Below are 72,089 nucleotides of genomic sequence, written 5' to 3'. Positions count from 1 at the left end.
TAAATATGTGTCACAACCTGACTAACAGAAAGTATCGATTAAGAGAATACATCCTGAGTCACGAAGAAACCATCAGTTTGGTTAGTTTTTTGCATCGTGTGCCACAACCACAGATGGAAAAAGGAAGTGCTATTTAGTCAATTTGGTAATCGAGAGGAATATAGGGGTAGAAATGTACAGGAATACCAAGCCGAAAATGGAGGTATGTTGCAACTGTTCGCAGAGATGAGGAGGCTCGTGAACTTCATCAAACCGGACTGAAGACAGCAGTAAAATGAACAACAACTTCTGTGACTACATCAAGTTGAACCCTAAATCCGTTGTTATTATTTCTACACAGTTGTCATCCATCTTGAGATCCAGCCACTTGGCTCTGAGAAAAGATAGATTGGTGAGATGATGTTCGGAAGGCTGTAGTCAGGAGATGTAGCCTTACCGTAACACTTGATATTTTCTAAAATGCCGTAATCATGCTGCCTAGAATGACCTGTAAGACAGGAAATGATCTATGAAAGTAATTGCTTATGGTTAGACTAATTACTGCAGTGAGACTGGTTTGTGATGTTGGTGATCCGGATGGAAATCACTTCTTCTGCACAGTATGAAAACATTCCACTAAATGCAGAATACTGAGTTTACAACTTCCGTGATCCAGTTAACCACAGTGCATGAAATGGATTGTGCTCCATTACGAGCAACAGTATTGCACAGATGTTCTTACTAGCGTGTATAACTAATATGTATAACGTTCTTCCCTTACTGTAAGTGGTATGTGTACCAAATTTGGTTGAAATCGATCCATTGGTTTAGGAGGAGAATTGTAACATACACACGTACATACGTATAGATTTGTCATTTATTTAACAAACACATAGTCACCTCACATAATTTACAGTTACCATTATTGTTTACAGCTATTTGCTTTGGAGTAGAGGGTCGGAAGGTTGTCGTCGTCAGTCTTCTGAGTGGTTTGATGCGATAGACCACAACTATCCCAGCTGTGCCAACCTCTTCGTCACAGAGTAGCACTTGCATCCAGTGTCCTGAATTATTTGTTGAATGTGTTCCAATTCGTGTCTTATCCTATAGTTTTTACCCTTTTCAGCTTCCTCTAGTACAATGACTCTATTACCTGATCACTTAACACATCAGGTTCTAACATCCTGTGCCGTCTTCTTCTCAGTGTTTTCCACACATTCCTTTCCTCGCCAATTCTACGGAGAACATCCTCATTCCTCATTGAACCAGTCCACACAATTTTTCAGAATCCTTCTACAACACCACATCATAAACCAGTCGACTCCCTTTTTCTGCGGTTCTCCCATATTTCATGATTCACCCAGACCATGCTTGGCTCCAAACGTACATTCTCATAAATTTCTTCCTGTGTTTGACCTGAGTACACTTACTTTGGCTAGGAATGTGTTATTACCTTATACTGTACCGTCTTTTATGTTCTCCTTGCTACACCCTTCATGTATTGTTTTGCTTACAACGTAGCAAAATTCCTTCATTCACTTCGTCTATTTCATGCTTCATAATTTTAATTTTACGTTTCTTGCTATTCTCATTTCATTCTCGTGTTTCTTAGGTTTACACTCAATACAAATTCTATTCTTATCATACAGTTCATTCCGCATATTCTACAGTTTCTACAATTCTTCCTCATTTCAGCTCACAGCTCCAATATCAAGAGTAAATCTCAGTGATATCATTTCACCCTGAATTTTAATCCCACTCCTGAACCTTTATTTTATTTCTTTCATTGCTTTGTCAAAGAACAGACTGAACAGTGGTGGAGAGAACTGCATCCCTGTCTTAGACTCTTTTTTAATTACACCGCTTCTTTCATTTCTTTCATGCTTTTATTTCCGTATTGGTTCCTGTACGTATTGTGTATTACCTGTCATTCCGTATAGCTTATGCCTTTATGGGATTGATGTTATAGCCAAGCAGCGGAGGTCATATCTAACCAAAAGAATACAGGAAGCTGTACGTAGGAATTCAACGACTGTAGTCAGGGAAGATTCCTCTGACTGTGGAAAAATCGTATATAGATTTCCCCAAGGCTCAGTCTTAGGTCCGCCGTTGCACGCAAACGATCTTCCGTGTAATATAAAACAAGTACAATTAGTTATTTTTGAGGAATAGTGCTGGTATTGCAATCAATCCACGCATACGTACAGAAACAGAAGAAACTGTAAATAACGTTCTTGCCGGTGTCGTTGACTGGTTTCCTACTTATAGTCTCACTCCTAAATTTTAAAAGACACAACGTAGTTGTTTCTGCCCATCTGGAGGTAATACACCAATGATAAGTGTAACACACCGTGAGGAAATAATAAGTAAGGTGATGGCGTAAAATTTTTGGGTGTCGGTATGGTAGCAATTTAAACTAGAAAAAAACATCTTTTGGATCTCCTAAAAGAACTCAATTCAGCTACATTTACACTTGAATTAATTGCAGATCTTGGGGAAAGACAAATCAGTAAGTTGACATATTCTGCATTTTATCATCCAATAATGTCACATGGAATAAACTTCTGTGGTGTAACTCAACTTTAAGAAATAAAGTTTTCACTGCTCAGAAACCTGCTGTAACCATAATCTGTGGTGCTGACCACGATCATCTTAGTGACATTTGTTTAAAGATTTGGGCGTTCTGATTGGTGCTTCACGGTATATTTATTCCCTCATGAAATTTGTTCTAAGTAATTCACTGCAGTTCAAAATGAACGATAGTATACATATTTACAATACCAAAAGAAAAATGACATTCGTTATTTCACATTAAGGTGGTCTTTAGCACAAAAATGGGTGTACAATGCCGAAACTAAAATTTTTGATACCCAGTGATCTAAAATGTCTGACAGACAGGAAAGAAAAAAGGTTACTTCTTGACAGCTCTTACTATTCCGTAAAGAATTGCTATTATTGTAACGTGTAATAGATGGTGGGTAGGAATATGTGACTCATCTATGTATACTGAATAATAATAATAAATTTATTTTACAAATTAATTTGGGCCGTAAATGTAAAATGAGTTGTTACACTTCATTACGATTATTGCGCAATTGCCCCATGAAACATGAAACTAATTAATTAACTAAATTCTTTTTTAATATCAAGCATCTTGCACCATTTTATGTTGTCGAATCCTTTTTCTAGGTCGAGAAATTCTATGACAAAGCCTTGATTTTTCTGAAGTCTTACGTTATGAAGTGCGACGTCAGAACTGCCCCTCTGGTGCCTCTACCTCTTCTAAAGCCAAATTTATCGCAGTCAAACAAACACTTAATTTTCTTTTCCGTTCTTCTACATATTATTCTTACCAGAATAACGGATGCTTCAGTTCGTAAGCTGATTATCGGATGCTTCTTGCTATCTTCGGGATTGTGTGTACTACAGTTTTTTCTGAAAGTCTTCTAGTATGTCACCTGACTTATAGAGTCTACACATTCAGTTAAATAATCGTTTGATTAACACTTCAGCAAATTGTTTTAGAAATTAAAAAAAAATTTCTATCACTTCTGTTTTATGTTACTGCAAGTCTTCCAAAGATCTCTCGGTCTCTGACTCTAATATTAGATGTCCAATGCGTCCCAAATCGACCCAAATTTATTCTCCTATAAAATGAACAAACAGTTAATTCCCCTCGTAGAGGCCTCTTTCCACGTATCCGCTCTCTCCTGTAGCTTCAGTACTGGAATTCCTTTTGCATTATTTACTTTTAATTTCACAAAAGGTTCCTTTGATTTCTCTACATGTTGAATACAACGACAGTTTAATCTGAGATATCCAGTATTTTCTGCAGCTTTCCAAGCACCCATGCACTTCCTTGATTTCATTTCTAATTAAATTGTAGCATTAATGGACAAAAAATTTCATAATTCAACCACCACACTTTTTTACACATACGTATTCCCACACATACACTCTCACATCACAGTTCTTAGTCTTGCACGTGTTAGGAATAGATCATCACAAAGATTTTTTCCGTTTTCCAAAATAACTATTGGTCCTTAGAAACATTCACTAGCAGTTACGATTATGCAACTAATAGTTCACAGTGGCCGGAGTTAAAACAGTAGGTGTCTGAAGTCTTTCGACTGCTATGAATTCAGAGTTGGTAACTTAGTCAACAAAAAATTTACAGACAGTGCAGCTTGATACTGTAGACATCCACCAGAAAAACCTTTTACCGTTGTGAGAATACTGTATGTTGTTCATCCTCCATGTTCTTGTCCTTTGTCCATGTAAGTGTTAAAGGAATTTTGCTCTGTAGTACTTTTACTAGAATCTCTTCCACAAATACAACCTGGGGCAACCGAAGATGAAGATTAAGTTTTTAACTCTCGTAGAATTATCAGCAATCGCATAAGTAACATTCAACAAATTCTGTAACCCCCATTTTTATCCGTCTATAGGAAACGTTAGCGGCAATTTCAGCACATATTATGCTGGATCTTCTATGAAGCAGTTCATATATTATGCACAAGGAGTAGACGGAGGTAAATCAGCGATAAATATGAGTTTGTTAAAAATATTCGTTCAGAGGTGTCAGAAAATGAATTGACAAATAATATTCTACAATGTACTTGTCATTTTTGAATGTAATGTCTTTGAACACCAATTTAGGAGGTAAATTCTTACTCGTCAGATAAACGCCTTTTAGAGATTTTAGTTTCGTGCTTTTCTGGGTCTCTTTATCCTTGCTATTGGCAGGGAAATGTTAGAAATGGCTCTGAGCACTATGAGACTTAACTACTGAGGTCATCAGTCCCCTAGAATTTAGAACTACTTAAACCTAACTAACGTAAGGACAACACACACATCCATTCCCAAGGCAGAATTCCAACCTGCGACCGTAGCGGTCGCGCGGTTCCAGACTGTAGCACCTTGAACCGCTCGGCGACACCGGCCGGCGAAATGTTAGAATTACGCAATTCGTCTCAGATAGAGAATCACTGTGAACATCTTTACTATTTGTATAAACTGTTCCCTGTGCACTTTTTGCGTTAATTCACTATGAAAATTCGAGGTTTCGATATTAACCACCGTTGTTTTCGTGAAGAGAGAAAACGAATGTCGAAGATGTAAAGGAGGCACACAGATGTAATGGGTGGAGTAGCGTCAACGTCGTAATGTCATTCCCAGCGTCTTTGGTGTAATGTGATAGCTAGTCGCAGTGACCACTACATCTTATGCAGTTGCTTTCTTGGCAAAGACAGTGCTGATTGTTGTCGAAAGCTTGCATTTTATCAGTTAATTAACGCGACAAGCACGCACAGAACATTTTTACAGCAAATCTGTTGTCATCCCTTTATTATTTGATATAGATACTCGTTTTGTATTAGCAGCTGAAGACACAGTAAACCAAACTACTATAGATATTGACTCCTACAAAACTGCGTGATGGAAATTCCATTATCAGTGCTGGAACACCCATACCAACTTTAGTTTTGAAAAAAGCAATGCGGATGACGTTTTATATAAGTGTCGCCTTCAGATTTAAAACGAAAATAAAGAACTGTTGCTACCGCCAGCGTCGGCTGCTGTGCGTTGTAACAACTCAAACGACGACTTTGTCTCAGCGATGATGTAATACTTTTTCGGTAATGTTGAAGAGTGAATGCTCGCTTAGAAGTTATTCTTTGTCAGCCTTTGGCTCCAGCAGAGCTACGAGGAAAGTGGACACGGCCACATCAAAGTACTACATGGTGCCCTCAAAAATGCGATTCAAATCATCTGGCTGGTCTGACATGATCGGAGGGTGTACCATAGAGTGGCATTTCGTTGCTGATTTCTACACGTGGTGCGTAGGGTTCGTGCTGAACGCAGCGGATCAAAGGCCGCACAGTGGCTGCAGCAGACTCGTGCTGACAATAGCGAAGCCGGGTGGCTGGACTGCTTACCTTGCCGCCACCAGCCGCAAGCCTGTGCGTGAGTAGAGCACGCCCTGTCTGCGAAAGAAAATAACGAGGATACCAACCACAATAATCTGTACTGAGAATCTGAGGAACATGGTCGATAATTCAGAGTTGGCTTCGTCAAAGGCATCAAACTACAGGTAGTAAAAGAAAGGCAGGCTTGGAGCGGAAAGAATATATCAATACGGTGCTAAAACGTGTTCGGTACGAGGGTCAAGTGATGAGCTACCAGCCTGGCTGTCAAACAACGTGAATATTTTTGTCAAAAAACATTCACTTTTATACGAAATTCTCTTTCAGAACAGAGCACTTTGTCCAGTTTTCTTCCCCGGCGAGTAGATTCTTCCATTGAAATGTATTCTGAAGAGTGGCAAAATATCGATTTACAGCAACGATTAGTGCTTATTTCGACACTAATTTAGGATCACAGCTTCCCTTTGACGTCTGAATATTTGAAAACCACAGGTTTCAGTCGTTGGTAAATACGGTGTACAGTTCCCTTCTTGTTGTATAGCTATCGACAGTTATTGTTTGTCGCTTAATTACGTTCATCATAACAGACGTATTTTCGAAAGCCAGAAGTTGTGTGCATAATGACTAAAATAGTAAAATTATGTTACTACACTACTGGTCATTAAAATTGCTACACCAAGAAGAAATGCAGATGATAAACGGGTATTCACTGGACAAATATATTATACTAGAACTGAAATGTGATTACATTTTCACGCAATTTTGGTGCATAGATCCTGAGAAATCAGTAGCCAGAACAACCACCTCCGCCCCTGATAACGGCCTTGATACGCCTAGGCATTGAGTCAAACAGACCTTGGATGGCGTGTACACGTACAGCTGCCCATGCAGCTTCAACACGGTACCACAGTTCATCAAGAATAGTGACTGGCGTATTGTGACGAGCCAGTTGCTCGGCCACCATTGACCAGACGTTTTCAATTGGTGAGGTGTCCAGGACAGCAGTCGAACATTTTCTGTATGCAGAAAGGTCCGTACAGGACCTGCAAAATGCGGTCGTGCGTTATCCTGCTGAAATGTAGGGTTTCGCAGGGATCGAATGAAGGGTAGAGCCACGGGTCGTAACACATCTGAAATGTAACGTCCACTGTTCAAAGTGCCGTCAAAGCGAACAAGAGGTGACCGAGACGAGTAACCAATGGCACCCCATACCATCACGCCGGGTGATACGCCAGTATGGCGGTGACGAATACACGCTTCCAATGTGCGTTCACCGCGATGTTGCCAAACACGAATGCGACCATCATGTTTCTGTAAACGGAACCTGGATTCATCCGAAAAAATTACGTTTTGCCATTCGTGCACCCAGGTTCTTCGTTGAGTACACCATCGCAGGCGCTCCTGTCTGTGACACAACGTCAAGGGTAACCGCAGCCATGGTCTCCGAGTTGGTAGTCCAACGCATGGAAACGTCGTCGAACTGTTCGTGCAGATGGTTGTTGTCTTTCAAACGTCCCCATCTGCTGACACAGGGGGGAGACGTGGCTGCACGATCCGATACAGCCATGCGGATAAGATGCCTGTCATCTCGTTTGTTAGTGATACGAGGCCGTTGGGAACCATCACGGCGTTCCGTATTACCCTCCTGAACCCACCGATTCCATATTCTGCTAACAGTCATTTGATCTCGACCAACGCGAGCAGCAATGTCGCGATACGATAAACCGCAATCGCGATAGGCTACAATCCGACCTTTATCAAAGTCGTAAGCGTGATGGTATGCATTTCTCCTCGTTACAAGAGGCATCCCAACAACGTTTCACCAGGCAACGGCGGTCAACTGCTGTTTGTGTATGAGAAATCGGTTGAAAACTTTCCTCACGTCAGCACGTTGTAGGTGTCGCCACCGGCGCCAACCTTGTGTGAATGCTCTGAAAAGCTAATCATTTGCATATCACAGCATCCTCTTCCTGTCGGTTAAAGTTGGCGGCTGTAGCACGTCATCTTCATGGTGTAGAATTTTTAATGGCCAGTAGTGTAGTAACGTTTTCCATGTGTAATTTATTCCCCTTGGTTTCGCCACGTGCTGAATACACTCACCACAGAACTCCGCGAACATCCGACAAATCGTGCAGTTTCCGAAATGCTCGTTCGAAGCGTTCGGGCGATCACAATCTGACCTCTGTCAAACTCAGATACATCGCGCTTCTTACCAATATACACAGGGCCAGCTTATTGATTGGTACTGCATGCACCGTGCGTGTGTCTGACTAGCAATCATTCCTCGCCAGGTGATGCTGCTGTTGCGTGGACGGGTTTATATCGACAGCAGGTGGCCATAATGTTCTGGTTGATCAATGTAAGCAAATACACAAAAATATGTGTAAACACACCACATCCAAAAACTACGTAAAATTCTACAGTACTGAAACACGTAATAAATTATCTAAATGCGTTTTGCTACGCATGTAAGAACGTAACTGGTGCAGTAGCTTTATTATTTTAAATCATTATTCGTCCACGTTGTCCAAGGCACTCACTGAACATGACTAAAGGTAAAACGAGAGTAACGGAGCGTTGTGAATTATGTCAGATGATGCAGAGGGCATTCAGTTAGGAAAGAGTCACTAAAATCAGTAAATGAATTTTTCCATTCAGGATGCAAAGTAACTGACAATGGCAGAAGTGAAGAGAGTATAAAATACAGTCTTGCAATAACAAAGAAACCTTTTATGAAAAACAAAAATGTTTTCACATCTAACATACATTTGTGTGTGAGGAGTTATTTCCTGAAAATATTTGTCTGTGAGAAGCAAAAATTGTATACAAAGAGAAAAGTTTTGCTATTGTAAACTGTTTCAAAACGAAGTAAGTTGCAATAGCTAACAGTTTAGAGTACAGAGCTAAACTGCAGCAAAACAATTTTCGGATTGAAGGCCAACACTACAACAACAATATGAAGTATTCCTTCTGCATTCAAGAAAACATTGCCCACAGACTTTCTTGAAGATGAAATCGAGTTCGCCAACTTTGATACTGGGTTACAGGTTTTCACGATCTGCTTTGGTTGTTATACACTATATGATCAAAAGTATCCGGACACCTGGCTGAAAATGACATACAAGTTCGCGGCACCCTCAATCGGTAATGCTGGGATTCAATATGGTGTTGGCCCACCTTTCGACTTCCACTCTCGCAGACGTACGTTCATTCAGGTGCTGGAAGGTTTCTTGGGGAATGGCAGCCCATTCTTCACTGAGGAGAGGTACCGATGTCGGTCGGTGAGGCCTGGCACGAAGTCGGCGTTCCAAAACATCCCAAAAGTGTTCTGTACGATTCAGGTGAGGACTCTGTGCAGGCCAGTCCATTACAGGGATGTTACTGTCGTGTAACCACTCCGCTAGAGGCCCTGCATTATGAACAGGTGCTCGATCGTGTTGAAAGACGCAATCACCATTCCTGAATTGCTCTTCAACAGTGGGAAGTAAGAAGGTGCTTAAAACATCTGTGCTGTGATATTGCGACGCAAAACAACAAAGGGTACAAGACCCCTCCGTGAAGAACACTACCACACCACAACACCAAAGCCTCCGATGTTTACTGTTGGCACTACACAAGCTGGCAGATGACGGTCACTGACAATTCGCCGTACCCACATTACCGGTGCGATGTGTGGCTTATGAGCCAAGTTTGCTCACCTCCCGCCTAACTATCATAGTACTTGCAGTGGATCCTGATGCCGTTTGGGATTCGTGTGGGATGGTCTGGATAGATGTGTGCCTATTACACATTACGACCTTCTTCAACTGTCGGCGGTCTCTGTCAGTCAACAGACGAGGTCGGCCTGTACGCTTTTGTGCTGCACGCGTCCACTTCACTATCACATCGGAAACGGTGGACCTAGGGATGTTGAGGAGTGCGGAAATGTCGCGTACAGACGCATAACACAAGTGGCACCCTACCACGTGAGCACGTTCGAAGTCCGTGAATTCCGCGGAGCGCCCCATTCTGATCTCTCACGATGTCTAATGACTACTGAGGTCACTGATATGGAGTACCTGGCGTCAGGTGCCAGCACAATGCACCGAATATGAAAAAACGTGTGTTTTTGGGGTGTCCGGATACTTTTGATCACATAGTGCATGTGTCTAGCGTGAGTCACGGGCCCACGTTTTAGTTATAATAACCGATCGAAACAATAAATATTTTATTTGGTAAACAATGAATATACTGCTAAGAAATTCGTTTTATCAGTTGCTTATAGTCAGTATTCAATCCCGTCGAACATGAAGCTTTCTCATATCTAATTCCGCATAAAAGAATGTCCAATACTTTCTCTTTTGTTGCACCTAAGGATCTAGCTATTTAGTGTATCTTTAATCATTAATCATGCAGACTATTTATTAAATATCTAAAAACTGCTATATGTGGCACTGGACCATCAGTGTTGTGGTCAGAATTATTGGATGATGTCCATCGCGTAGATCATGTTCACATCATTCGGCGAGCTCTTTGTTCGTCTAATTCTTCCCGTCGTACTTTAACCTTCAGCGACCACTTTTGGGAATACCATCTTTGTTGCATCTAGCTAGGAACTTACGATCTTACTTTTTGAGGGAGGCTGATACAATGAAACAAAGGAGGTAATATGTTTCACCAATAACCAGAACTTAATTTCTCAGCCGGCCGGAGTGGCCGAGCGGTTAAAGGCGCTACAGTCTGGAACCGCACGACCGCTACGGTCGCAGGTTCGAATCCTGCCTCGGGCATGGATGTGTGTGATGTCCTTAGGTTAGTTAGGTTTAAGTAGTTCTAAGTTGTAGGGGACTTATGACCACAGCAGTTGAGTCCCATAGTGCTCAGAGCCATTTTTGAACTTAATTTCTCCGTAAAGAACCTGGGTGTAACGCTAGTCTGCTCAATACGTACTTCTGTTTTCCTTATTTTGACATCATCCACGAGGACATAGTTAATTAGAATCAAATAATTCGTTTCTTACTTCAAGAAACAGCAATAACGAAGTTACTTAACGAAAACCAAAAATCTCGAAACTAAAGTTAGCGTAAGTGACAAATAAAAATAAAATTTCTTCTGTAGTGATTTATGATGTTATAGTTGCATTTTTCTCTTTCGTGATGTCACGAACAAATTTCAGTCTTTGCACTTCCCGTGCAGTAAAGTAACATTTCTGAGGTGGAGTAGAAGCCGAGTTGTTCACAGATATGAGCAAGAATAGACCGTGAGATTGTCAAAGAAACCCAACCCAACATTCATCTGAAAGGATGGAATATAGCTAACAAATGATGGATGATATTCAGGACAGGGTACTCCCCGAAATCCAAATCCATTGACTTACGTACTACTTATCCTTTCTCGTGACCGTAAAAAAATGACAGTCTACATTATTTCATCCATCGGTATGCTGATAATACAAGGATTTATTAAAAATTTTCATATAGCTAAGTTCATCGACTACTGCTTTGCAAACAAAAGTGTATCACAGTTTGACGAGAAAAGTCATTCAACTTTTTCCATCTGTGAAATGCATTAGAATACTCAAGGAATGATTTCGTACGCATGGCAGAACAGTATCACACAGCAGACTATCTATGACGGTTTTAGAAGACCCTTCACTGTTCAACATGTGTCACTTTCCTTTAACAAAGCAAGTTTTGAAGATCGAATTTAAATTCCGGCGACTAAAGGATACAATTTCTCCGTAAAATATACTCATGGAGTGCCAGTCACTGTGCTTCAGTTAAGCGACAGTGTACGGTCGATGAGAGGCACAGTCGGCGTCTGCGCATGTCACCAACTGCCCATGTCATTGGGAATTTCAAAGCACTGTTGAAATAACACAGTGACGTATTCAAAGATATAAATCCACCATTACACCGAGAAACAGAAACTTAAACTAAAAATTTACGTCTACACTCTGCAATCCATTTTATGGTGAATGGCGGGTGTTCTTTGTGTGTTCCACTGTCACTTCCCTCTTTACCTCTTCCACTAACGAATAGTTCATGGGAAAAACGACTGTTGACAAGCCTCCGTGTGAGATCGAATCTCTTTCATTTTAACTTCATTGTGGGGTATACGTAGGGGGAACCAGTATGTTAGTTTAGTTTACTCTTCTAGGAACCTACGTTCTCAGAACTTTAGCAGTAAACAACGCCGCGTTGTAGAACGTCTGTCTTGTAGCGTATACCACTGGAGTTCGCTGAACATCTCCGCAACACTTTCACGCTCACTAAATGAACCTCTTACAAAACATGCTGATATTGATGATGAAGTCTTCTCGGGTTATCAGCCGAATCAAGGCGTCGTTCTGTGGCAAGTTTCAACAAGTTTCCTACTTGTCATCTTCAGGACGGAAGATGACAGGCAGGAAACCTGCTGAAAAGCTGCCGCTCAACGACGCCTTGACTCGGCTGATAACCCGAGAAGACTTCATCATCGAGATTCTCCTAAAAAGTCAAAATTCGCATATAAAGTGCTGATTTTCTCTATCAATCCTATCTGGTATAGATCCTAGACTAATGAGCAATAATCAAGTACAGGTACAATGAGGATTTTGTAACCTGCCGCATCTGTGAGTGAACTACATTTCGTGGGCATACTCCCAATGAAACTCAGATTCTAGTAACTGAGCAATTTTTCCTGACCTTAGACGTTTCTTCACACAGTTTGCATGTTAATCTGGATTTGACAACTTTAGTGTTAGAGCGTTAGCAAAAGATTCCGGAATATCCCACTTTGGATCTCCGGGAGAGTACTGCCAAACAGGAGGTGACCGTGCGAAGAAGATTGAATAACCAACGAATGGACAACGTTCTACATGTCGGGGCGTGGAATGTCAGAAACTTGGTGGTAGAGAAGCTAGAAATCTATAAACGGAGATGCAGAGGCTCAATCACGATATAGTAGTGTGAAGACAAATGTAAAGAAGACTAGGATTTCTGATCAGATGAGTATATATCGACAGCATCAGAAAATGGAACAATGGGAGTAGGCTTCGTTATGAATAGGGAGGTAGAGCTGAGAGTGTATTACTGTGAACAGTCTGGTCAAAGGGTTGTTCTTATCAGAATCGACAGCAAACCAACACTGATAGCGATAGTTCAGGTATACATGCCGACGTCGCAAGCTGAAGATGAAGAGACAGAGATGGTATGTGAGGATATTAAAAGGGCAATACAATACGTAACTGGAAATGATAATCTAATAGTCATGGGGGACTGGTTCAAAAAAATGTTCAAATGTGTGTGAAATCATATGGGACTTAACTGCTAAGGTCATCTGTCCCTAAGCTTACACACTACTTAACCTAAATTATCGTAAGGACAAACACACACATCCATGCCCGAGGGATGGGCGACTGGTATTCAGTTGTACGAGAAAGAGTAGAAGAAAAGCTTAGGGGAGAATATGGGCTTTCGACAAGGAATGAGAGAGGAGAAAGACTAATTGAGTTCTCTAATAAATTTCAGCTAGTAATAGCTAATACCCTGTTCAAGACTCACAAGAGAAGGAGGTATATTGAAAGCGGCAGGGTGATACAGGAAGATTTCAGTTAGATTACTTCATGGCCAGACAGAGATTCCGAAATCAGATATTGGATTGATTCTAAGGCGCACACCGGAGCAGATACAAAATCAGATCACAATGTAGTTTTGGTGAAGAATAGGCAGAAGTTTAAGAGATTAGTCAGGAAAAATCAACGCACGAAGAAGTGGGATACTAAAATACTAAGCGATGACGAGATATGCTTGAAGTTCTCTAGGGCTGTAGATACAGCAATAAGGAATAGTTCGGTAGGCAGTACAGTTGTAGAAGAATGTATTTCTGTAAAAAGGGTAATCGCAGAATCTGGAAAGAAAAACAAAGGTACAAAGGAGGTAACTCCGAAGAAACCTTGGGTAACAGAAGAAATACTTCAGTTGATCGATCTAAGAATGAAGTACAAAAATGTTGCGGGAAATTCAGGAATATAGAAATACAAATAGCTGAGGAATGAAATAAATCGGAAATGCAGGGAAGCTAAGACGAAATGGCTGCATGAAAAATGTGAAGAAATTGAAAAAGAAATGGTTGTCGGAAGGACTGACTCAGCATGTAGGAAAGTCAAAATAACCTTCGGTGAAATGAAAAGCAAGGGTGGTAACATTAAGACTGCAACGGCAATTCCACGGTTAAATGCAGAGGAGAGAGGGAATGGGTGGAAAGAGTACATTGAAGGCTTCTATGAGTGGGAAGATTTGTCTAATGTGACAGAAGAAGAAACAGGAGTCGATTTAGAAGAGATAGGGGATCCAGTATTAGAATCGGAATTTAAGAGAGCTTTGGAAGACCTAAGATTCAATAAAGCAGAAGAGGTAGATAACATTCCATCTGAATTTTTAAAATCATTGGGGGAAGTAGCAAAAACACGACTGTTCACGTTGGTTTGTGGAATGTATGAGTCTGGCGACATATCATCTGACTTTCGGAAAAATATCCTCCACATAATTCCGAAGACTGCAAGAGCTGACAAGTGCGAGAACTGTCGCTCAATCAGCTTAACACCTCATGCATCCAACTTGCTGATGTATCGCCCTAGAAAAAGCGTTCAACAATGTAAAATGCTACAAGATGTTCGAAATTCTGAGAAAAATAGAGCTAAGCTATAGAGGGAAGCGGGTAATATACAATATTTACAAAAGCCAAGAGGGTGTAAAAACAGTGGACGACCAAGAACGAAGTGTTCCGATTAAAAACCATGTAAGACAGGGATGCGATCTTTCACACATACTGTTCCATCTGTACACCGAAGATGCAATGATGGAAATAAAATAAAGATTCAGGAGTGGTATTAAAATTCAAGGTGTAAGCATATCAATGATACGATTCGCTGATGGCATTGCTATCCTAAGTGAAAGTGAAGATTTATTACATGATCTGCTGAATGAAATGAACAGTCTAATGAGTACAGAAAATGGATTGAGAGTAAATCGAAGAAAGACGAAAGTAATGAGAAGTTGCAGAAATGAGAACAGCGAGAAACTTAACATCAGGATTTATTTTCACAAAGGAGATGAAGTTAAGGGATTCTGCAGCAAAATATCCAATGACGGACGGAGCAAGGAGGACATCAAGAGCAGACTAGCACTGGTAAAAAGGGCATTCCCTGCCGTGAGAAATTTACTAGTATCAAACATGGGCCTTAATTTGAGGAAGAAATTTCTGAGAATATACGTCTGGAGCACATCATTGTATTGTAGTGAAACATGGACTGTGGGAAAACCGGAACAGAAGAGAATCTAAGTATTTCAGATGTGGTGCTACAGACGTATGTTGAACATTCGATGGACTGATAAGGTAAAGAAGAGGAGATTCTGTGCACAATCAGAGGAAAGGAATACGTGAAAAACACTGACAGGGAGACGGGACAGGATGATACGACACCTGTTAAGACGTGAGAGAATGACTTCCATGGTTCTAGAGGGATCTGTGGAGAGCAAAAACTGTAGAGGAAGAAAGAGACTGGAATACATCCAGCAATTAACTGACGTAGGTTGCAAGTGATACTCTGATATGAAGAGGTTGGCACAGTAGAGGAATTCGTGGCGGGCTGCGTCAAACCAGTCAGAAGTCTGATGACTCAAAAACAAGTGGTAGAGGTTGGCCGGTTGCACTTCCTGTCGCCACCCGGGCATGTCAGTCCGAAGTCACGCGAATTACATTGATTCCTTCACTCCCAGAAATGTGCCAAGTTAGACCGTTCATACAATACACTGAAGCACCAAAGACACTGGGATAGTCTTGCATATTCAGAGATATTTAAACAGCCAGAATACGGCGCTGCGGTCGGCAACGCAAGTATAAAACAACAAGAGTCGGGCGCAATTGTTAGATCGGTTGCTGCTGCTACAAAGGCAATTTATCAAGATTTAAGTGAGTTTGAACGTGGTGTTATAGTCGGCGCACGAACGACGGGACACAGCGTCTCCGAGGAAGTGATGAAGTGGGGATTTTCTCGTACGCCCATTTCTGGAGTGTACCGTGGATATCATTAAGCCGGTAAAACATCTAATCTCCAACATCGCTGCGGCAGGGAAAAGATATTGCGAAAACGGGACCAATGATGACTGTAGAGAATCATTCAACGTGACAGAAGTGCAATCCTTGCTGCAGAATTCAATGCTGGGCCATCAACAAGTGTCAGCGTGCGAACCATACAACGAAACATCATAGATAGGGGCTTACGGAGCCGAAGGCCCACTCGTGTACTCTTGATGGCTGCGCGATACAAAGCTTTACGCATCCCCTGGGCCCGTCAACACCGACATTGGTCTATTGATGACTGAAAACATGTTTCCTGGTCGGACGATTCTTGTTTCAAATTGCATCTAGCGGATGGACGCGTATTGGTATGGAGACAACCTCACGAAGCCACGGACCCTGCATGTCAGTCAGCAAGGGTCTGCTCAAGCTGGTGGAGGCTCTATAATGATGTGGGGCGTGAGCAGTTGGAGTGATATGGGCCCCCTGATACGTCTAGATACGACTCTGACAGGTGACACGTACGTAAGCACCCGGTCCAATCACCTGCATTCATCCATGTCCATTGTGCATCCCGACGGAATTGAGCAATTCCAACAGAACAATGCGACACCCCACATGTCCAGAATTGGTACAGAGTGGCTCCAGGAACACTTTTCTGAATTTCAACAATTCCGCTGGCCACCAAACTCCCCAGGCACCAACATCATTGAGCGTATCTCATATGCCTTGATGGTATGCCTTGCAACGTGCTGTTCAGAAAAGATCTCCACCCCCTCGTACTCTAACGGACTTATGGACAGCCCTGCATGGTTCATTGTGTCAGTTCCCTCCAGCACTCCTTCAGGCATTAGTCTAGTCCATGCCACGTCGTGTTGCGGCACTTCTGCGTGCTCGCGGGGATCCTACACGATATTAGGCAGGTGTACTAGTTTCTTTGGCTCTTCAGTGTGTTAAGACAATATGTGTATCGCCTTTAAAGTCCAAAATGTATACTTTGCGCAAGTTCTTTAAGACACCGTCTCCTGCTGAGTTGAGTCCATATGAACTGCTTTTGAGTCATAGCCGACTGTGATTATGTGTTTCAGTAATTAAAGTGGTTTGGTCCTCATGACGGCGTGCAGTAGTTATGGCTCTAGTTGTATTGTTTTTATTGTGTACTGGCTGAGAAATCCAGTGTTGCCCTGGTATTATTAACTTACAGCTGTGCCCGAGACTACTTACACAGTAAATTTATTTTTGACCCTTGGCAAGGCCTTCCTTGTACCAGAAGATTTCGCCATCGTCTAAGACTAGTTTATAAAAAAGAAATAGGTAATTTCAGTTTCATTTTAATTTCAATTAAATAATATTTTTCTTATTTTGTTTCTTTTCATCCATTTACTTTCCACAGTTCTATTTTAATCTCTGTATTGCAGTCTTAATTTCGGATTACAAAATCAGTGATGAACATATTCAGCCCGTTACATGGTATATGTATTGAAAGTGAATATTGCGAAGTGAACTAGAATGAGACGAACACTTAAGGCCAGTGTTATGGAAGGCGAATGGAAGAGTCTAATTTTCTGGAATGATTGTGAGAAAATGCAGTGCATCTGTAAAAGAAATAGATTACAAACCACCTGTGTGTTCATGTCTGGAGCATTGTTACAGCTCTTAAAGCCTTTATCAAGCAGTCAGGAAGGTAAGCTGAAAAGTGGACGGAATATATAGAGGGTCTATATATTGGAAATAAACTTGAAGGCTAGAAATCAGGTGCTAACAGGTGTAAATATTACCGAACTATCTGTTTAAGATATCAGGGTTATGAAACACTGACACGAATTATTTACAGAAGAATGGAAAAAGTGGTAAAAGCCGAACTCGATCAATATCAGTTTTGGTTCCATAAATGTAGGTATACACAAGCCAGTAATGACTCTACGAGTTATCTTAGGGTAAAGAAAGGCACACCAAAGTTTATAGCATTTGTAGACTAAGAGAAGGATTTTGGCAATGATGAATGGAATAAACTCTTTGAAATTCTGACGCGCATCACAGGGATTGAAAGCCTATAGGTAACTTTTACGGAAACCAGACTGCACTAATATAAGTCGAAGAGCGTGAAAAGTAACCATTAGTTGAGAAGAGAGAGAGAGAGACAGGGTTGTACCCTGTCGCTGACGATAATCTGTACCTTGAGCAAGCTGAAGACAACAAAAAGAAAAATTCTGAGAAAGAATTGGAGTTCAGAGAGAAGGAATGAAAATCCAACGGTTTGTCAATAACATTGCAATTACGTCAGAGGCAGCAAACGAAACTGAAGAGCAGTTAAACCAAAAGGTGAGTGTCTTGAAAGGAGGATATAAGATGAACAATAAGAAATGCAAAAAACAAACGGTAACAGAATTCAATCGAATTAAAACAGGCAATGCAGAGGGCACTGTGTTAGGAAGTGAGACTCTGAAATTAGCAAATAAGTTTTGCTATTTGGGAGGCAAAATAACTGATAATGGCGGAAGGAGAACCTAGATTAAGTTTTATCGTCTCGCCGATATCGACCCCGTTAGACAAGGGCTACAAACTCGGCTTGTTTCAAAGATAGGGAAGGAAATATGTCGTGCTCTGTCAAAGGAACCATCTCAGCGTTCGCCTAGAGCGATTTAAGAAAGTCACGTAATTTTTAAATCTGGATGGCCGCAGTCGGGTTGAAACCGTTGTACTCCTGAAAGCGACTCCAGTGTGTTAACCATTCTGCGCCATCTAGCTCGATGGCCTAAGTAGAGAGGAAATAAAATGAATAAAATGCAATGGCTGTGAGCAGGAAAGCATTTCTGAAAAAGTGGAATATGAAGTCTTTTCTGAAGGTATTTGTCTGGAGCGTATCCATAAAAAAATATAGGAGAGAAACCTGGACAATAAGCATTTGAGACACGAGGAGAATAGAGGCCTTCGAAATGTAACGCTAATGTTGAAGATACTATGGATATACTTGTATGGCGTAACGTATGATGAGAAACTGAATGGAATTGAGGAGAAAGAGAATTTGTGGCACAACTTGACTAGAAGAAAGTATCAGTTGATAGGACACGTTCTGATACATCAAGGAACTCATTAATTTGGTTATTGGAGAGACGTGTGTGTGTGGGGGGGGGGGGAGGAGTGGGGAGGGTAAAAGTTTTCTATTGCAGACGTAAGGGTGATTACAGTAAGCAGATTCAAATGGATGCAGCTTGCAGAAATTATTCGGGGATGAAGAGACATGCGCAGGATAGAGTAGCAAGAAGAGATACATGAAATCAGTCTTCGCACTGAACAACAACAACATCAAGTAGGCATAACAGCAAACTTCGAACGATATCACGGACGCACTGAAAAAATCGTAACACGTCAGTATACACAGAATTGTAAAAGAGATTCAATGGTAGGCTAGGGGTGGCTGTAATCACTGAAACAATCAGTTTTCGGTTATATCGGTTTTTTTCCCGCTCAAGTTTAACCTGACTGTTAAAATCGCCCAAAATAATCGGTTTTACAAATAACCGGTTTTCGGTCTTTTATTCCTATAAATTTCTTAATAAAAGTAGAAATCGAACAAAGACTGAAAATTTTGAAACCTCTTAGTTCCAAGATACAAAGAATCAAAGTATTAAACTAAATAAGCAAATAAAAAAACTTAGTCGTGACCATTCGCTGTTTTCCTCGGAAAATAAGTGCTTGAGTACTACAAAAAAATCATCAGTATTCTCCTGTTGATTCTCATTTTTTTGGAACTCTGCTCAAAAATCATGTAATCGGGGATAATACCACTAGTTGCGCATTACCGTCAGTGCTAGAGGGTGAAAACTGAGGTTAAGGAACTAGTTTATTTGTCCCTTTTTCAGGTGTTACAAGCAGACAAATACAAGTTATGTAGACACAGGCATCAGATTAGCCACATTCTATTTTTATTGTATACTACGAATGAACGTTGTTAAATTTTTAACTTATTACTGTTATAATTTCCTTCCTCTCTTATTATTTCAAAGAAATGGCAGGCAAATCTTTAATCTCTTTAAGCAAATGAAACATTGTAATTCATTGCTACGTCAGTTCGTAGAGATATTTCCAAACTACGGTGGGGCCATTCTGCAATATAGCCGATGTCCGGTGGCGAAAGGTATTGAAATAACACTGATCGCTATTCCCATTGTCTATAATAACGCAATATTTCAAACAAGATCAAATTTCACAAATATAAATCACTCCTTTTTCAATTGACATTTCGGTTTTTTACTCAGTTGTTAGTAAAAAATGAATATCACCTGTTATAACCAAGACCAAACAAACAATGAAAAATATTCAGAAGTAAAGTAGTACTGTCGGTTTTAACCGGTCGGTTTTTGCCATCCCTATGTCAGACCAGGCCAAACAGTCTTCCGGTCACACTCCTGCCTAACGGCGACTGGGGCAGAGGGGCGAGGAATAACGGAGCCCGCTAGAGCGAAGTAGTCTGCTTGTCATAGACTGCTAACAATACCAATTCTGTTAAAGGAGATTCATTTTCTGCGTTAGGAATACCATGGCGTCTACGTACTTGTCCAAAAAAAGAAGAATTGGAAAAGCCACATCATTCAGTACTGAATGGAAATATCGTATAGTTTGAAATCCACGCAAGTGCTTAATACACCATCGCAGTATTATGAGGTGGGAAGACATTCGTTGGGACATCATTACAATACCAGCCACAAAGATGATACGATGCATTTGTCTTCTGTCGAACTAGAGTGAGTGCTGGCTGAACGTAGGGTGACTACTGAGGTAAGGGCAAATAAAACTGTCAGAAAATCTTTTATAGTCGTTATAACCGATTATTTGAATTCATTAAGTCTTTTATTGCAAGAGGAGAATAACTGGCAACAGGTACAGCGAACAAGATTGGTGCTATCAAACAAAAATTAATCCTGTGGAAAAATCAGCGTCATGTTCGTGACATGAGAGATTTCCCGGAACTCAAGGCAGTCATCTGTGGACCAGACATTCTGACTCCCTTTCAGTAATTGAAACATTTCAACATGAGTGCTCAAACACAGAACTTCGCACATTAAAGACTGACACCGGTTTGTTTGTCAGACCGTTCTCGCTTTTCGCTGCTGATGTACGTCTTCATTCCATCCAAGTAACTCTTTATTGGCACGAAGTAATGAGTGTTATCGACAGGCAATTTCCAACTAATTCCATATTTCTAGATTTCCGGAAGGCTTGTGACCCCGTTCCTCACAAGAGACTTCTAATCAGATTGCGTGCTTATGAAATAATGCTTCATTTTTGCGACTGTGTCCGACAGTACCTCTCAGAAAAGCCACAGTACGCAGAAATCGAAGGAAAATCATCGAGTGAAACAGAAGTCGCATCCAGCGTCCTCTAAGAAAGTGTTATAGGTCCTCTTCTGTTTCTGATCTACAGATACGATTTAGGAGATAATCTGAGCAGTCCCCTCAGAATGACTGAAGATGATGCTGTCTAGTAAAGTCATCAGAAGATCAAAATGAATTGCAAAATGACTTGGACACAATATCTGAATTGTGCGAACGGTGGTAACTGTCTCTCAATAAGGAAAGGTGTGAGGTTATCCAGATGAGTACCAAAAGTAATCTGTTAAATTTCGATTACACGATAAATCACACAAATTTAAAGGCTGTCGGTCCGACAAAATATCTAGCAATTAGAATTACGAGTAACTTATGTTCTAACGATTACATAGATGATGCTGAGGTGAAGGCAAACCAAAGACTACCTTTTATTGGCAGAAGACTTAGAAGATGCAACAGCTATAGTTAAGAGACTGCCAACACTACGCTTTTCCGTCTTCTGTTAGAGTTTTTCTTTGCTTTATGGATTGCGTAACAGTTAAGATTGACGGAAGACGTCCAAAAAGTTCAAAGAAGGGCAGCTCGTTTTGTATTACCGTGACACAGCGGAGAGACCGTCACGGATATGGTAAGCGAGTTGGGATGGCAGTGATTAAGACAAGGACGTTTTTCGTTGGGGCGAGATCTTTTCACGAAATTTCAGTCACCAAATTTCTCCTCTGAATGTGAAAACATTTTATTGTCGGTAACCTACATAGGGAAAAATAATCATCGTAGTAAAATAAGAGGAATCAGAGCTCGTACAGAAAGATTTCATTGTTTACTTTTTTCTCACGCACCTTAGAGAATGGAATGGTAGAGAAATAGTCAGAAGCCGGTTCGAAAAACTATCTGCTAAGGCTTAATTGTGAATTGCAGATTATTCACGTATATTTCGGTGTAGATAGAACTTTTTCTGACAGACACACAGTGTTAACACTTGGATCAATGGCCTGTTTCACCAACCCAGCTACTTATGAGACTCATAAAAATGTCATGCCAAGAGTAATAATCTCAACTACACAAACAAGCTGCAAAAGTTATTTAAATCTTTGAGACAGTGCATGTCAGCAAACGGTACTTTTCTGTTATGAAATCAACATGTCCCACCAATGTTTGGATTTAACAGAATTTAAGCTGTGTGATTCCACGTATTTGAGTGTATCATGAACCACCATTACGGAACTACACTCTAAGACAAAAAAGAGGAAATAACGAACTACAAAGGAATTATGGGAATTGGACGGAAGTCGGTAGATACGATGCGCATGCACAGACAAACAAATGATTCCAATTTCAGAAAAAAATTGGTTGATTTATTCAAAAGAAAGAGCTTCACGAAGCAAGCCGATAACGCGTTGGTCAACCTCTGCCCTTGGATGTCGTCCTGAGGGATATCGTGCCAACCTCTATGAAACTGGTGGACTAGATCGCCAAAGTCCCGATATGATTGGAGGGCCCTGCCGCAACGCTACAAAAGTATTGAGTCGTGGAGACATTCTAAGACCTCGTCGAGCACGGTAGAGTTTGGCAAGCACGAAGACGAGCAGCAGAAAATCTTGCCGTGTGTGGACGGGAATTATCTTACTGAAGTGTGAGCCAGGATGGCTTGCCATAAGGGACAACAAACGCGGCGTAGAATATCGTCGACGTACTGCTGTGCTGAAGGATGCCGCAGATGACAGCCAAAGAGAGTCGTCTACGAAAAGAAATGGCACCTCAGACCATCACACATGGTATGGAAATGAGCGTTTGGCGTCATTGGCCGGGAGGCCTCTTACGTGGCAGGTCCGGCCGCCTTGGTGCAGGTCTTATTACATTCGACGCCACATTGGGCGACCTGCGCGCCGGATGGGGATGAAATGATGATGAAGACAACACCCAGTCCCAGGGCGGAGAAAATCCCCGACCCAGCCGGGAATCGAACCCGGGCCAGTAGGACGGCAATCCGTCACGCTGACCACTCAGCTATCAGGGCGACATCACAACTGGTTATCGGGCCATATGGCGGTTGACAGTCAGGTTGGTATCTGAATGCTGTCGGGAGTGTCTCTAGACACGTCTTCGGCCTGGAATCTGATTGACTGGAGTAGAATTGTTTTCAATGTTGAGTCCGGCTTCGAAATGAGCCCCGATGCAAATCGAATCCGGAGATGCCCAGGACAGCAGTTGGCTACTAACCAGACTGTCGCCCAGCATACAGCCCCGACAGGTGGGAGTGATGGGCTGGGGCGCCATTATACTCGTATTTCGTAGCAGCAGCCCTCTGGTTGCCATCTGCGGCAACCTTACAACACAGCGGTACGTCGACGATATTCTATGCCCCATTTCCTTGCCCTCCGTGGCTATTCATTCTGCAGTTCCATTTCTGAAAAATAATGCTCGCTCAAACATGGCGGCAGTTTCTACTGCTCGTCTTCGCGCTTACAAAACCCTACCTTGGCGAGCAGGATCGCCGGATCTCTCCCCAGCTGAGAACGTTTGGAGCATTATGGGCAGGGCCCTTCAACCAGCTGGGGAGTTTCACGACCTAAGGTTGAAGCTGCAGAGACTATGACATGATATCCCTCAGGATGACATCCAGCAGCCCTATCGATCAATGCCAAGCCGAATAATTACGCACATAAGATGCAGAGGCAGATAAACACGTTATTCACTTGCTCAATTTGTGAAGCTCTTTCTCTAGAGCAGTGGTCCCCAACACGTGGTCCGCGGGCCCTCAGGGGTCGGCGAACTATGCCGGAGGGGTCCGCAAAAATATATTAAATATATTTCGTATGATAACAGATTTTTTGTTTTGGCTGCTTACTGCATGAGCAGAGCTTTAGCGAACGCTAGCTTCTGCGTCTTCCTAGAGGCAACTGACACTGGCACACTCTAGCGCAAAACTAGAATTAGATAGAGGCAAATAGTTCTGCTGTATGCCGTTAGACTGCGCGCAATGCCTCTTTGCAGCTGACAACTGACAGTCACTTTACGCAAACACTCGCATTTCAGACGACAAGCGGCCATTGTTAATTTATTTCCAGTGCTTTCACAGACCGTGAAAGTTTCAAGTTTGAAACCTAATATTTCAGAAATAACGGATTCAAAGGTCAGATTGACCTCATCCCATTAAAAACTGATGGAGTACTCTGTCGTAACTGTATTTTTTGAAGTAAATAATACCTGGTATGAAATTAGTGTTTTCTTGTATTTCACACATGTCTACTCAATGCAATCTCAAGTGTATTTCACTTGAAAGACCAATACACTCAGTTTTAAAATTTTTTTGGCATTTTCAGTTCATACTCAATTTTTATTTTTTTAACGAGTTTGTTATACTAAACACCCAGATTTGAAGACAAAGATTGTGAGCAATAATCAAAAATGTAACAGTAACAATGATGGCTAAATTGAAAAAGTTTTAAGCTCAATATTGTTTCAGTAATGAATATGTCAATGTTTTTCCTAAGTACCAAAAATAGAAAACGTATAAAAAGACTCTTAATTTGGCTTTTTTAGGTACTTGACACTGTGATATGACAAGGTACCAATCATTCTCGATGAGGGGGTCCTCAACAAAATTTTTTTCGGTAACCCTGCTCTAGAATAAATCATCCACTTTTTCCGAAATGTAACCATTTATTTGTCTGTACATGTACATACCATCTATTGATTCGGGTAATTCCTCCGTGGTGCGTCACTTTTTAAGTGTTGTGCCCATTGTAACTTCGAAATGTGAGTAAATTTTAAACAGCACTATTTAATGTTAGGTGACTGTATCTAAAGTTGTGAGTAGTTCTGCTCGCTTTATTCGCGCTCCATAATGTACTAATTTAATCAAAAGTTAATGCTTTGGCAGAAAGGTAAAATGTTAAATTAAACAACAGTCATCCCGCTTATAGATGCGTGCTACAATATTCGCCCCTTAAACGCAGTCGCATTTTGTTGCAAACACCTCATCCTAACTTTCCCGCGTGTGCAGCTTACAGCGTGAAGCATGCTCACCCGCTCACCTCCTCGGTATAACGCAGTGCTGGGGGAAGTTGCAGCGCTGAGCAGACTCTGCTGCGATCGCAGAGCGCCAGCGCGCTTCGTCAGCGCAAATCTTGGCCAGGCCTGTTCTACCGGAGAACAAACAGGGATATTTAGAACAGAGGTCGTCAAACAGCAGCCCGAATCAAGTAGCCGCACGACCAGCGGTTCTCAGTCGTGTTTTATAAAAACGTGCATCTGCAGCTAACAGCCGAATCCAAAAACATCACCTAACGTTAAGAGCTTCTTAAGAGCGTAGATCAGAAACAAACAAAAATGCTTACGGAGACAACAATATTTTAAGAGTGCTTACTTTAAATGTTGTTGTTGTTGTGGCCTTCAGTCCTGAGACTGGTTTGATGCAGCTCTCCATGCTACTCTATCCAGTGCAAGCTTCTTCATCTCCCAGTACTACATCCTTCTGAATCTGCTTAGTGTATTCATCTCTTGGTCTCCCTCTACGATTTTTACCCTCCATTCTGCCCTCCAATGCTAAATTTGTGATCCCTTGATGCCTCAGAACATGTCCTACCAACCGGTCCCTTCTTCATGTCAAGTTGTGCCACAAACTCCTTTTCTCCCCAATTCTATTCAATACCTCCTCATTAGTTATGTGATCTACCCATCTAATCTTCAGCATTCTTCTGTAGCACCACATTTCGAAAGCTTCTATTTTCTTCTTGTCCGAACTATTTATAGTTCATGTTTCACTTCCATACATGGCTACACTCCATACAAATACTTTCAGAAACAACTTACTGACTCTTAAATCTATACTCGATGTTAACAAATTTCTCTTCTTCAGAAACGCTTTCCTTGCCATTGCCAGCCTACATTTTACATCCTCTCTACTTCGACCATCATCAGTTATTTTGCTCCCCAAATAGCAAAACTCTTTTATTACTTTAAGTGTCTCATTTCCTAATGTAATTCCCTCAGCATCACCCGACTTACATTCCATTATCCTCGTTTTGCTTTTGTTGATGTTCGTCTTATATCCTCCTTTCAAGATACTGTCCATTCCGTTCAACTGCTCTTTCAAGTCCTTTGCTGTCTCTGACAGAATTACAATGTCATCGGCGAACCCCAAAGTTTTTTTTTTCTCTCCATGGATTTTAATACCTACTCCGAATTTTTCTTTTGTTTCCTTTACTGCTTGCTCAATATACAGATTGAATAACATCGGGGAGAGGCTTTAAATGACGATTGTGAATTTGGCTGTGAGCTAAGTAAAAGTGGCCGCTTTCTTCAGGCGCAGAGGGGTAAACAGGGCGACTACTGCCGGCGATAGAGGATGTGAGAGGTGGAATAGTATGCGGTACGTTTCCTTTAATTTCCGCCTATAGTCACAAACTTTTTGTTATCACATTACCGGTTTCGGTCTGTAATAGCCAATATCAGATCTGTTTTATAAAAACAAAGTCCTAATGAACTGCAGCCATAGTGACATCGTCAAATATTAAATGCAAAATCAGCATTTGACGATGCCGCTATGGCTGCAGAACATTAGGACTTTGTTTTTATAAAACAGATCTGATGATGGTCATTATAGACCGAAACCGGTAATCTGTTAACAAAAAGTTTGTGACCATAGACGTAAATTAAATGAAACTTATTGTATACAATGTCACTGTTTTATTCCCGACAATGTCGCAGCTTGTGATAGTGTGCGGTATCAATACGTACCAAAAAGCCATGCTAGTAAACATCATTTTCCAAGCGGTCATGACTCGAGTCTATTGATCACAGCGATAAGAGATGAAGTATCTGGCATAGCCCTTGGCCGAGCGATCATTTGTATACCTATGAGAAGAACGGGCATACTGTACCTATCCTACACTATAAGATCAAAGTTAAACACTACGGACTTCCTCCAAGCCGGGTAAATTGAGCAAATCGGCTGGCTTTTTGCATTAGATGTGGTCTACGGTGATCCTTAGGCAGCTTATAAAAATATCCTTTACTCATGGTGATTCCCGCGAAAACCCAGAGAAAAGCATGGTTATTGAGTACGGAGTGCCAATTGTGGGGATGGTGACATCTATAATTTCTACTCACGGCAGATAGTAGAGGTTTTTACGATATGTTCTTGGGGTCATATTCTCTGGGAACATCGAAACTTCTTTCGACAAAGTTAAACCGTAATCGAAAACCAGAGATTCAAAGTTACCGTAATTGCGCACATAAAATATGCATGTAATATCCCGTCTGAGGCGTAAATGTGTTTGTAACTGACGTTTTGAAAAAGTGACAAGGGTTTTAGGCTCATCGCAAGAATTCTGACTTCACTAAACTATGTCTTAGTATTTTTTTCACCAATAATAGATTATGACGCGCTGTCTCTGTACTGCCGGCCGCGGTGGCCGAGCGGTTCTAGGCGCTTCAGTCCGGAACCGCGCGTCTGCTACGGTCGCAGGTTCGAATCCTGCCTCGGGCATGGATGTGTATGATGTCTTTAGGTTAGTTAGGTTTAAGTAGTTCTAAGTTCTAGGGAACTGATGACCTCAGATGTTAAGTCCCATAGTGCTCAGAGCCATTTGAACCAAAGCCATTTTGTCTCTGTACAATGAGCACTATACCCCTATACAAATATACCCAAAGTGGTACTGCAGTGACAAGAAATGGCTTAAAAGCGATGTAACTCGTCTGAATAAGTTGTGAAATTGGAAAGACTGAAAATTCAGTAAAATATTTCTAATAATTTTTCTACGCTTTTAAGACACAACGAACAACGACCGACAAGCAAAGCATCCAGAACAATAAATGAAAAGCACCAGTTTGCTTTTGTTCTATAATATTACTTTTATTGTTAACCGGTTTTCGGCTTACAAGGCCATCTTCAGACATTTACCGAGTATTATCACCAAAGAAGTTACAATGTTTGCAAACAACGTTGGAAGAGAAGTAACACGTCTAGACTGAAGTAGAAACATACAATAAGTAACATCTTTGACAGTGTGGTGGTAATGCAAACAAAAAGTAAAAATTGAACTGTACATAAATAACAAAGGAATAGACAGGAAAACCATTAACACAAAATAGGAATAGCATGCCTACATAACAGTTTCTATTAATGAACGAAAGTAATAAAGTAAAATAAAATTAGTACTAGACAAGGCTACATCAGAAGGTCTGAAACATGGGAGTGATAACCAAACCAATTAAGAGAAGAGACAATTATTAATTTAACTATAGAATATATACTAAGTTGGTATCTGTTCGTTCGGACATGTCCGAAAGAACAGATACCAACTTAGTATATATATATAGTTAAGGCTCACCGGCCACTTGACCATCTTCTTCTTCTGTGCGAATGCACAGTGCCCGAACTCTTACGGGAATCAGCAACGCGCCGCGAGTAATGAGTATAATGGGCGGGGGCACTACGAATGTAGTGCGGGACAATACGTTGAGAACGTGGGTTTTCGCGGGAGGCGTGCCAGAGATAAATCCCTGCAGTCGCGCTATTCTCTGTGTCCTCGGTGACTCAGATGGATAGAGCGTCTGCCATGTAAGCAGGAGATCCCGGGTTCGAGTCCCGGTCGGGGCACACATTTTCATCTGTCCCCGTTGACGTATGTCAACGCCTGTAAGCATCTAAGGGTGTTCGTTTCATTGTAACTACAGAATACATAAGGAACTTAAGCAATATCAATAAGATAAACAGAAATAAATAAATGCAGGAAAATGGAGGAGTTTGAGGGAACCTACAGTAAATGCAATCTTTGAAAGTGTGGGGGTACTGCATTTTGACACTAACATTATACTCAAAACAATGGCTGTGTAACAGTTTGTATTAAATAAATGAACAAAGTGAAATATGAACAACATTTGATGAGGCAACTACAAGGGGTGTTAAACATGGACAGTAATACAAGTATCAGTTAAAAGAAAGCCTTAACTATTGAATCTACAGTCTATATGGAATACAAAGACATCTTCAACAAAACAAAAGAAGTTAATGATTACAGGAAAATGGGAATATGTAGAAAGAGAGAGAACAAATGTGCAGCAAATTATTTTGTGTTCAGCCTATATTATGCGTACTTATTTGTTGTTTATATTTGTCAAAGCATCTAAATTTTGCGACGTATAGAAGTAAACTATCAAAACTTTCCTAACCTATAGAATTCGTTTTATACGAGGAGCGCACCCTGCTGTAGCTCCTGTCGGAGCACAAGAATAGTTAATACGTTGCTCTGTAATAGACTCTGGCAGAAAAGTTAAGGTCCTCAGTCCACCTTCCTCACCAAATTTTTTGGCGTGTGAACATATTAGCGTGCTTTTTTTTTTTTTTTTTTTTTTTTTTCTGAGAGAGGATAGCAGAGAGACAGTGACGGTGAAAGAGAGAGGAGACAGTGTCAGTTGAGGTGAAAGAGACAGAAGTGATGGTGGGAGAAAGTGGGAGTGAAAGAGAAAGAGAGATGGACGAGGACAACAGCAGTGGGAACCAAAGAGTGAGGAGATATTGATGGTCAGTCTAAGACATAGGCAATAAAAAAGAAATACAGATGGATGGAGACAGAAGCAGCGCAAGGAAATGAGAGAGGAGCCTGTGTAAAAGAAAAAGAGATATTTGTAGAGACCATACACAGCCATAGGGGAGAGAGTCTGGACCCTCTCAGACCAGGGAACTGTAAGACATAGGTATAGGGAAGGACGTGTTTTGGAACGTGGGGTAAAAATATGTTGGACTTCCATGAATTTTTGTACTGTGCAGAGCAGACTGTGACAGGAGGAAAGAAAGACAAAAGAAGACAGCGTAAGTGAGGAAGGAGAAAGCTACAGTGAGATTACTGTAAATCAACGGAAAAAACGAAAACAGAGGGAGACGTCTTGTACAGACATTGGCAATGAGACGATAATGCTGAGTATGAAGATTTAACTACAAAGAGAGACTGTAGAAGGACTTCCAATATTTTTTGTTAAAAGAGGGCGAATGCGTTCTCACGCCAAAACTTTTTGTGAGTGTGGTGTCACCGCCAGACACCACACTTGCTAGGTGGTAGCTTTAAATCGGCCGCGGTCCATTAGTACATGTCGGACCCGCGTGTCGCCACTGTCAGTGATCGCAGACCGAGCGCCACCACACGGCAGGTCTCGAGAGACGGACTAGCATTCGCCCCAGTTGTACGAACGACTTAGCTAGCGATGCACACTGACGAAGCCTCGCTCATTTGCAGAGCAGATAGTTAGAATAGCCTTCAGCTAAGTCAATGGCTACGACCTATCAAGGCGCCATAGCAATTGATAGTTATTGTATGAAGCATGTCTCATCAAGAACGATGTATACAAATGATGGATTAAAGTTAAGTACTCCAGAAGCTACGTACTTTTATTTATAGCATTCATTACGTATCCTGTTTCAGACCTCACGCCATCCTGCGTGAGCTTATAGCATGCATTTCGGCCTTCTCTAGCAATATAACAGTGAGGAAGGCGGAATGAGGATTAACGCAACTGGTTCCCCACTTTTCTGTCAGAGTCTTTCTTTTTCTGTCAGAGTCTTTTAAAGAGGACTATATTTGCCTTTTTGTTCAAAAAAATGGTTCAAATGGCTCTGAGCACTATGGGACTTAACATCTGTGGTCATCAGTCCCCTAGAAATTAGAACTACTTAAACCTAACTAACCTAAGGACAGCACACACATCCATGCCCGAGGCAGGATTCGAACCTGCGACCGTAGCAGTCGCGCGGTTCCGGACTGCGCGCCTAGAACCGCGAGACCACCGCGGCCGGCTGCCTTTTTGTGTTCCGAGAGGAGCATACTTCCGCTAGTGTTGTATTGTTTGTCTCCCAGTACTGACAACTCAAATTGTGCGCGACTCGTACCGATTAGCTGCTATAGCATAAATTTTAACTGAGAAGTAACATAGATTCGTGACTGTGCCTTATAGGGACGGTCATCTGCAACGAAGATTACTGCAATACAAAATAATTAATAGTAGGAACGTGACATTCGGCACATTTAGTAAAGATTTACGATTGTGTTTGATGTTGCGTAAAGCACTGAAATGTAACTACAATTAGTGTTATAAATTAATTAATCATCCACTTACAGAGACAAAATAACAACAATTCCTTAGGCAATTGCAGTGTCACAACTTGGGGGTCCCTGAAGGTGGCAGTTATCTGAAACACAGAACAGGCATCACACAGCTTTCCGAACGGTGTCGACTATTAACGATCGATACTTGAGGCCACAGGTCAATCTATCGGGGACTCAAACTTACTAATTTAAAAATAAGGCGGGTACGTATGCGGCCATTGGTGCCGCCCATGAAGTCGGTATTGGCTCTTTACTAAAAAAGTTTGACGGCCACTGTTTTAGAAGAAAGGCGACGTAGTTACCGAGAAACACTTAGAGAACGTGTATTAGAGTGCGGCTGTATGACGATTCTGGTGCCACCACTGTGAATCACACGCAGGACTTATGACAATAAGATAGGAGAATTTAGGGCGGAGACAGAGGTGTATAGACAATCGTTTGTTACTCGTTCAACCGGGAACAAAATAGCACAGAACGTTAATAATATGGGTTCAAAGTATCTCCTGTAGTGCATTGTACAGTGACTTGCGGAGTATTTATGCACACGCAAATTTAGAATTTTCTACTTGTATGAAACCTGAGCTATGTGCTGCAATGGTAAGACACTGGACTCGCGTTACAGTGGGTAGCGGTTCCAGTCCCAGTCAGGCCGTTCAGATCTAGTTTTCCCGTGATTTCCCTGAACCGCTTAAGGCAGATGACTGAAGAACTCTTTGGTAATGAGACAGCCGAATTCCTTCCTCACGTTTCCCAAATCCGAGGTAGTGTTCCATTCCTAACGACCCCGTTGCCCGTGAGGTGATAAGTGCATGGTGTATCTTGAGAGTTGTCTTGGTTAGGACAAACGTGTGTGGGATATAAACTATCCAATAAGGCTAATGGTCCATGTTTACAAGATATACAGTACTGCTGCAGCACGTTACATGTTACGACTCACTGCACAATTTTTCAGACGTCCTTGCAGGGAGTTACAAATTCTTTCGGACGCCCTAGCACCACCTCGAAAATCTTAACAAGACAGTACACTTCGCTGTTCGAATTCTTCAAACGTAATTCAGAGGATAAAATCAGAAGGGTATCTGTCTTAATCCACGCTCGTGGTCATCTTATGTCTGCAGCAAAATGTGTTAGTCCTCCGTCATGTATTCACCACATTCCGTAACCTTTGACCATGGGTGAAATTTAAGTCGAAATGAAAAGTTTACAATCGCAACTAACTCGCAAACGGATTTTTGCTGAGCCATATTATGTGAGATGTTTTTGCTTCTCTTATCGTTAACATTCACCTATAGTAAGCTTTAGTTAAAGACAGGTAACTGTTATAGAATTCATTAGAGATGGCTCGCAGTTGAGTACGACTCTTAATGCACCAATTACATTCTGCGCCTTATTAGCCTTACGTGGTTCCGGCCAAGAGTTTACAGAACGGTCAATGGAAACTTTTCTCCGTTATTCTTTAATACTTTCTGTATTAAGTTCGTGTAGAGTAAAAAAAAAAATTTTTTTTTCATTTTCCCATTTGCTGATGTGCCGTTTTCAGATGTTCTGAATAAAGTCAGACCATATCTTTGATGGCCTATACTAACTCTAGGACAGAAACGTGTAAAACTTCAGTGGTCAGTATTTTTCCGCTGTAACTTAACTGAGATAAGCCCCCAGTAAAATAAAGGAAAGAGTTATCTGAAATGTACACCATCTAATGTCTTCCAAGCAAAGCAGATGAACGAACTTCACATTTTCTGGATGTGTAACTATCTGATATGGAACGTTCACGAATTCATTCGTTTATTCATTTATTCAATGTTCTGTGTATACCACCGCGAAGAAGTTCCAGGGAAGTAGATTACGACAACGTGTAAACCGAGCTATCAAACTAATATCGTACATTCCATAAACAATGAACTATCACCGAACGGACTATTCTACTCATCCTTTAATAAAAGTGTAAATTAACAGACTCAAATCTGCGGGGAAGGAATGACTTTGGAAAAAAGCTGCCGCTTTCATAATTATATTAATCAACTATCACTTTCTGCTTCCTTTCTAATATTCACAAGACCACACCGGTAATTAAAAAATAATTGCTGGAAAGGTAGTGACCTATTTACATTCAGCACTGTGATTCTGTTATGCTCGTAAACGTAACTACCATCTGAAGCTAGGTAACCGCACAATTTTTGGAGATAGTCGGAAAGTAAAAGATAGAAAAAGAAGCGGTAAATCTCATCGAGGGCAGAAGAAACATTATTCATTAGTCGCTAATTCTCTCAATTTATTTCTTACAGCCAAATGTGTTATTCACATCAACACGTTCAACTTTCCTAGTTCTAGGCTCAAGAACTTTGCCTACACTGATTAATATTTGCTCCTGCACAATTATATAATAAACTAGTTGTAACTCCTTGCAGAATTTTTAAGTTCCCTTACATACCGTCTAAAGGTATCCTGACGCATCAGAATTTTCACAATACATGTTCCTTCCCGCCCACCGTTCATGATTACAAACTAATGGCATGATATAACGATACGTTATGAAGAATACCCTACAGATCATATATTACTTGGGAATAGCTAGTGTGTTAACAACAATCTTGTAAGAAATTTCGCACGTTCATAACACGCCACACTTATAAATTTCGAAGTCAAGTCACAAATCGTACTTTTTCCCGTTGGTACAGTACAATGGATTGTAGGACACATATTTTAATTTAAGAGTGCCGCTGAACAAAGAAATAATAGTTAAAGGGCACTGACCACGTGCGGTGCGCTACTAAAACCACTTAAATGGGGGCGTAATGAAACCGAAATTCATCACACGTGTCGGCGGTACGTGTTGGGGAACGCGCGGTCCACCCGCCCTTTCCTGCGGTGCTGATGTCTGCGTCCTCAGCGCAGCGCCCGTCAGCTGTTTCCCCTCTCTGGTCTTTATCAGGCCAGGGGCCCCTACGGCCCCCGTACTGATACAGACGCCAGCAGCCGGGTGAGTCTCTGCTTGTCTTAATGTGGAAAGTCTCTTGATTTGGCTCTCATCTGCATTACCTTGTATATATTTGCGTTAGCACTATCTTGATTTTATTCTATGTATCATAAATATTTTCCTCTATGTCAAGAATGGACCGTCTAGTTCCTAGACGTACCCCTGTACGTCGTCATTCTAGAGCAATGTCTGACATTTGGTTCTTGCGCCGAATACGTTCCCACTCCAGTCAGTAACTGATGAAATTCGGATGTTTTATTCCAAGTTGTGTACATTCCTTTCATGCGAATCTCACTCGGATCATTGTTATGTGATCTAGAACCTTACGAATTAGTGCAGGCCATTTATCATTCGTTGTCAACACTTTTCCAGATGAAAACTTGAAGTGCCCGTAAAACATTAGTCACCCCTTTTTCCATAACTATTCTTTGCTCCCTGTTTGGCGACACAGTGATTTATCGAGCATACGGCTGCCCCTACATATTTACTTACAAGTTAACTCGGATGTTTCTGTCTTTCAATTCCAGATTCCCGGGTGCTTTAGGCCACGTTTAGGCATTGGATGTATACAGCACTGGTACTGAGTTACCCTAGTATTTACGTGAAAGGTTTTCACACTTGTCTGTGTTGCAATTTAGAGTATCTGCTGTTTAATATAATGTCATTGTTGCCCGCATCTCGTGGTCGTGCGGTAGCGTTCTCGCTTCCCACGCCGGGGTTCCCGGGTTCGATTCCCGGCGGGGTCAGGGATTTTCTCTGCCTCGTGATGGCTGGGTGTTGTGTGCTGTCCTTAGGTTAGTTAGGTTTAAGTAGTTCTAAGTTCTAGGGGACTCATGACCAAAGATGTTAAGTCCCATAGTGCTCAGAGCCATTTGAACCATTTAATGTCATTGTTGATGTCCGGAGTTATTCATTCTTCGACGTAGTTTAAAATTAGTTCGAACTGCAATGAGTGTTTAACTACAACCCTGATTACCTCGAAATATGTATACTGGCCCATGCAGTTTTTCTTAGTGCACTGTGATACTGATTCACTGCGATGTACCAAGTTGCTACTTATTTCGATTCTAATTTTAAGGTACCGCCAAAAAGTCGAAAACTCCCAATCTCTTTTCTCACAACAGGATAATCACTATTCTTGCTATGCAGTTCCCTTTGGTTTATGTGTTACATCATAACATGGTCGACGTTTCTTAGTGTAGTACTCTATCGTGTAATTGTACTGTTTGTGGCACAGTCAAGTTTAACCTCTCCGCTCGTAATCTGAAAGGTCGTTAATACCTAAAAGAGAGACAGGAAGTTGCATTTTGCTTCCTGCTGCAAAATTCGTAAAAACATTTGGTCTGTGGCCTTAGCAACACAGTGCCAATGTTTTGCCACGCGGATATGATTGAAAACCTTCTCTGGTAAGCCATAAATTTATTTCTGCTGTTAATGCAAATCTGAAAGCGTTTAAAACTACTAAGTTTCCAGAATCAGCCTCTGCGCTCGGATACAATATCCCGTATTTCAGATAGTTCAAAAATGGCTCTGAGCACTATGGGACTTAACTGCTGTGGTCATCAGTCCCCTATAACATAGAACTACTTAAACCTGACTAACCTAAGGACATCACACACACCCATGCCCGAGGCAGGATTCGAACCTGCGACCGTGAGAGCGGAGGTTCAAATCCCCTCTCAGTCACGCAGATTTAGGCTGACGGTGATTTCCCTGAGTCGTTCAAGGTGATTACGGGGAATTCTTTGAAAGGGCACAGCCGATTTCCTCCTTGGATTCTACTTACTATAAGACCATAATTCAACATCAGAACTGCGTGATTCGGTAAAAATTCTCTGTTGTCAGATGTAGCTCTCTTTACTGTAATTCCGTATGGTACCTTAGGTTGCCCACAATGAATTTTTTTTTTTACACGCGTGTTATGGGCGCACGCTACACATTCAGAAAAATATTTATGTTATAAGTATCTACTTTTTTGGAAGAGATACTGTCACTGGCCCAGATCATTTGGAATTTGTCGGAAGAGACGTTTAACAGTGTACTCCTGCCTCTCCAAATATGCAAGTTTCAAATTTCATCTGTTGTTCACTACTTTACCTTTTACTCTAAATAGCTTTTACGTAACTTTAGTTATGGTATCGCTACAGCAATTTCTCAACCTGTTCTTCCGTTTTTGCAGAAATGCGTGTCGCAGAGCACGTGGTTCTCGTCCTGTTCGCCGTGGCTCTGCAAGCCAGCGCTAAGGATGATGACATCGACTTGGACACGGTAAGATGAACCGTGTCTTCTTTAAGAAGAGGCTAGCAGTGCTGCAGAGTGGCGAGTAAAGAAATATTTGACTTTACATTAAGCTGAGCATGGTTTTGTATCTTAAGCTGAGATACGACATTTCTTAGAAATTAGTGTTCTTGAGAAGAACGCCCCTTTCCTACTGATGTTTCGAGACAGTGTAAATCCTAGGTTTGGACAAGGGGGAATAATTTCGCAGACTGTGACATCTGTCTGCGAGACGGACTCTTTTGACCCTCAGCGGTGAAACATCAGTGAACGAGAGATCCGGCGCAACTGTTAAGACAATGCATCGGTATCGGCAGCAATGCGTCGTTCATGCTGACTTACATTATCCTTAAATCGCTTCAGTATCCTTGTCCGATCGTAAGTCGTACTCCGTCTAGAAGTCTAAGAGACGCTATACTGCAACATTCCTTCAGTTTCATCCTTAGCCACGTCAATAACTTCTTTAACTTCATACATCTACATGTACACTGTAGAAGTCATTATAAACCTTGTGAACGAGAATTCGTTCCATTGTATCACATATTTAAGTATCTTCTCAGTCCCGCTGAAGTGTCGAACGTGGGAAGAATGGGTGTGTGTGCATCAATGCGATCTACAGAGCGCTAAAGCGGCTTCGTGGTTTCCGTGCTGAAGACATTATGTCTGGACTGTTTGAAGAAGTTCTCGCGGTAAGCACAGGGCATTTCCATCACACCCCTGTAGTTAAGACTTTCCACCATTCCTACAGCATTCTCTCACCAGTCAATCAAGTGACTGACTATTCGCGCCTCTCTTGTTCGTATCCGCTGTATTAGGGATGGCGGTTGCTGAAACTAATGGTCTTCGGTTATGTTGTTTTCTTTTTCAACTCCAGTTTAACCGAACTATTAAAACGCTCAAAATAACCGATTTCTGAAATAACAATTTTTTGTTTTTATTCCTATTACTTGCTGTAATAAAAGTAGAAATCGAAAAAAAGATTGAAAAATTTTGACTCTCTCGGTTTCACGATACATAACCAAAAATTTTAATTAAATAGGCAAATAAAAGAAAACTTAGTCCGTCCACCGTTCGCTGTTTTTCTCGTAAAGTGATAAGTCATTTACTACTACAAAAAATCACCAGTATTCTCCTATTGACTCAATTTTTTTTAACATTGCTCAAAAATCATGTTGTAACCGAGGATCATGTCAGTATTTCGACATTTCGACTAGTCGGTGCTAATGAGTGAAAACTGACGTTGAATAACTATATTTTCCGTGCTGATTTATCCGTTTTCAAGGCTACAAGTAGATAAAGGCAAGTTATGTACACACCAAGCAGCAGACCAGCTCCTTTCTATTTCTATTGTAAACTATGAATGAACTGTTAAGTTTTAGATTTTCATCTTACACTGTGTCAAGTTGGTTGTGGCTCCTCCAGATTTTAATATTTGAAATCAAGTGAAGCATTGTACTTCATTGGTACCGCATACTACAGAAAATTACCTCCAGACTAGGTAGAGTGCCGTCCTGTAATATAGCTGATGACCGACGACAGTCAGAAGCTACCATACAGACCACAGGGGGCAAGCCTTGTTCAATGCAAGTACGCGCATACCACCTAATAGGCCACGCCACATGGTAAATAGGGCACGCCACTGGTAACATGTAAATTATTGTCTCGGCACTGCTTTACTAATCCTTATATCACGTGTTTGTTGCTAGTTTCTGTCGGAATTGGTTATTAAAATAACAATGTTCGCTTTCCCCATTTCTATAATGATGCAATATTTCAAAGCAATGCAAATTTTACGAACAGAAATGTTCATTAAAAAAGGTTTATTTGAATGCCAATATTATTGCTGCTATGGATAATCGATATTTCGTTTTTCTTTACCTGGTTATTAGTAAAAATGAAAACACCTGCTAGAACCGAGACCAATCAAATACGGAAAATACCGGATTTCTTAAACTAAAATACCGGTATCAGTTCTAACGAGTCTGTTTTACCCATCCTTACGCTGTAGGCTATGTATCCTATTAGCCTGACCTCATATGGATCCAACTTGTTTGAACAGTATTTCAGTAAGCGACGATCGCCCGCCCACCTAGCCATGCGGTCTAACGCGCTGCTTCCCGAGTGGGAAGGCGTGCCGATCCCCGGCACGAATCCACCTGGCTTTATCGTCGAGGCCCTGTGCGCCGGCCAGCCTGTGGATGTTTTTTAAGGCGGTTTTCCATCTGCCTCGGCGAATGCTGGGCTGGTTCCCTTTATTCCGCCTCAGTTACACTATGTCGGCAATTGCTGCTCGCAAACACTATCTCCACTTACGTGTACACCAGCGTTATTCTACCACACAAACATATTTTGGGGTTACACTCGAGCCGGCTGGTGTGGCAGAGCGGTTCTAGGCGCTTCAGCCTGGAACCCCGCGACCGCTACGGTCGCAGGTTCGAAACTGACTCGGGCATGGATGTGTGTGATGTCCTTAGCATAGTTAGGTTTAAGAAGTTCTGAGTTCTAGGGGACTGATGACCTCAGATGTTAAGTCCCATAGTACTCAGAGCCATTTGAGCCATTTTTGGTTACACTTGTCTGGTATGAGACATTCCCGGGGGCCCCCACTGGGGGCCGAACTGCACAATAACCCTGGGTTCAGTGTGGCGGCGGTGAGTTTGGTGTACCGCTGTGGCCTGTTGTGGGGTTGTGAACCACTGAGGGCTACGGCGGGACGGAGCCTCTTCGTCATTTCTAGGTGCCCGATTCAATACACACAATACACAAGCGACGATTAAGTTGTTTTAAAGCAACATCATTCGTAGGCAAATTGCTATTTTCCTATTTTGTTTGTCTATAACTGAATTTATGTTACCATTCCAAGTCACATCCAATCGCAAGGATACTTGGCAGGTGTGTGTAGGACGTGACTGAAATTATTTATGACTGAACAGTAGTGAAAGGTAACTACGCGTTTTACGTATTGAGAACTTCACTACTTGACGTCAAATCATCTTACTGCTCTGGTTCCATACAACCGACTGTCACATACACACCGCTTCACTGCTATGAATTACGTCAGCGCGGAGGGTCACGTGACCACCTGATACCAATTCCACACCATCCATAGCGCTCTAAATCTACAAGCGTGCTCTTTCAAGGGAGCTTACACACACTAGTTGGTTACAGAGTATAACCATCATATTCATATGAAACTGTACTAATAAAATGAATTTATCATTAACTCCGAGATTTGAGCAATAAGGCGCTCCATGTTTATTTTCACGTGTTTTAATTATTTCGGTAAGCAAGGATTCGCAATAAAGTATGCCTAGGAAGCTTTCATAAGTTTCGATTACAAACAGAGAAACTTGTACGATGAATTTTGAAACTTTCGATCGACAAAAAACTTGCAAAATCTACTTCGTCATGGAGGTTTCGTATAGCCAGACAATTATTTTACTGTACCTACCGATCTCAGATGTTAACAAAGATATGTGTCGCCGAGCGGTCTGAGGCGCTGCAGTCCTAGACTGTGAGGTTCGAGTCCTCCCTCGGGCATCGGTGTGTGTGTTTGTCCTTAGAATGATTTAGGTTAAGTAGTGTGTAAGCTTAGGGACTGATGACCTTAGCAGTTAAGTCCCATAAGATTTCACACACATTTGAACAAACATATGTGTCACTATCTGTGCTACATAAAAGCAAGTTGGCATTTCTCTTCATTACAGCCGGAGTTGCTTGAGAAGTACGGGTATCCGTGTCAAGAACACATCGTGGAGACTGAGGACGGCTACATTCTGCGGATGTTCAGGATCCCCTACGGTAAGGCCTCGCCTCTCGTCCCTGGACAACGCAAGCCCGCAGTGCTGGTGCAGCACGGCCTCATGAACAGCGCCGATGACTGGGTCATCATGGGGCCCAACGCCTCCCTGGGTGAGTGACCTCACTGGTTCTACTTCAGGTTCATTTCACGCCACATTCATTTTCGCAGTAGTAGTACCAGCAATTTCGATAATTTTACATTATTTTAGCTGGATTAATTCACTGACAAACACATAGTATATACTTGATGTGTACATACACATTTTGTTTAACTGTTGAATGATTCATCTGATTCGGGGTGTGCAGCCGCAAATACTCAATTTCTTCTACTGATATTATGGATGTATACCTTTAGAATCAGCTGACAGACAGAGGTTGCAGCACTCGCACCACTCGTACTCAAAAAACGAGAACCACGTAGCCATGTTTGTAGCCACAGAATGCAGCGCTGCGAGTGTACTGTCAGTGAACTTCCAAATCGGGAAAATATTGCACGATAATCTGTATTCCTCCTTCGGCGAAATACGAATACTATAGCATAGTCTTTTTCATTTATTTTTTATGAGCGGGTCTGATAGTAAAGTGTATTTATTTTTGCATAGTCCAATACAGCAATTTTGACCGTATGATTATTATCAAGTGGCAACTGTGTTCCCGATTACGACATTCTTGTGTGTATTGGACTCTTTGAAATACATTGTAAATACAGAGTCCGCCAGAAAAATATATGCACTCTTTGTCAGGCTCCATCGCGATATCTATATTGTTTGATTTGAGTTACGAGTGTGTTGTAATAAGATCTTTGGTTCAACAGATGTTAGTACTTTCATCTCGGTAAGGAGAAAACACGATGGCTGGAGCACGCTTCAGACTCGAACAACGGAAATGTATTTTTATGTCGTTTTTCAAGTTTGATAATGCCGCTGAAGTGCAACTTCAGTGGAGGTGGATGTTTGAAACAGGACCGCCAACCCGCCTAACAATTAAACGCATCATTGACCAGTTGGAATTGCATGGAACGATTTGTGATATTCACAGAGGACGCTCAGAAAGACAGCGTACAGCTACAAGTCCTGCTTCGTCGGCTCTCGTGTTTGAAATGTTTGTTAATCCTCCACAGAAGTCTGTTACGCAATGTGCACGTGAGGTGGGGGTTAGCAGTAATGGTGTATAAAGAATTCTGAAAGCTGGAAAGAGGCAAGTTAACATTCCAGATTATTGCACGGGATTAATGATGACGATCCTGTTCATCGAATGCAATTTTGCGAATAGTATCAGCAGGTGGTAACTGATGACGAGCAATGTCTGACGTGGAACCCTGAATCGGCATAGCCGGGCGCTGTGGCCGAGTGGTTCTAGGCGCATCAGTCCAGAACCGTGCTGCTGCTACGGTCGCACGTTCGAATCCTGCCTCGGGCATGGATGTGTGTGGTGTCCTTAGGTTAGTTAGGTTTAAGTAGTTCTAAGTGTAGGGGACTGATGACCTTAGATGTTAAGTCCCATAGAGCTTAGGGCCATTTGAACCATTGTTTTTTTTTTATCGGCATAACAGTGTGTACTGGGCACCAGAAAATTTTCGTGTTTATGTGGATAAAGCGGTCAATATACCAGGGGTTCATGTGTGGTGTGGACTATCATCTGACAGTTTAGTAGGACCCTTTTTCTTTGATACTAAAGTCACTGGAGAACTGTACATGGATATGTTACGCACATCAGTTTTGCCAGATATACGAGCATTTTATGTAGCTGATGAAGAGGTCTTCTACCAAAGGGCTGGGGCGCCACCACACTACCACCTAGACCTACTAGCTTTCTCGGATGACAGTTTTCCGGACACTGTATTGGACGAAGAGGGCCGATTAAGTTCCCTCCGCTTTCGCCAGATCTAACACCTATGGAGTTTTACTTGTAAGGAACTGTGAAAGATAACTTCGATCGACGTAAGCTACGCACGCTGGAGGAACTTCGCCAGGAGGTTACAGCCACATGTGCAGCGATCTCCACTGTAGCATTGACTGACGTATCTGCGGCGACCGCTCGTTATTCTGTGTATAGCCGCCAACGGTGAACATTTTGAACATTTAAAGTAACCATGTGCTAAACTGAAGGTTGTAAAACATGCGTGATCAACTATTAAATGTAAAATAAACACATAAGTAATACTTTTCGTTACTTAACGCGTGTATACATTTTTCTGGCGGACTTTGTATATTGATCATATTCTGCTTAATTTTTGCTCTCATCCTTCAAACTGGGTGGGATCAGAAATTATGTTCGGAGGCAAAGAGCTTTGCATTACATAAATCTACCGTCACGACGAAGTTGCGCCCCCTTGTGCAATATTTACGCGACAACAGAGCTAAACCTTCACTGCCAGTCTTGAATCTTAATTTCAGTACTTTGCTCAGCAATTTTTGAGTAAATATCCGCAGTAAATAGTTTCGTGAAAGGCGCTATCGTTAACTCTTTGTTTCCATAGCCATGGAATTCCGTTAAGCGAATAACTTTGCTGTTTAAAACAAAACGTATCATGAAGGAAGTTATGAGTATAGACCAAAGAGAAAAATGTATGTTCGTAAGCTTCCACGGCCCGTATGAATTAGAATAAAATGCTTTTAGGCATTAAAACCCGTGATTTTGAGACTGAAAAAAAACAACAATTAAAACCGACGTTCAGATCGTCTTTACAGTGATGTTCTTCAGGGCAACTGAAGAGAATTGTTGCGAACGTTACAGTAGTTGTTTTAGTTTCAGGATGATACGGCCTAATATCCAAATGCTTTTAATCATTTAGAGGTCAATATCTGTGCCTCTTTCTTCTCGATACTCCTTTTTCAGGGCGACTGTATATCTGATGCTACTGAATCAGACAAAACCGAAGCACAGCAACTAAGACAGTCGTGTGTGTAATAAAACAGTGTTGATCCTTTAAACGTGCGATTACGTTCCAAATATGTGGCTACATAACAAAAGGAAACTGCAATCGTTCTGTAATTCTTCCTAAAAGTGCAGAAACACCCATCCGTTTCAAGAAAGACGAAAGATAAGCAACCTCTGTGACAGGTGCAACAAAGATTTCATTACAGTTTTCTGAGTTTATAATAATCGAAAATCGACCAGTTACTTATAGACTGTAAAGTTCGCTTTCCACTTCGCAGATATAACAATTGAAATCTAATCTTCGTATACAGCGGTGTACATCGAGTTCATATTGCAACAGTTATGGTTTTTTCGTTTCAGCATACATTCTGGCTGACGAAGGGTACGACGTTTGGCTCGGCAACATCCGTGGAAACTGGTACTCACAGAGACATCGTACCCTATCGCCAGAACAGAACAAATTCTGGAATTTCAGGTACAGTTACACGTATAATTAGCTTTGAATCAAAGTAATTAACATCATCCTTCACTGAAGATAGAATGACGCTCAGAGAATGTACAAATTGAAAAATCGGTCCACCAATGAGATATGGGAACTTTATAGCTTAGCGTCATTTGATGGAGAAAATGTTTTGTCCTAGACGAAAGCACGATCCTATCTTTCTGTTAACTGGAAAATAAAGTGATAGTAATTACCATGTATATAGTTAAAGAGGATACTTCATTTTCACTCTTTTAAAAATTGTGCTTTGATACATCAACTAGAACTTCTACATCAATAAGTTCTGAACTGCCTCGATTTATTCTTATTAACTAAAATTTTATTCGGAGATTTTCAAGAATGAAAAACTAAACTCAAACGTATTTCCTAATTTATTTCGTCATTGATACCTTCGCGTGATTAAACTGTAATTTGAAACCAGAATGCAGTGTGATAGGCAACGAGGATGCTACGCATTATATAAAACTGCAAACGTACATAGTCTCAATTTAAAAAAACAATCCCAATCATTCTGCTCAGTTTTCGACAGCTACTAGTCGGTATGACCTCAAAGGCCACGACATTGCCGCTTCAAATTTTTCAGATGGTGGTCTATTGACAGTAAGTGCTCACAACAGAAAATAAACGTGACTCAAACTTTCCTTTACAATCAATATATTGCAATCGGTGCAGTTCCACGTCATTCTTTTGAATTTATTGCGTATATAATCTCGTAATTTCTATACTTCAGACGACACTAATGATTTTATGGGTTCGTCACCAATACGAAGCAACGCTAGTCGTCCACTGGCCGTGTCAAGTTCTTAATAAGCCACTGATTGTCGGACGGGTGAGAAGTGAATAGCGACTGCTAGCAGGAAAATTTGAAGTATGTAAATGCAACACAGAAGAATACTTGCCAAAAGATTAGGAGTGACAGAATATCAAGTTTCTACGTAACAATGGACTCCCCATTCCCTATACAACAGTGACCAACGACATATCAGTCCAACAGGCGAAGAAGTCGCAATTTAGCATATAGTAACGTCCACTGCTCGAACGAAAAAGAATAAGTAAAGGAAGAATACGAATATGTTTACATTATTTTAACTTATCCGGACAGAAATACGATAGTTCTTTCCTTGTGCCATAAGATACGAAGCGAGGTAATCGAGAGACACATTTGTCCAACAGGGTTTTTTATTTATTTATCTTTTCAGGTACTTCCACAGGCGTTTCAGTTGAGCTTAAAAGTGTCCTTTAATCTTTTGTATTTTACTGAATCAAGATTCAAAAGAGCTATAGTACTCCTGAGACAATGGAAAGACCCTTTCTGAAGTGAGATTTCAATGGCGCAGTCTATCTGTTAATTCTCGGTGCATTTTATGACTATACTTAATTTATCGTTTGGTATGATCAGGTTTTGATAATCGTCTCATGACCATCACAGCAGCACAAGCTTACGCAATGCCTGTTACCTACATTTCGGCAGTTCATTGATGTGCACATAACGCTGCCTGTATTACAAACTGTTTCGGACCGTGTCACTGGATTTTGTGGGTGATCATTACTCACTTATTCGTTGATTTTTCTTTGAATGTTTTCCGAGGAGCGAAAGGAATGTTATTTGTTCATTGTCGTCACTGCCCGTTTTTCTGTTTTCAGCTGGCACGAACATGGTATTTATGACATGCCGGCACAAATAGACCATGTCTTAAACACGACTGGGCACCAGCAGATCTATTATGTCGGACATTCTATGGGGACGACAATGTTCTACGTCGGAATGTCAATGAAGCCTGAGTACAACAAAAAGATTCGCGCCATGTTCAGCTTGGCGCCAATTGCTTACATGAACCATATGATCAGCCCACTGTTCCAACTTTTGGCACCTTTTACAACGTCCGCTCAGGTAAGAGCTTATTCAAACCCTCATTTACATTTTAGTGCATACACACTTTTAACATGAAATATGAAATCTCCACTTAACACTTCTTGTAGAAAAGGGCATTTGTTTATGTACTATATTTATTGTTTATCTCTTTTATTACCTCTACGTTTCGTCTTTAATAAAATTAAGTGCCTGCTGTCTCGTAAGAATGCGGAAAAATGTAGGAAACGAAAATCTTTTTTTGCATTTTAGAGGTAATTGTAGTTAAATTGCTTAAAAGATGAGTTCCTCTTCAGAACTGCCTGTATAAACACTTAAATGGCTTCCGTTAATGTGAGAACAGTGTTCTTATTTTATTTTCCAATCTCGAAATCTTCATACATTCACCCTTTGAAGTTTTTTAGATTTAGTGCATCATATGTGGGACGTTTTGCCGGTTACTACGACTATTTGGAGAACAAATTCTAATGAGTCTAAGCAGCTTATCAATGAAACGGCGGTCAACAGCTTGGTGACATAAAATCCACTCCTAATTTCGAAAGGAAGATAATTATAACCTCTGCCAAAATAATTATTTTTCTGATTAACTTCTCATGGTTGGGATTCACAGTCATATAATACTTCTTAAAAGACGTCATAGTCGCCGTTGACTGTATGAAATATTTATTATTACGATTGCAATTTCGGCCTTAGGGTCATTTTCAAGTAACACTGCAAAAGTTACCTAAACACATAAAATACAAAAATGCAGCACAGGGTGTATACACATACTTAAATTATATTTTTATAGTTTTTATAATTACGCTACTATCTTAATGATTGTTTCTTTAATTACGCATGTACACCCTGGGCTTCATTTTTGTATTCTTTGTATTTAGGTAACTTTTGCAGTGTTACTTGAAAATGGCCCTAAAGTCGAAATTGCAATCGTAATAATAAATATTTCATACAGTTAACGGCGGCTATCATGTCTTTTAAGAAAAACTATTTTTTTTCGTAGAAACACTAACTGCGAAACGGTAACTTGAGAACGTAGAACTGACTACAGAACTGCTCTTTTGCAATATTTTTATTGTATTCATCTCGTTATCTATAAAGGTGATGGCCACACCTATTTTACTATTCACAGTAGTAGTGCGTGCAAGTTTTAGAAGTGTTAGTAACAACAGTTGTAATCAAACTGACTAGCTGTGTAGAGGCGAAACAGGCCAATACGTCCAATTCTTGATGTCTATGATGATGACCATGATGATGATGATATTTATGTGATGATGATCTCTGTATGGACTTCATTTTCATATCCAAACACATTTACATTGAAACAATAGCCATCATTCGAGATATAGTCAATTAATATTCTGTGTTACGTAGACATGTAATCCGTTATTTACATGTAGTTTCATGAAAGAACAATACTAATGACGAAGATGTGAGGTGCTACAGTAAAATAATCAGTAGTTTCACAAAACTGGATTTCAGTAATAGCTGTACATCATGTAACTATTCGTGAGTAGCAGAAGTGCAGTAACAGTGTTACCAATTTCGTTAGTAAAGTTCAGTATCGACACTAACATTAAGCAAACAATATTTCATTAAAACCTGATCAACAAACTTGCGTAACATCATATTGCCAAATTTTAAGCGGGCATATTTTATTAATTAACAATATGACCATAACTGTTTGACGGTTAAATTTCAATTAATATAAATATACTTCAAATTATCTTAGGTGCGTAGAAATGAACGGTAACGGACTCTTGCTCATTTTTCTGGGTGCAAAGAGCTAAAATATTCATCTGTATTTGTGTGTCTTGGTTGCAGGTGCTTATGGATCTAATTGGAGTTAGTAAATTTACTCCTAGCCAAGAGATGATCAGGCTTATTCAACCAAAGATCTGCAAAGAAAAAGCAATTACAGAACCAATGTGTACCAATGTAGTATTTCTCATCTGTGGTTTTGATAAGGAGCAGATCGTCAAGGTAAGTTGCTGGTATTCGTTTCTCAGAAAATAGCTGAACTAGCTGTAATGTAAAGCTACGTTTTCTAGAGTTGCTATTTAACTTCGCTGAAATTTACCATATTGAGAGTCTCTTTGAAGTCTTCTTCTTCCCGTGTTTCACTGTGCTTTTGACACTCATTTCCTAAACTTTACTTTTGACACTGATTTCCTAAACTGTCAACTTGAAATTATTTTAATTCCACTGTAATACCCATTGTGTTTTGCAGATCATCTTTCAAGCTTGTTCCTAAGTGATGTAACGATTCCGGCAAAGATACGCTACACGTTACCCTCGCTTTCACTGATTTGGGTTCACAGAGATTTTTTCCTTGATCTGACCATCTACTTGTGCAAACGTTATGTGTGTCTTATTAGTCTAAACATTTCATAGTACATCCACTGGTCTCTCATTGCTTCATGTCTCCATTACTTCTAAATTTATGTACCGACATAATTTTCCTGTGAGTTCATATGTGTGTTATTTTTTCATCTCCGACAGGCAACGTGACCTTGGTACCTGATGTTCGCTAAAGATTGCACAGTAGTAAAAATTAATTAACACGCCAAGGTGCCAGTAAATGAGTAACGATAAGTTTTTTAATTCGTTCTTATGAAACAAAGTTTTATATACTTCCATCGCAGTACGATTGGCGTCAGATGTCTGGAATCAGGCTTCCAGCCTCTTCAGATTTCATCTATAATTCTAACGCTTGCTTGGTCAAATGGCATATCTCTCAAAGTTCATGTATTAAACTACACAGGCTCCCTTCATTCAATTTTTGCACACGTTATTGCCAGCATAACTTATTTGTAGAGGCCTTGACTAATGCTCGTTTCTGATTTAGCTCTTTTCTTAGGCAAGATGTATGAGACAGGCGAAATACCCACAGACTTCAAGAAGAATATAATAATTCCAATACCAAAGAAAGCAGGTGTTGACAGATGTGAAAATTACCGAACTATCAGTTTAATAAGTAACAGCTGCAAAATACTAACGCGAATCCTTTACAGACGAATGGAAAAACTGGTAGAAGCGGACCTCGGGGAAGATCAGTTTGGATTCCGTAGAAATGTTGGAACACGTGAGGCAATACTAACCTTACGACTTATCTTAGAAGAAAGATTAAGAAAAGGCAAACCTACGTTTCTAGCATTTGTAGACTTAGAGAAAGCTTTTGACACCGTTAACTGGAATACTCTCTTTCAAATTCTGAAGGTGGCAGGGGTAAAATACAGGGAACGAAAGGCTATTTACAATTTGTACAGAAACCAGATGGCAGTTATAAGAGTCGAGGGGCATGAAAGGGAAGCAGTGGTTGGGAAAGGAGTGAGACAGGGTTGTAGCCTCTCCCCGATGTTATTCAATCTGTATATTGAGCAAGCAGTTAAGGAAACAAAAGAAAAGTTCGGAGTAGGTATTAAAATTCACGGAGAAGAAGTAAAAACTTTGAGGTTCGCCGATGACATTGTAATTCTGTCAGAGACAGCAAAGGACTTGGAAGAGCAGTTGAACGGAATGGACAGTGTCTTGAAAGGAGGATATAAGATGAACATCAACAAAAGCAAAACGAGGATAATCGAATGTAGTCAAATTAAATCGGGTGATGCTGAGGGGATTACATTAGGAAATGACACACTTAAAGTAGTAAAGGAGTTTTGCTATTTAGGGAGTAAAATAACTGATGATGGTCGAAGTAGAGAGGATATAAAATGTAGACTGGCAATGGCAAGGAAATCGTTTCTGAAGAAGAGAAATTTGTTAACATCGAGTATAGATTTAAGTGTCAGGAAGTCGTTTCTGAAAGTATTTGTATGGAGTGTAGCCATGTATGGAAGTGAAACATGGACGATAACCAGTTTGGACAAGAAGAGAATAGAAGCTTTCGAAATGTGGTGCTACAGAAGAATGCCGAAGATAAGGTGGGTAGATCACGTAACTAATGAGGAGGTATTGAATAGGATTGGGGAGAAGAGAAGTTTGTGGCACAACTTGACTAGAAGAAGGGATCGGTTGGTAGGACATGTTTTGAGGCATCAAGGGATCACAAATTTAGCATTGGAGGGCAGCGTTGAGGGTAAAAATCGTAGAGGGAGACCAAGAGATCAATACACTAAGCAGATTCAGAAGGATGTAGGTTGCAGTAGGTACTGGGAGATGAAGAAACTTGCACAGGATAGAGTAGCATGGAGAGCTGCATCAAACCAGTCTCAGGACTGAAGACCACAACAACAACATTAGGCACCTATCTATAATGTGACCGGAAACACCACTTATTTTACAGTGCGCGGTCAGGCTCAGAGAACCGTGTGCAGCTACAAGACTCCTCTTCCATTGGATTCTGTGCTGTGCCTTCTCTCGCCAGTCACTCTCTATGTCCATCTGCATCCTCATAGACGCCATATCTCCATCTTTCCTGTTCTTCTTCCTATGGATTTGAAACCTCATCCGAGCGACATGTCATGTCCACACTAGCTGCTTGCTTTCCATCAGACGTTTGGTCTATTGTAGATTTCATCCAGTTTTACATTACGCCGGATCCTCCTTTCTCCAATGACTTCATCTTATACCGGACCATACTGAAGACTTTTTCCCTCGAAAATGAGATTATTCCAGTCTCTTTTTCCGGACAATCCAAGTTTCGCAACTATACAACACTGCGGATTTTGTGTAGCTGAAGCTTGAAATTCCTTGACAGACTGAGCGATTTAAAAATCTGATGCAGACTGAACTATTACCGGTTTACAGCCTGGATTCTCGCTTTGATTTCTGTCTCAAACGGTGCGTCCTCTGTAAAGATTACCCCAGATATATAAAATTCTGAACGCTTTTGTACGATCGGTTTACGACTGCCAGAGGCTGGAGTGGATCTCTTGAATAGGCATGGGTCCTGCACGTCACCAGATTCTCGGTCTTCGACTGGTCCACAAGGAGACCGATTCTGCTCGCTGGAGCCTCCATTCTGTCGCTCATCCGTATCAGTTCTTTCTCGACAAGTGCGAGATGTATGATTATCTCACCCTCTACCACGATCCCCTCGAAGTTCTTATGGAAAGCTTCTCTCATTACCTTTTCGAGGCCCAGGCTGAACAACATCGATGACACACCATCTCCTTGTCTCAACTTTGTGTTTACGTAAAGGCTCTCCATGACTTGGTTCCCGAGCTCCAGTTTGCCTCAGGGACCAGTGAGACAAGCTCGAACTAGGTTGACGAGTTTCTTTGGTACTTCAAATTCGGTTAGGCAATTCATAAGGTTCTCCCGGTGGATGCAGTGATATACCTCCTTAAAATCTACGAAGAGTACATTTAGGTCTCTGGTTCCTTCAACCCCCACAACCAACCAACCAACATTTAGGTCTTTGACGAAATTTTCACTGATCTGTCGCAGCACACAGACGTGGTCAACAGTCGAACTCCCCTTTCTGAAATCCCCTTGATATTTACCAATTATCTCTTCTGTAAACGGCTGGATTCTATCCCTATACAGTTGGACAAGATCTTATAACAGACGTTCTGGAGGGCGATTCGTTTGTAGTGGGTGCAGTCTATTTTGTGGCCTTTATTGCATATACAGCAGATGACTGGTGTCTTCGAATCCTCTGGGATCTCCTCCAAAATTAAGATCATCTTGATTAGTTGGTGAATTTTCTTGTGGAGTGTATCTCCTCCAGCTTGAATGACTTCTGCCTGGATTCCATCTTGCCTTGGACTTTTGTTCTTCTTCGGCTTCATTATCTGGACCTATATTTCTTCCCGTGTATGTGATGGATAATCTAAATCTACAGTGTGAAGAGATTAAAATTCAAACAGATCTTTAGGTTCATCGCAGTTGGGGAGCAGCATGAAGTATTGTTTCCATCTCTCAGCAGTGTTGAACTCATTGATGTGTTGCTGTTGTTATTGTTACTCTTGTGATCTTCAGTCCGAAGTCTGGTTTGATGCAGCTCTCCATGTTACTCTATCCTCTGCGAGCCTCTTCATCTCCGAATAACCACTGCAACCTATTTCCTTCTGAATCTGCTTACTGTATTGATCCCTTGGTCTTCCTGTACGACTTTTAACCCTCACACTTCCCTCCAGTACTAAATAGGTGATCCCTTGACGTGTCAGAATTTGTTCTGTCAACCGACTCCTTCTTTTAAACAAGTTGTGCCACAAATTTCTGTTCTCCCCAATTCTGTTCAGTTCCTTCTTACTATTTACGTGATTTGCCCATCTAATCTTCAACATGTTTCTGCGCATTTCGAAAGCTTCCATTCTCTTTTTGTCTAAACTGTTACTCATCCATGGTTCACTTCCATACATGGCTACACTCCAGACAAATACTTTCAGAAAGTACTTCCTAACATTTAAATCTGTATTCGATGTTAACAGATTTCTCTTCTTCAGAGCTTTCCTCGCCATTGCCAGTCTACAGTTTATATCCTCTCTACATCGGCCATCATCAGTTATTTTGCTGCCCAAATAGCAAAGTTCAGCTATTACTTTAAGTGTCTCGCTTTCTAATCTAATTCCCTAGGGATCGCCTGATTTAATTCGTCTACATTCTATTATCTTTGTTTTACTTCTGTTGATGTGCATCCTATGTCTTCCTTTCAAGACATTGTTCATTCTGTTCATCTGCTCTTCGAAGTCCTTTGCTGCCTCTGACAATATTACAATGTCATCGAGAAACCTTAAAGTTTTTATTCCTTTTCTCTGAACTTTAACTCCTTCTCCAAACTTTTCTTTAGTTCGTTTACTACTTGTTCAGTGTACAGATCGAATAACATTGAGAATAGGCTACAATCCTGTCTCATTCTCTTCTCAACCAGAGCTTCCCTCTCGTGCGCCTCGACTCTTCTAGCTGCAGTCTGTTTTTTTGTGCAAGCTGTAAACAGACCTTCACTCCCTGTATTTTACCCCTGCTACCTTTAGAATTTCAAAGAGCGCATTCCAGTCCACAGTGTCAAAAGCTTTCTTTATGTCTACAAATGCTATAAATGTAAGTTTTCCTTTCCTTAATCTATCTTGTAAGGGAAGTCGAAAGACAGTATTGCCTCGCGTGTTCCTACATTTCTCCAGAATCCAAACAGGTCTTCCCCGAGGTTGGCTTCTATCAGTCTTTCCATTCTTCTGTAAATAATTCTTCTTAGTATTTTGCAACCATGACCTATTAAACTGATAGTTCAGTAATTTTCACACCTGACAGCAACTGCTTCCTTTGGTATTGGTATTACAACATTCTTCTTGAAATCTGAGTGTATTTCGCTGTCTCATACGTCCCGCACGCCAGATGGAAGAGTTCTGTCATAGCTGGCTCTCTCAAGGCTATCAGTGATTCTGACCGAATATCTAATTTTTCAGAGCTCTGTCAGATTCTTCTCGCGTTATCATATCTCCCATCTCATCTTCATCTACGTTCTCTTCCCTTTCTGTAATGTTGCCTTCAAGTTCATCTCCCTTGTATAGACCCTCTATATACTCCTTCCATCTGTCAACTTTCCGTTCTTTGCTTGGACTGATTTTCCATCTGAGGTCCTTGATATTCATACAGGTAGTTCTCTTTTCCCAAAAGGCCTCTTTAATTTTCCTATAGGCGGTACCTATCTTTCTCCTTGTGAAATACGCTTATAAATCCTCATATTTGTCCTATAGTCATTCCTGCTTAGCCACTTTGTATTCCCTTTCACGTACTTCATTTGCTACATTTTTATTGGTATTCCCTTTCACCTGTTTCATTTGCTACATTTTTAAATTTTCTCCTTTCATCAATTAAATTCAATTTCTCTTGTGTTATCCATCTATTTCTACTAGGCCTTGCCTTTTTACCTATTTGGTCCTCTGCTACCTTCAGTATTTTATCTATAATCTACCCATTCGTTTTCTACTGCATTCCTTTCCCCTCTTCTAGTCAACTTTTGCCTTAAGCACCATCCGCTCAACACTCTCTGGTTCTTTCAACTTATGTAGGTCCCATCTTTTTAATTTCCTACCTTTTCCCTGTTTCTTCAGTTTTAATCTACAGTCCAGAACCAATAAATTGTGATCAGAGACCACATCTGCACCTGGAAATGTCTTACAATTTAAAATCTGGTTCCTAAACGTCTGTCTAACCATTATACTTGTATAACCAATCTGAAATCTTCCAGTGTCTCGAGATCTCTTCTTTTATGATTCTTAAACCAAGTGAGTATGGTGAGCATGGTCCTAATATTGCCTTGGCGTTTCTGGTATCCCTTCTTAAAAAAGTTAGCTTTCCGGTAGATCTCTTGCGCCTCTTTCCCCAGGAATTCTTGTCTCCTCTGTCATTCCTTCGACGTACATTCTCTTTCCGCTTCTTGATGACTGCACTTGCCACCTCAGCTACTGCATCCTTGACTTTATTTTTTGCGAGTCCTCTTCCAAGTGGTTGCTGAGTTGGAGCTGCAATTCATCTTACAGCAATTTTAAGTGCATCTACATGGTAGCGTACTACTTCTTAAGACTCTCCGACACTGGCCACAGTCATTTTTTTTCCAGGAGGTGATGTGTCTGCTCTCTAGCTTCAACCTTGTCTCACTTATTTCAAGTATGATAAGTCTTCACTTTGTTATGTAGGACTAGCCATTCAAATATACAGCAATGCAACAACGCAATGCAATATACTCTTTACTATTTATTCTGGTCGACATGGCCCAAGATATGACATCAAAATTCTTGTTCCTATGTTTCGTATGCTTAGTAAGACATGACTGTTGTGCGCTATGTCTACGCTTCATAACAACTGGAAAACATGCAAGTGATCACGCTCTTCATTATCTTCCTTCACACATCACGTACCTACGATCATAAACCGGAATGTAAGTTATGACTTACACACCACCCTGGTGCTACCCGGACGTAAGACATATTCAAAAACTCTTGCTCCGTTGGTGCGCTCCACTTCTTGTAAAAAGGCATACGGCAGTCTACGCTAAACTCTGCACAATGTTGCCTTTGAGGAAAAAGATAAAGCACTTTAGTGTGTCATCGTCATAATTTATACAACAAAACATTGCATAAATTCTCCTTACGTAATTAAGAAGTAAATCCTTGTTTCGCAAATCTAAGCTATATTCGTTTTGACATTTCCTGGCAGATTAAAACTTTTTGCCGAACCGCAGCTCGAAGCTGGGGCCTTTCTGTTTCACTTGCAAGTGCACTACCAGCTGAACCATCCAAGCACTACTCACAACCCTCCATCACACTCTAATTTTCTCCGACTCTATGAGAGATGGCGTGTAACGCCTGCAGCTCAAATTTCTTTAACAGCCACTTTTAGAACTATTTTCTTGGAATACGACTGTTTTCGAACTATTTAGTTTTTATTTTTATCCCAGTGATCTTGACGGAATGTTTACTTAATTCAAAATATTATGACCAACATTTAATCATACAGCAGCTTCATGGGTACTCCCACTGCAAAACATATCGCATCCATCTCGACGATTTTCAGTAACATTTTCGCAATAATACCCAGCCCTTAAACAAATGTTGCCAATGCAAAGGCTGCAAACCACTTCTACACACTTTATCGTATGTGTGTACCGTTCGAGCAGCAATACGAAACTATTTTTCTTCTTCTTTTTCATTTACCGTGCCTGTTTCTCGTCCTGTCTTCTTCCCCTGCCGCATCCTCACGATCCAACGTGTCCACTTCTTCCTCTATTATTTCTTCCGTCATACTCAATACTGCCACGGTCACCAGTCAACACATTTACCAACTTTAAATCACCTATATGGCAGCACTCTCCTCAAATAAAAGTAAATGTTTATCTGGTGTAGTTACTATTATTTTTATTCTGTCTGTCGTTGGAAATGCTATAGTACATACTGCAGTATCATCTACTTAAACTCAAGTGTCACAATAAATTTCGTAATAAATTTCGGACAAGGTCTGGTTGGATTTGAGAGTAGGCCTTATAACCCATATTTGCCATAATAGAAAAGTCCATAAATAAATTGCCTTACACGTGGGAAAAGGAACAACGGTTAGTGATTTAGTACCTTGTGTGATCACCGGAAATGTCAACGTTCTTCTCACATGTGGAGCATTAACTGATGGCATTAATATCAGTTGCATTTTTTCGTCTCTAATTACCTTGTCATCGACAGGACTTTAAATAATAATCTTCCTTCTTGCTTCCACTTTGAAGGCAGAAACGTAACATACCTCCCGAGTTCTTCCAATCTTACTGAAACACTTCTGTTTTTCTTCCCATAGGAAAAGCTAGCGGCAATTTCTGCACACATCCCTGCTGGATCCTCCACCAGGCAGTTCATACATTACGCGCAAGGCATAGACAAAGGTAAGTTATTCACACATATCACCTTTGCCGAAATGATCATGTGGGAAATAAGCTACTTTCAGAAATATGTAACAATTTTGTGTTTATCACATGCATTCGCAAACTACAAAAACGATTGTACAATGACTATACGATTTACTAGTAACGTATGAAAATTTGTGTCGGAGCTTGACTCGAAATCGGATTCCCCGCTTTACTCGGGCTGTCGCCCTAACGGGTTGGGCTATCTGTGGACGAATCACTGCCAGACCCAAACTTCCATATGTCCTAGTGTCTACGTCGTACGAGTATAATGCTCGCATGCAAGCCGTATGATTCCCGCACAGGAAGAGACATTTTGCTGTTCAGATTCTCTTGCTTTGACATTAAATACCTTAGGGCAGTGTCTGCATTTTGCGTTGTCTGTATAGTTCGATGCAATGTTCCTTCGGACGATACAGACACTGCAAAATACACACACTGCCCTACTGAATTTTGTCTTTGTATGTCTGTATCGTTCAAGCAGCAATTCGGAACAAATTTTTTTTCTTTTTCATTTAACTTGCCAGTTTCTGTCTGCTATCATAGAACATCCCGTTTCACGATAATACACCGAACTTTTAGTTCGCTTTCGGACTGACAATACGTAAATTTGTAAGAGTTACTCAGTACGCCAGCTGATACATTACTCACACAATGTTTTGCATTTCAGGCCACTTTAGGCAATACGACTATGGCATCGTGGAGAATATGAGGCGCTACCGCCAACGTGTGCCGCCTGATTACAAGCTTATCAACGTCAAGGCTCCGGTTTATCTGTTCTACAGTCTAAACGACTGGCTGGCAGGACCTAAGGTACGCAGAACGTTTAACTACTTTTACTATGTGTTTCTACGTTTATACACTCCTGGCTCAATTAGTCGAATTCTTAAGGCATATTTCCCGAACTAAATTTAAACACAGTTAAAATTTTCATACATAATTTCTTCTGGATGAACTGACAGTACATTCTTATTTACCGCAGCCATTTTTTGTCTTTTATGACTGAGATAGCAATTAGTTATACATCTGAGGTTAAGATCAACTTTAATTGAAAGTTTAATTTATATCACACACAAGTTTAATTTAAATGATACTTAAATTTCATAAAATCGAAATATTTTTCTTCTAAGAACAGCTTCCGGTAATAGCGAATACTTCTCAGTTTACTGAACGTAGTTTAGTTGTTTCATAACATTTGAATGCCTAACACCCAACTGCAATGCTTTTCTAAAATGTTGTTCGTTATTTTGCAGGACATTGATCGCTTGTACACTCAACTAGGAAATCCAAAGAAGAAGTTCAAGGTCGAATACAAGAAATTTAATCATCTCGATTTCACATACGGCAAAGATGCACCTAAGTTAGTTTATAGACATGTATTGGATCTGATGCGCAAATACGAGCAAGGAGATTTGTAAACAGTAGACTTTTGCCATCAAAGCACGACAAATAGCCACTTCATTGACACATGTATAAGGAATCGCTGAGACATACCATTACCACGACTTGTATGTTTTTAGTTCTTCAAATAAATCATTTTTCAAAAAAGTTTATTCTTCTTTTGTACATTACTCATTAAATTACATATAATTATTTATCTGCAGTTAAGGCACTACAGATGTGTATCAAACTTCACCATACGATTCCAAAGTCTATGATATATAACTATCATTACCCACACCAGCAGTTAGCATATATGAGTATGCGTCATGATTTACTGTTACTTATACGAGGGCAGTTCAATAAGTAATGCAACACATTTTTTTTCTCGGCCAATTTTGGTTGAAAAAACCGGAAATTTCTTGTGGAATATTTTCAAAGATTCCCGCTTCGTCTCGTATAGTTTCATTGACTCCCGACAGGTGGCAGGGCTGTACGGAGCTGTTAAAATGGCGTCTGTAACGGATGTGCGTTGCAAACAATGGGCAGTGATCGAGTTTCTTTTGGCGGAAAACCAGGGCATCTCAGATATTCATAGGCGCTTTCAGAATGTCTACGGTGATCTGGCAGTGGACAAAAGCACGGTGAGTCGTTGGGCAAAGCGTGTGTCATCATCGCCGCAAGGTCAAGCAAGACTGTCTGATCTCCCGCGTGCGGGCCGGCCGTGCACAGCTGTGACTCCTGCAATGGCGGAGCGTGCGAACACACTCGTTCGAGATGATCGACGGATCACCATCAAACAACTCAGTGCTCAACTTGACATCTCTGTTGGTAGTGCTGTCACAATTGTTCACCAGTTGGGATATTCAAAGGTTTGTTCCCGCTGGGTCCCTCGTTGTCTAACCGAACACCATAAAGAGCAAAGGAGAACCATCTGTGCGGAATTGCTTGCTCGTCATGTGGCTGAGGGTGACAATTTCTTGTCAAAGATTGTTACAGGCGATGAAACATGGGTTCACCACTTCGAACCTGAAACAAAACGGCAATCAATGGAGTGGCGCCACACCCACTCCCCTACCAAGAAAAAGTTTAAAGCCATACCCTCAGCCGGTAAAGTCATGGTTACAGTCTTCTGGGACGCTGAAGGGGTTATTCTGTTCGATGTCCTTCCCCATGGTGAAACGATCAACTCTGAAGTGTATTGTGCTACTCTTCAGAAATTGAAGAAACGACTTCAGCGTGTTCGTAGGCACAAAAATCAGAACGAACTTCTCCTTCTTCATGACAACGCAAGACCTCACACAAGTCTTCGCACCCGAGAGGAGCTCACAAAACTTCAGTGGACTGTTCTTCCTCATGCACCCTACAGCCCCGATCTCGCACCGTCGGATTTCCATATGTTTGGCCCAATGAAGGACGCAATCCGTGGGAGGCACTACGCGGATGACGAAGAAGTTATTGATGCAGTACGACGTTGGCTCCGACATCGACCAGTGGAATGGTACCGTGCAGGCATACAGGCCCTCATTTCAAGGTGGCATAAGGCCGTAGCATTGAATGGAGATTACGTTGAAAAATAGTGTTGTGTAGCTAAAAGATTGGGGAATAACCTGGTGTATTTCAATGCTGAATAAAACAACCCCTGTTTCAGAAAAAAAATGTGTTGCATTACTTATTGAACTGCCCTCGTAGTTTCCCTCAAAACACCTCAGTGGAATATATTTAAATAATGTTGACTCAATATCATCATCTTATCCATTTACAAGCAATTCAACATACAAGATACAGACAATGATATTCATAAGGCAGTACATCGGAAATACACCCTAACTCCTGAGTAAATTTAAAAAATTCACTGAGTGCACAATTACTGTGGTATTTGCCTCAAAAATAAATAAATAAATGAGAAACAAGATAGTGACTGGTAACAGGTTGTTGTAGCAGCTACACTGCTTTAATTTTGAAAATTTTGATTGAAAATAATTTAAATCATGAGACTGATAATGACATTAATAAACGTGAAAATACACTGAAGAGCCAAATAAACTGGTAGACCTGCTAATCTCGTATAGGGCCCCCGCGAGCATGCAGAGGTGCAGCAGCACGACGTGGCATGGGCTCGACTAATGTCTGAAGTAGTGCTGAAGGGAACTGACACCATGAATCCTGCAGGGCTGTCTATAAATCCGTAAGAGTATGACGGGGTGGGGATCTCTTCTGAACAGCACGTTGTAAGGCATCCCAGATATGGTGAATAATGTTCATGTCTGGGGAGTTTGGTGGGCAGCGGAAGTGTTCCTGGAGCAATTCTGGACGAGTGGGGTGTCGAATTGTCCTGCTGGAATTGCTCAAGTCCGTCGAAATGCATAATGGACATGAATGAGCGCAGTAGATTAAACAGGGTGCTTACTTGCATGTCTCCTGTCAGAATCGTATCTAGACGTATCACGGGTCCCATATTCCTCCAACTGCACACGCCCCACATTACAGAGCCTCCGCCAGCTTGAACAGACCGCTACTGACATGCAGGGTCCATGGATTCATGAGGTTGTCTCCATACCCATACGCGTCCATCCGTTCGATACAATTTGAAACGAAACTTGTCCTATCAGGTAACATGTTTCCAGTCACCAACAGTCCAATGTCGGCGTTGATGGACGCAGGTGAGGCTTAAAGCTTTGTGTCGTGCGGTCATCAAGGATACACGAGTGGGCCTTCGGCTCAGAAATAAGCAGCAATTTGCGGAAGGGTTGCACTTCTGTCACGTTGAACGATTCTCTTCAGTCGACATTGGTCCCGTTCTTGCGTGATCTCTTTCCGGCCGCAGCGATGTCGGAGATTTGATGTTTTATCGGATTCCTGATATTCACGGTACACTCGTGAAATGATCGTACGGGAAAATCCGCACTTCGTCGCTGCCTCGGAGATGCTATGGCCCATCGCTCGTGCGCCGGCTATAACACCACTTTCAAACTCACTTAGATCTTGATAAGCTGACATTGTAATAGCTACAGCCGAGAACTGCATAGATACTTGTTGTCTTATACAGGCGTTGCCGACCTCAGTGGCATATTCTGTCTGTTTACATGTGTCTTTATTTGAATACGCATGTCTACACCAGTTTCTTTGGCGCTTCACTGTATATCCAATCAATATGAACTCGATACTTGAAAAGTGTAAGGAAAACAAGTTGCCACTCAATAAAATATGAGAGGTCTAACCTAGGTTAAGCAAAAGTGGTTGGAAGGAAATTAAAAAGCAAAATTAAAAGCAGTTGAAATGATGTTTTCTAGCTAACGCAAGCAGTCTAAATGTCGGAATCACATTACAGATAAGAATACCCGAAGGGAACCGCACACACAATCATAGATGCAGAATACCAGAAGGCATTAGGAAGAATCAGCGAAGTGGCAGAGACGTCGGAGCTGGCAGTCTCGCGTATTCCACGATCAGAAGGCGGTCGCGACGGTTTTATTTCAGCACTTAAACGAGCAGATGGTTCACAAATGTGAAGAATTATCTTCGTATTCCAGCCGACTTCCATCCTAACTTCGTCGTTCGCTTGTTTCCTTTTTTACGTCCATTTAATTCCTAATCATAGGGGCTGTAATTTTAGCTGACAATAACTTAAAGAGTTGGATGTAGTTACCAAGGTAATTATGAACATGTGTCACTGGCATTACGTTTAACTATTACAAATCTCATACTAATTTAGTCCCACAACATTCGTTGCCTACCCTCTGGAGACAAATATTTTCCTCGGGGATTTCCGATCTTTCTGTTCCAGTTTCCTAAGTTAACATTCTAGGGCCATGTTTAAGCATTCTGCACCAAAGAAAATGCAGTGATTTACTACTGTTCTGTTGTTTTCCAGGAAGGTGAGGAGTTATTTCCAGTTCGGTGAAATCACAGTTTATTGCAAGATCCGACTTCAACATTCTGACTGGCTCCTTATACAAGGTACCAGAAGAAAATGGTCTTTCGTATCGCTCTGTCCCGCAGAGAGATTGAGTGTGGGGTGTCTCTGCTATACATACTTCAGTCGAAACAAGGCTGCTAATCCGTTACAAAAGTCTTTTTGGCAGTTCTACCTATTGCACACACTGCGAAAACTGTCAAAACGCAGCTCAAGTAACAAAAAGCTTTCGGAAATGACTTACTTCACCAAGTAAACGCCGTTAACAACCAACGTACTTATTAACAAATAAGAGTAACAAACCAGGTTTCGTGCACTTTGTTTCATCTGAGCGTCCGTGAAACTCTCTCGCTGGTTAATGACACTTACCTTACCATAGTGCCGGCCGGTGTGGCCGTGCGGTTCTAAGCGCGTCAGTTTGGAACCGCGTGACCGCTACGGTCGCAGGTTCGAATCCTGCCTCGGGCATGGATGTGTGTGATGTCCTTAGGTTAGTTAGGTTTAAGTAGTTCTAAGTTCTAGGGGACTGATGACCTCAGTAGTTAAGTCCCATAGTGCTCAGAGCCATTTGAACCATTTGAACCTTACCATAGTGTACTGATCCATAACGAGACATCTACGAACTTAGAATGCCTTTACAGAAGTGGATAGAACTGCCAGATCCAAACAGAAAAAAAAGTATTTTTGGCAGTATTAAAACATTAATATCAAGCGTCGATTAATCACAAATCAAAGCACGGGGGGGGGGGGGGGGATACAGATACAGGAAGTACAGAGTGGAGGTTCCGACCCTGAGCTGAAAATCATATAGATGTTGTTACAAGTCCCTTATCCTCAGCCTTTATGAGCCGTTGGGAAGTGTTTGTACAGGACATTTAACTATTTTACGCATGGATTAGCGGGTTCGCTAGACAGCCTGGCGTATTTGAGGTGTAATGCGTACAGCATCATTGGGTAATCACTGTATCCGGAGTACCTCAACAATGACACTTCAGTAAAGTTATGAATCGGTGCCTTCCTAATTCATGGTTAGTTAAGCGTACATCCATCTACTATAGACTACATTGAATATATGACAAACGCAGGTAACTACACAATACATAACAAAAATTAGTTCCTAGTGACTAGTAACTATTATTCTGTCCTACCATGTTCTCACAACTACCTGATTTTAACATATGACCAAGCAGTCAATATTGCACGGAATAGTACAAGGCTCTGCAAAACATAAGGGCGGAATAGATAAAGTAACATAACATATTAATTACTCGGTGGAAATGAATGTAAGTGCACAGATGTCTCCCAGTCGTGCACAGAAAGTAGGACGTCACATAGGGTGGGGTCAGTGCGACTATACCGCCAAATGATGCGGGCTCCGCAACACGATGCAGTCGAAGGAACGGGAAAAGACAGTATGTGCCAGTCAGCGAGCGGTCAGGTTCACTGTGGACGTGTTCTTCAATACGAAGTATTCTGGAGACAATATCTGGATGACTTTACACATCGGGAAACTGGTAGAAGGTCGTAATGCGACGAGAGTAGCCCAGGAGTTTGGTATTCCTCACACCATTGTTTCACGTGCGTGGGAAGCGCTCCTAACCACAGGCACTGCCAGCTGAAGGAGAGGAGGGGATCGACCATGGGCAATTACAGCATCACACACAGCATTCTGCTACAGGCAAGAAGGGACCCACTTCAAACAGCGGGTGCAACTGCGACCACTTTTAACATGACTACAGAGGTGTGAAAATTATTAGACTCAAAACGAAAATATTGATATTTCCTAGTTTCTCTCAGCCTAGAATTATTCAGCCATGTGATATTGGCATTTCACTCACATCCAAATGCGGTTACTTTCGTCCATTACCTGCACCTACCTGTGAACTTGTAGCAGCAGATCGCCGGTAGGAAAGTCGAGCAGAAACTTACCATGCTGCAACTCGCACCAGGCTGCATACAACCTAACTATTCCAAGAATCGCGAAAAGGTCTTAATTTTGAATGAAAGGTGGAAATACTGGCAGAATTTCGGTATATCCTGAAACTTGATAATGTACACGTTCACTGCAAAGCCCGTGCTAATCTTAACACAGTCATGCACAAACACTGTCATTCACGTTAGCAAGTTTATGGTAACGTATTTTCCGAAATCTGAACAGCTACTAAGCACGGATTGTTCTGAAATGAAAATGCTCGCCATACTATGAAGTTTATCTGTGTCTAATGCACTCAGGTTTTTAGTCACCGATTTGCTCAATATGCTACGCGGAATTGATGTATTTTCTCATACACAAAATTACTTAAAAAATTCGTACTTTCTAAAAAACACAACGGAATAAATATGTCTTCACTTTAAAACACTTTTGAAACATGTAGCACAATTAAAACCGACCAATTATAACTTCCTTCGGAGCTCATACTACACACGACCGTACCATTGAAAGGCTGGGCTAGATGGTGTAAGCATTCTGTCTCCAAGAGGAAAGACGCGCTATGAATACTCCGTTCTGATTGGTCAGTTTTCTTTAAGACTAATAGGAAGACGTTACTCTCCCGTGTTACTCCACGCTTTTCATGACTAACCAATCAACAAATAACACACTTTCAAACAGTACTTTTTCCCGAAATAAATATTTAACATTCTGATATTTTGTTTATTCTTTACGTTATTGACTATTTTCATTTGCACTCGAATTACCCTTCCTTTTACCTAAACTTACCTAAGGCCGGTATTACACTATTAAATTTCTTTGTCAAATGTATTTGATGGTGTAATAGGGAACTTTGTTAAATGTCGTCCAATATTTGATCAAATATAGCGCCTCGCTGTAGATTTGATCAAAGAAGTCGCTTGTCTCCTGTTCACTGCAATGTGACATGCTACCACATGGAGCGCTAGCATCGCTGCAGCATTATGTGGTATGTAGTGTTTTTATAAACAATGCCAGTAAATACAATTGGTGTGTGCCGACAACTACAAAATGAATAGAGATGTATGAAGCTGATGAGGTGCTTTACAACGTGAGGCATGCTGAATACAAAAATAGATTAAGAAGATTGGAGACCTGACCTGACCTGACCTGACCTAACCTAACCTAACCTAACCTAACCCTCTCCTGTAGCAAGGAATCGGAGTGTTACAGTGAGTCTGTCTTCTGCAGATGTAGCAGTTCTTAAGTGAATATTGTGCTTTGTGATATGAGGATACACTTCATTGAGCACATTCAGAAATGTATGCTCATCCATTCTTAAGTAATTGATGTACAACCTGACATCCTCCACTATAAGCTCATGTAACAAGTTTTGTTGAATGATTTTATCATGTCGTCTTAAAACCCACGGCTTCACCCAGGTATGTTTCCTTCCTGTTACCCCCCCGCCCCCCCACCCTCCGCTTCTCTTCCGCACGTGCACACAGTGCAATTGTGGTATATGCAACTGCTGCGGTTAATAGCAAGTTGTTGTTGTCAGCCATCTTGAACTTTGACGAAAAATATGATGACAGTGTAATATCCCTTCTACCGCTACGTCAAAGACCTTTGTCAACTATATTTAACGGAATATTTGTTCACATCTTTGATCAAATCTTTGACAAAGAAATTTGATAGTGTAATACCGGCCTAACATGTTAAGGTACGTTTACACTGGGATACATGTATCGCGACATGTATGAGCGACATGTCAATTTGACATGTCGCGATACATCACCTCATACAAAAATTCACGGAACTTGTATGCGGACCCTCGAGCTCATACATGTCGCGTATACATTTTGTATATCGCTTTTTGGCCATATACGCGACATGTATGAGCGACATTTGAAGAACTCGCGCATGCGCAGTACTATCATTTCCTGTCGTCTTGTCGACTGCCGCTTATTTCGACGATTAGCGCATGCGTAGTACCAGGCTCTTTGGCGGCTGTTTGAGTTTTGAAGGTGCCGACTGTCGTTTCGACGTTAATGTATCTGCATAGAGTATCAAAAAGTGCCATATGCAACATTATTCTTCGTGTTTGCGAGGCCATTGTGCAAGTTTTATCCCAAGAAGTGAAGGTAAAAGTTTTATATATATATCAGAGTATGTAATACATTATATAATTTTTTCATGCATCTGGCACGTATATCAATGTTTTGCTATTATTCCGGCGGCCTCGCGTGATAATGTTGACAACGGATGCCGACAATCGTGTGTGAGACGTTGGCATTAGCAATCGCGCGACAATGCAAATGTTTTGTCATGAAATCTTCGTTTTACGAGGAATCCCCAGTGGCTAAAAAACGGAGTGTTACTGCCAACTGATCCTCTGGTGGAATCGCTTCCCGAAAGTTTGTGTTGGTTTTGGACACAAGAGGAGCCACAAGTGATAACAAACCGCGGAAATCCTCCGTACTCGTCCTAACATAATTTCTAAAATATGCGCCATCTTCTAGCGTTAATTCGCGAGAAACTCTCTGTGCCACCATCTACGCTTCCTTCGCCTTTTCTTCCTATCATCTTCCAAAAGAGCAAGTGTATCAGCACATAAAAATGTGAAATCTTCCAAATCGTCGTCGCAAGCTATCGCACAGTGATACATATCAACCAGTGTAAACGCACGCTCATACATGTATGAGATTGATACTTGTCAACTCATACAAGTCGCGATACCTGTCGCAAAGTCGCATATACATGTATCTCATACATGTACCGATACAAATCGCAGTGTAAACGCACCTTTATGATACAAAATTCCCTGTCGTCTGCTTTCACACTGTCGTAAAAATTTCTCACGCTAGTTCGTACAACGTTTATCAGAAGAACAATGATCTACGTATTTACTTTAGACCACATTCAAGCATCATCCACACTACTAAAAGCACATACAAAACCGTACAACTGTCAATAAACAAAAAAGCCTTCAAGAGATAAATATAACAATTCACGAAAACATTCTCTTGGCCTGTTTCTTGAATGTCTCTGTGCACTGCTGTCCTCTAGCAGATGAACATTAGAACTACTTACTGGACTGAACCCGCTTCAGACCATATGTCACTGTGCATGCGTGAGTCATTCTCCCGATACACAGGCTCTAGACAGGACCGATATAACGTGCCACGCCTCAACATGGAGAATTTTTCTTATGTACAGTACGATTCATATGAGCATATAACATCTGAAATCATTGACTTCTTACGATTAAAATGTTTTATTCCTTTCATGTCTGCTTTTCTGACTAGTCAGTATCCTCCACATTTAAAGAAAATAGCCAGTATGTCCGAAGAACGGTTGAGGAAGAGTTTTCTGAGCTTTGCATGACACAAATTGTAAAACATCCCACATCTGTTATGTTGTAGAGTGTCATGTCAGCACAAGGGTACTGGCCGACTTTACATTGTGGAAGGCACTATGAATCAGAATCAGTATAGGACAGTTTTGGAAAAGAGGCTTTTACTTCAGGTGAAGGAATTGTTTCCTGACGCTGACTTTGTGTTCATGCACGATGGTACATCGAGTCATAAAGCTAAATCAATTCCGCAGTTCTCAGCTGTAAATAATGTAGAAACGTTGCCATGGCCTGGGAATAGTGCAGACATGAAACATATAGAGAATCTGTGAGCAATTGTTAAGCAGAAGTTGAGGAAGATCAACATTACAACGAAGTTTAAACTCATAGAGAAACTCATATAAATATGGCACCATGATGAAGATGTCGAAAATTCATGCATAGAAACAATGCCAAGACGTGTTGAATTTCTCATTAAGAACATAGGCATGCACACAAAGCACTAATGTGTTATAATTTGGCGTTTAAGAACTTCTAACGGTAAAATGTTTCCATTTTAAGAAAAAATAGCATTGAGTCTAATAATTTTCACACCTCTGCACAAGGCACGCAGTCTGAAGCTGCACAGTGGCCCGGCGACTGCGTGAGGGTGGGGTCTTCGCCAGACGACCAGTGCATTGTGTTCCGTTGACATCCACACATGGAGATAAGAGCATAGGGGCTGCAGTGCTCTTCTCGAATTAGAGAATGTTCAGTCTGAGTAGTGATTTTGGACATACCCTCACGTGGCGAAGGATGGTAACACGTAATGCACCCAGGAATCGCTTTGGTGGTCCTGCTGTTTTGGTGTGGGAAGACAAAAAGTTACAAGGCTGTCCTGAATGTTCAAATGTGTGTGAAATGTTATGGGACTTGACTGCTAAGGTCATCGGTCCCTAAGCTTACACACTACTTAAGCTAAATTATCCTAAGGACAAACACACACCCATGCCCGAGGGAGGACTCGAAGCTCCGCCGGGACCAGCCGCACAGTCCATGACTGCAGCGCACAAGACCGCTCGGCTAATCCCGCGTGGTGATGTCCTGACTTCCAGATCTTTGTACATGGTACACTCACCAATCAGTATTACTACGACACTGTATTCCTTCACTATTAGCGTCGTTTCAGAGTTGCATTCGGTCCTGATTTCATTTCTATGGATGACTATGCGCGACTGCATCGAATTGTGCAGGTGGAGGTGATCTTGGAATTAGATGACACTCGGCGAATGGACTGGCTGACTTACCCGCTCCCATCGAGCACATGAGGGATATGTTGGGGATACGTTTTCCGGCATTTCTATAAACACCAATGGCCAACCATCGGTTGTCAACCGCACTGGTGGAAGAATGAAACGCCCTACTACAGGAACTCGCTACCAACTTGTGGCAAGCAAGGGGGCAACTTTCAGAGCATGCACTGCCGTCGCTGGTGATCACACACCCTATTAAGTAACATTCCCAGCCTTTCCTAATGTCCAGGGAACCATCATAAATCGCGGTGACTACAGTGTAAGTACTGTCTTTGAATAAAAGTATCATTTCTGTTCGTCTCACTTGACATTTCTTTTCGTTTCCCTCACTTGATATTTCTTTTCGTTTCCCTCTGTACTTTACTGTAGCAGTTCTTTCAATGAATGGTCCAAGTTCCAACGAACTATGTTACTTGGCAGCGCACATCATGAGAAAGTTACTTTCGTCCATACGTTTTGCTCACCGGCATATTTTATTATACCCTGGCATCCTTCCACCGGTTTTAACATAAAGGTTTTAACTCCGTAAATAATTTATGTTTATGTAAAGTGTTAACCACACTTCCACCATAAATGGTCCTTAATTTTAACGAAAATAGTTTGCCAACAATACATAGTGACACTTAACTCTCATAAGGTAAAAAAATATTTTATTAATATTTTATCTATGATTATTAGTAATCACACAACGTATTTAACTTCTGTTCTTTTAGCAACTATCATTTTTTTCATGTTACGTTTTGACAGGTGAACATTCACTTAATTTTAAACGCTAAAACAGTATTTTAATATATCTCAGTGCCCTTTCAGAATAATATTTACACGCTTTTATGATAGACGTTTGCTTTTAACGACATAAATTTTTGATGCTTCTAGAGAATGGTATCAAATGTATAATTGGTGGCCAAACATATACTGTGACATTAACATGCGTATGATAGAAAATATTATCAGCTTAATATTCAGTCTTTCTCTATGAGTAATGGTATTTTCATGTATAATCTGACCTAAGCACCAAAACTTCAACCTGATTCTATAAGCGGTAGGTGTGACAACTAGTAAAATGCAATAAATGTGCGATGCTCTTATGTTGCATATACTCTGATGTAATGGTTTTTGGAAAATTTCCGTTACTTGAACAGTTGCATCTGAAGATGAGATTGGCCGTCCCTAAATCGATTATCAATCAAAGAAATCAAAAACCATCCTTGTAGCCAGAGGCAAATTTATTTACAGTTGAATATCAGACCCCACCATCCACGACGATGGAAGATCAGAATAACTTTATGTGTTAAATATATTTGATGTTCAGCATGTAGAAGCTTTATACTTGAAGATGTAAAACATCCTGTGGAATATGTGGATGCTATCTGTAAAATGCATTGTGAATAAGGTAATAAATTAAAAGTCATGATTAATGCTAAAGTTTCACTGCATGAACAGTGAAAATTTAGTAAGCGAAAAAAAATTTGCTTTCATTTTTTGTTGGAGACTTTCAGCGAGAAATATATTCCAAAAAATTTGAAATTATATGCAGTTTGCTAGAAGTCGTTAAATGCTCTCATTCTGAAATACTGAATGACTGAATGAATATGGTTTGGGTAATACGTACGTTGTGTTGCACTGGCTCAAGACAAACAGTTTCTAACTTTCATGGACTACGTCTCATATTTCGTTAAATCTTAAGTGCAAAACTATAGTTCTTAATGAGTACATTCTAAAACTATAGTTCTTAACGAGCAGATTGTAAAAACATTACAAATTTTTAAATTTGGTCAATAGTCACACGAAATACTGAAACTCAAATTGTTGTTGGCCCTGGAAGCAGTTAATAATGGCTGACGGTTATAGCTGTTTAATAATATAATTATTGAAACTACTCGTGGCTCCTATCTATATCTGAGATAAATCAGACAGCAATCCTTCGACACGTAAACATTAAAATCACATAAAGAACTTTACTTCAGAAGTTTCGTTCACGGCTGAATAATTACACACAATATTTTCTGTAAACAGTGTTGCACAGTTGCAATGCACTAAAATAACGGCGTCGTAGGACCACCAAAAGTTACTGTAATGTATATTTACTAACAGATAACCAGCTTCGATCAAGGACCGACCTTCGAGTCACATATTGTACGTTGCAGTGATAAATAATTTACGTCAGGGGGGAGAAAATATTTTTCTCATTAGAGACAGAGTTTGTGAACGTCAGCCATTTGAACAGCGTATAAAAGTCACAATCGTTTAAACCACATTAAGAAGGGCAGCTAAAAGACATCTCTCCCTTCTGTGACACATTTTACCTGCCGCACCAAGCAGTAAACAAATAAAATTCGGAATACAATAAAAAGAAGACTATATGTAATGGTTCATCACTAGAGAACTAGGCATATGAAGTTGCTACACTGGAAGCGGTGGCCGTGTGAGTGGGATTGGGCGACTTTTTAGGTTAGAAGCTCTCGATAAACTACAGATAGGGCGTCAGTCTGAAAGTGTGCAGGAAAAATATAGGAAGGTAGACCTAGAAACAATCGGCACTATAGTCGTAAATTGTCGTAGCTGTGTTGGGAAAGAACCAGACTTCCAAGCACTAAGCGAAAGCACTGAAACTCAAATCCTTATAAGTACGGTAAGCTGGCTACAGCCGGAAATAAGTTCAGCCGAAACTTTTACAAAGGACCAAACCGTGTTCAAAAAAGATAGATTAAACAGAGTTCGTGGTGGAGCGTTTATTGGTGTCAGAAGTAGTTTACGTTGTAGTGAAACTGACGTATGTAGTTCCTGTGAGCTGGAATGAGTAAAGGTTACACTTGAAAACCGGAATAAATTAATAATTGGCTCCTTTCAACGTCCCGCCGACTCAGATGATACAGTTCCTGAACAGTTAAAAAAAACTTGAATGTCATTTCAAATAGTTACCTCAATCATACAATTATAGTTGGTGCTGACTTCTATCTACCCTCGATATGTTGGCGAAACAACATGTTTAAAGGCGGTGGTAAGCATAAAACTTCCTGAGCTAATAGGGAACAACATGACGGATACAAATATTAGTGACAACAAGGTTCTTGAAGCGAGACTAAATATCGTAACATCAATTACCTCCAAAAAAACGCAAAACATCTATTTAAAAAATAAGATAAAAGTTCTCTTGATGCCTTCCTTAGTGGACAGTCTCCACTCCTTCCAATCTATGTAAGTGTAGATCAAATGTGTTTTAAATTCAAAGAAATAGTATCGACGGAAATTGAGAGATATATACCAAATAAACTAATAAGAGACAGTGCTGAATCCCCACGGCAGCAAAACAAGTCAAAACACTGTTGGAGAAGCAACGAAAAAAGCATTCCAAATTTCAAAGAACGCAAAACCTCCAGGATTGGCAAAGTTTTATAAAAGCTCGAAACGTAGCACGAACTTCAATGTGAGACGCTTTTAATAGTTTCCAAAACTAAACTCGGTCTCGAAATCTGGCAGAAAATCTGGAGAGAGTCTGTTCATATATAAAACACATCAGTAGAAAGAGAGAATCAATACCCTCACTGCACCATAACAATGGTGACGTTACGGATGACGGTGCCACTAAATCAGAGTTACTAAACACAGATATCCGAAATTCCTTCATCAAAGAAGATGCAGTAAACATTCTCGGAATCGAATCAAGAATAACTGCTAATATGAGCAACTTATAAGTAGATATCTTCGCTGCCGTGAAGCAGCTTAAATCACTTAGTAAAGGCAAGGCCTCCGGTCCAGATTGTATAACAGTCAAGTTCCTTTCGAGTATGCTGATACAATAGCCACTTACTTAGCAACCAGATAGAGTGATTTTTTCCATCCTGTACAAACTGCAGGGATTGATCGATGAGAGAATACGGACCAAAAAAGGTCTAACGAACTTATGTCCGGAAATCCATAATTTCCATGCTAGCGACCATTTATTCAGTCATACACAGTTACAGAGACTGTGGTCTAATACGCAGTCACAGTTACAGTATGCATGCTTTCCTCTTAGAGGGTGGTACTGCTCCTCATACGTCATGCCCTAGCGCCCTCTCCTGCCATAGTAATTTGTAATACTGTGTCCGATTTCAGTCCTCTTGCTGAGTCATCTTGTAGTGGATGTTACACAGCGGTGTACTCAATGGTTCCGTATTCGAATCGAGAGCTTGCCGACATGGTGTTTACTTACAGAAAGGCAAATGATGACGGGCCCC

The 72,089-nt window shown here is 41.0% G+C and overlaps 1 protein-coding gene across 1 annotated transcript; it reads left to right on the top strand.

Annotated features, from left to right (window-relative positions):
• Positions 1–36,538: 36,538 nt before the first annotated feature.
• On the top strand, positions 36,539–57,435 carry LOC126199483 (lipase 3-like). Its single transcript, XM_049936405.1, has 8 exons — positions 36,539–36,625; positions 40,342–40,546; positions 43,676–43,790; positions 45,462–45,708; positions 47,509–47,667; positions 55,912–55,996; positions 56,688–56,830; positions 57,271–57,435. Exons 1-8 carry the CDS (start codon positions 36,539–36,541, stop codon positions 57,433–57,435), a joined length of 1,206 nt encoding a protein of 401 aa, XP_049792362.1.
• Positions 57,436–72,089: the final 14,654 nt, after the last annotated feature.

The sequence above is a fragment of the Schistocerca nitens genome, chromosome 8 (assembly GCF_023898315.1).
Source record: "Schistocerca nitens isolate TAMUIC-IGC-003100 chromosome 8, iqSchNite1.1, whole genome shotgun sequence".
Classification (NCBI taxonomy): Eukaryota; Metazoa; Arthropoda; class Insecta; order Orthoptera; family Acrididae; genus Schistocerca; species Schistocerca nitens.
The sequence above is the reverse complement of the archived record's forward strand: the minus strand, read 5'-3'. Positions and strand labels throughout refer to the sequence as shown.

Coding starts and splice junctions, on each gene's coding strand:
- LOC126199483 (XM_049936405.1), top strand. CDS start 36,539: ATGCGTGTCGCAGAGCACGTGGTTCTCGTCCTGTTCGCCGTGGCTCTG. Junction 40,547..43,675: donor GGGGCCCAACGCCTCCCTGG/GTGAGTGACCTC, acceptor TTTTCGTTTCAG/CATACATTCTGGCTGACGAA. Junction 43,791..45,461: donor AACAAATTCTGGAATTTCAG/GTACAGTTACAC, acceptor TTCTGTTTTCAG/CTGGCACGAACATGGTATTT.